Consider the following 72,089-nt stretch of genomic DNA (forward strand, 5'->3'; position numbering starts at 1 on the left):
AAAAAACGTGTGCGTTTTCTGGGCATTGTGGTGCAAATTACAGGCCCATTATCTTCTATGGGAACGAATCTGATTCGCAGATGCATTGCATTCTGAACATGGATTTTCTCCTTCTCCTCACTACACCTCCCCCCACCCCCCTCTCCCTGCTCACTGATCCATAGCTAAAACGCAGAGGAACCTCTGAACAACTGATTTTTATCTTCCCAGTAAACCTGAGCTTCAATTTTCACCGCACATGTGTGAACCCAGGCTAACTTTGCTAAAATCTGGAGTAGTGCACCTGGAAATATTGTTTAGAGGATAATATAATTGCCTAAATAGTACTGAAATATGTGGTATATTGTGTGTGTATTGTTCCTGTCTGACCATGCAAACATGGTTTGGGAGCATGTGCTGACCTTCTACTCCTTGATCTCATTGCTTAATCATGTACACAGAAATGCATCTTCCAGCAGAACATGGTCACCAATGTATGTATGTGTGTGGATTTGTGGGGTGGTGGCAGGCATTATATTTTGAACATGTGGCTTTTTTAACCACTTCAATGCAAGGCACTTATGCACCTTCCCGCCCAGACAAATTTTCAGCTTTCAGCGCTCTCACATTTTGAATGACAATTACTCAGTCATGCTACACTGTATCCAAACAACATTTTTATCATTTTCTTCTCACAAAGAGAGCTTTCTTTTGGTGGTATTTAATCACCACTGGGTTTTTTATTTTTTGTGATATAAGCGAAAAAACTGCGAACATTTTGAAAAAAAACACACCTTTTTTTTTAGTTTCTATTGTAAAATTTTGCAAATAAGTCATTTTTCTTCATAAATTTGTGGCAAAATTTATACTGCTACATATCTTTGGTAAAAATAATCCAAATTAATGTATATTATTAGGTCTTTGTGAAAGTTATAGAGTCTACAAACTATGGTGCCAATCACTGAAAATTGATCACATCTGATCACACCTGATGTACTGAAGGCCTATCTCATTTCTTGAGACACTAAGAAGCCAGGAAAGTACAAATACCCCCCAAATGACCTTTTTTGGGAAAGTAGACAGTCCAAGGTATTTACTAGGAGGCATGGTGAGTTTTTTGAAGTTGTAATTTTTTCACACAATTCTTGGAAAAAATTAAGATTCTTTTTTTTTTTTTTTTTTTTTTTACACAAACTGGTCATATTAACAGGTTATTTCTCTCACACAGCATATGCATAATTGCAACTACACCCCAAAATACATTCTGCTACTCCTCCCGAGTATGGCGATACCACATGTGTGAGACTTTTACACAGCCTGGCCATATACAAAGGCCCAACATTAAAGTAGCACTTTCAGGCGTTCTACAAGCATAAATTGCACATATTCTTTCTCAACCACCTATTACACTTTTGAAGGCCCTGGAGCACCAGGGCAATGGAATTGTCCACAAAATGACCCCATTTTGGGAAGCACACACCCCAATGTATAATCTATGAGGCATAATGAGTCTTTTGAACAGTTCATTTTTTTTCCATAAGGTTTTGAAAAATATGAAAAAAGAATGAAAATGCATTTTTTTTACACAAAGTTGTCAATTTTTAAGATATTTGTAACATATAGCATGTACATAGCAAAAATGACACCCCAAAATGAATTCCACTACTCATCCTGAGTATGGGGATACCACATGTGTGAGACTTTTACACAGCCTGGCCACATACAAAGGCCCAACATTGAAGTAGCACTTTCAGGCATTCTACAAGCATAAATTGCACATATCCTTTCTCAACTACCTTTTACACTTTTGAAGGCCCTGGAGCACCAGGACAATTGAATTGTCCACAAAATGACCCCATTTTGGAAAGCAAACACCCCAACATATAATCTATGAGGCATAATGAGTCTTTTGAACGGTTCATTTTTTTCCCGAAATTTTTGAAAAATGTGGAAAAAAAATAAAAATGTATTTTTTTTACACAAAGTTGTCACTTTATAAGATATTTCTAACACATAGCATGTACATAGCAAAAATTACACCCCAAAATACATTCTGCTACTCCTCTTGAGTATGGCGATACCACATGTTTGACTTTTACACAGCTTGGCTACATACAGAGGCCCAACATCTAAGTAGCACCTCCAGGTATTCTAGCAGCATTAATTACACATATCATTTTCTGACTACCGATCACATTTTTGAAGGCCCTTCAAATTTCTAACACATAGCAGGTGCATACCAAATAACAAAAGATTACCTGTGGTTTTAGAAGTGCAGTGGTCCACAGAGGACAGCATCAGTCCAGGCAGCAGGCAGGAATGAGGTCACCAACAGCAAAAGCAATCATCCAGGCAGCAGGCAGGAATACTGATCATAGTTCGTACAGGCAGAGATACTGTCAGCACAGCCAGAGCACAGCCCAAGCACAGCCAAAGCACAGCCAAAGTACAGGTCCAGGTAGCAGGCAGCGGTGTCCTGGCAGAAATACTGTCCAAAGTCAGTAGAGGCAGCAGGCAGATATATGGTCAACACAGCCAAAGTCGATTAACAGGCCAAGGTCGGTGCACGTGGAAGTCAGAAACATGGTTTAAATCGGCAGGCAGAGGCATCGTCGGTAAACAGGCTGAGGTTGGTGCACGTGGAAGTCAGAAACGTGGTTTAAATCGGCAAGCAAAGACATTGTCGGTAAACAGGCCAGGGTCAGTTAATTAACATGGTAGCAGGCAAATGGGGAAATGGCAGTCTGTTAATAATAAGGGGAACTAATATTGGATGGATGTATGATAATTTTTGAAGCAATCTCCGATGCACAGGCCAGGTTGGGAGGGACATTGGGGACAATAATAGCTGGTATGTTTTCTTACTCCTCCTCTGCTGCATACACGGCATTTCTTTTGGCGTCTTCTTCCAGATTCTGTGGGGGGAATATGATAGGGAAAGTGTTGCTCGTGAAGTCGACTCACGCTATCAGAGCGAATGCTTACTGGGACGGGACCTTGTTGGTAAATGAGGGCAGTGACGATATCTTCAATATACTTCAGGTAGTTGATTTGTTGGTTTTGAGTTGCTTTTTGGTAGCAGATAAACGAATCTTGTACCAATAACGGGACTTTCTGGTTGATAAATAGGTCTGTAGTATCTGATCATTTAAATCCACTCCCCCATGTACATATTATAATCGTGAACACATTCGGGCTTTACAATGAGGCCACCTCTTCTTTGGATCTCCACCACGGTGTCATTGTGGATGGTAGAGAGTAGGGATGAGCTTCGTGTTCGAGTCGAACCCATGTTCGACTCGAACATCGGCTGTTCGATCGTTCGCCGAATTGCGAACGATATGGGCCGTTCGCGCCAAATTCGTGTGGCGCGTCACGGCCCATAATTCACTGCGGCATCGCAGTGCATTGCTTGCTGATGATTGGCCAAGCATGCACTATGACCCGCATGCTTGGCCAATCACAGCGCCACCTTAACAGAGAGCCATAATTGGCCAAAGCCAAGGAGGCTTTGGCCAATTATGGCTCAGGGGATTTAGTACACGCCCCACACTATATAAGGCCGCCTGCACGGCGGCCCTGTGCAGTGTGTTCCGGTGTGCTTAGAGAGAGAGAGACAGTGTCATTTCATTTGAGTTAGCTAGATTAGGCAGGACAGTCAGTCAGTTAGCTGCACTTAAAGTGTATTGTGTATATATATGCATCCCAGGTGTTGCATATATATATATATATATACACTGTATTCAGTTTAGCTAGATCCGTTCCTGTTATCTTCTAGACTATTTACATTTAGTGCAGTGCGTCCTGCTCACAGTGTTCAGCTAGATCCGTTCCTGTTATATTCCTACTGACAGGCAGGCTTGTCTTGTTACAGTATTTTGAAGAAAATTACTGGTGTTCTTTTGATCCTATTAGTACCACAGTCAGGCAGCAAGACTATTTACATTTAGTGCAGTGCATCCTGCTCACAGTGTTCAGCTAGATCCGTTCCTGTTATCTTCTTACTGACAGGCAGGCTTGTCTTGTTACAGTATTTTAAAGAAAATTACTGGTGTTCTTTTCATCCTATTAGTACCACAGTCAGGCAGCTAGACTATTTACAGTTAGTGCAGTGCGTCCTGCTCACAGTGTTCAGCTAAACCTACAAGTTAGTGGGGTGCGTCCACCTCACAGTGTTCAGCTAAACCTACAAGCTAGTGGGGTGCGTCCTGCTCACAGTGTTCAGCTAGATCCGTTTCTGTTATCTTCTTACTGACAGGCAGGCTTGTCTTGTTACAGTAAATACAGCTACCTGAAGAAAATTGCTGGTGTTCTTTTGATCCTATTAGTACCACAGTCAGGCAGCTAGACTATTTACAGTTAGTGCAGTGCGTCCTGCTCACAGTGTTCTGCTAAACCTACAAGTTAGTGGGGTGCGTCCTGCTCACAGTGTTCAGCTAAACCTACAAGTTAGTGGGGTGCGTCCACCTCACAGTGTTCAGCTAAACCTACAAGCTAGTGGGGTGCGTCCTGCTCACAGTGTTCAGCTAGATCCGTTTCTGTTATCTTCTTACTGACAGGCAGGCTTGTCTTGCTACAGTAAATACAGCTACCTAAAGAAAATTGCTGGTGTTCTTTTGATCCTATTAGTACCACAGTCAGGCAGCTAGACTATTTACAGTTAGTGCAGTGCGTCCTGCTCACAGTGTTCTGCTAAACCTACAAGTTAGTGGGGTGCGTCCTGCTCACAGTGTTCAGCTAAACCTACAAGTTAGTGGGGTGCGTCCACCTCACAGTGTTCAGCTAAACCTACAAGCTAGTGGGGTGCGTCCTGCTCACAGTGTTCAGCTAGATCCGTTCCTGTTATCTTCTTACTGACAGGCAGGCTTGTCTTGTTACAGTAAATACAGCTATGTGAAGAAAATTGCTGGTGTTCTTTTGATCCTATTAGTACCTCAGTCAGGCAGCTAGACTATTTACAGTTAGTGCAGTGCGTCCTGCTCACAGTGTTCTGCTAAACCTACAAGTTAGTGGGGTGCGTCCTGCTCACAGTGTTCAGCTAAACCTACAAGTTAGTGGGGTGCGTCCACCTCACAGTGTTCAGCTAAACCTACAAGCTAGTGGGGTGCGTCCTGCTCACAGTGTTCAGCTAGATCCGTTCCTGTTATCTTCTTACTGACAGGCAGGCTTGTCTTGTTACAGTATTTTAAAGAAAATTGCTGGTGTTCTTTTGATCCTATTAGTACCACAGTCAGGCAGCTAGACTATTTACAGTTAGTGCAGTGCGTCCTGCTCACAGTGTTCTGCTAAACCTACAAGTTAGTGGGGTGCGTCCACCTCACAGTGTTCAGCTAAAGCTACCTGTAGAAGGTTGGTGGTACTCTCATACTACAGGCAGGCAGTTGATTTTGCTAGCTGCAGTATCAGTACATATATATATATATATATATATCCCAGCTTAGTGCAGCTACAGGCCATTAGTATGTCTGGAAGGCCAAGAAGGAGAGGCAGACAGTCACAAGCCAATAAGAGAGGGCAAGCAGGCTCTGTGTCTAGTGCTGGTCGTGGAGACGGTGCATCCTCATCAGCACGTGGCCATGGGACACGCTTGGCCTTTTTTTCGGCAGCTGGCCATGTTGAGCCGCAACATGCGGAAGACTTGGTCGAGTGGATGACCAAGCCGTCCTCATCCTCCTCATCCTCTCTCACCCATGCCCAGGGTACTTTGTCTGGCAAAGCAGCGGCCTCTTCCCTCGGCTCAATGTCATCAGTGAATCCTTCCCTAGCCCCACCATGTCCTCCTGAGGAGTCCCTCGAACTGTTTGACCACAGTGTTGGGTACATGCTCCAGGAGGATGCCCAGCGTTTGGAAGGCTCTGATGATGATACTGAGCTCGATGAAGGCAGTAACACGAGCACGGACAGAGGGGGTGCCCAAGAAGGACAGCAATCTGGCAGTCATGCTCCCCCTGCTGCAGCATACTGCCAGGTTTGCTCCAGTGATGAGGAGGGAGGGGATGATGAGGTCACTGACTCAACGTGGGTGCCTGATAGGAGAGAGGAGGAGGAGGAGGAGGAGGAGGCGGCACATCACCAACGAGGCAGGATGCCCTCCAGGGGCCAGCCTAAGGGCAGCACATTGACTGCATCACACCCCAAAGCTCCACATGTGCAGGGCGCTGCAGTCTCTGCGCGTTATTCAAAAAGTTCTTTGGTGTGGGCCTTTTTTGAGACGAGTGCATCAGATCGCACCGCTGCTATTTGCAACATATGTCTCAAGCGTATCTCGCGTGGCCAAAACATCTCCCGCTTGGGTACCACATGCTTGACCAGACATATGTTGACCTGCCATGCAGTTCGTTGGCAAGCGTATCTAAAAGACCCACACCAAAGAACAAAGAGGACCTCTGCTTGCTCCTCATCAGCTGAGATTTCCAACCCCACTAGACCTTCAGTCCTCTCTGAGACCTGCACTGAGAGGAATGAAGGTGTAGAATTAGGTGTGTCACAGCCACGTACTTGTGGGCAATCTGATTTTGGTACACCGACGTCAGATTGTACCAGGCAAATTTCCCTGCCCCAGCTGCTGCACCGCCGAAAGAAGTTTGCTCCCAGCCATCCACATGCCCAACAGTTGAATGCTAGCTTGGCAAAATTGCTAGCACTTCAACTGCTGCCTTTTCAGTTGGTAGACTCTGCCCCCTTCCGTGAGTTTGTGGAATGTGCGGTTCCTCAGTGGCAGGTACCCAAACGCCACTTTTTCTCACGGAAGGCGATTCCGGCTCTCTACCAGCATGTGGAAGGCAATGTCCATGCCTCGCTGGACAGGGCGGTCAACGGTAAGGTGCATATTACCGCTGACTCATGGTCCAGCAGGCATGGACAGGGACGTTACCTAAGTTTCACGGCGCATTGGGTGACTCTGCTGGCAGCTGGGAAGGATGCAGGACAAGGTGCAGTAGTGTTGGAGGTTGTTCCGCCACCACGCCTCCAAAATGCTAATGATTGTGACACACCTCTCTCCTCCACCCCCTCCTCTTCTTCTTCCTCCATGGCCTCTTCCTTGGAACCAGCGGTGCTCCGTAGTCGTTCAAGGGGCTACGCAAGTACGCAGGCCAAAAGATGCCATGCGGTGCTTGAGCTGGTGTGCTTGGGGGACAGGAGCCACACTGGGGCAGAGGTTCTGTCAGCTCTGCAGGGGCAGGTTCAGAGGTGGTTGACGCCACGCCAACTTAAGGCAGGAATGGTGGTTTGCGACAATGGCACCAACCTCCTCTCTGCCCTCCGACAGGGACAAATGACCCATGTGCCCTGTTTGGCTCACGTCCTTAACTTGGTGGTGCAGCAGTTCTTGGGCAGGTACCCGGGCTTACAGGATGTCCTGAGGCAGGCCAGGAAAGTCTGTGTGCATTTCCGCCGGTCATATAATGCCAGTGCTCGGCTGACGGACCTCCAAAAGAAGTTTAACCTGCCCAAGAACCGCCTAATCTGTGACATGCCCACCAGGTGGAACTCAACGTTGGCCATGCTGCAGCGGCTGCACACACAGCAGAGGGCCATCAGTGAGTACCTGTGCGACTATGGCACCAGGACAGGGTCAGGGGAGCTTGTTTTTTTTTCCCCACGCCAGTGGGCCATGATCAGGGATGCATGCACTGTCCTGTCACCATTTGAGGAGGCCACGAGGATAGTGAGCAGTGACAGTGCATGCATCAGTGACACTGTCCACCTGTTGGAGCACACGCTGCGTGGAATAATGGACAGGGCACTTGAGGCAGAACAGAGGCAGGAAGAGGAGGACTTCCTTAGCTCTCAAGGCCCCCTTTATCCAGACAGTGTTCCTGCGTGCCCGCCGATCACACAGGAAGAGGACGAGGAGGAAGAGGAGGAGGAGGAGGAGGAGGAAGATTGTGTCAGTATGGAGGTGGAGCCTGGCACTCAGCATCAGCAGCAGTCTTTAAGGGATCAGTCCCAAGAAACACATGGACTTGTACGTGGCTGGGAGGAGGTGGCTGCGGACCATGTCGTCCTTAGTGACCCAGAGGACTCCGGACCGAATGCCTCAGCAAACCTACGCTGCATGGCCTCCCTGATCCTGCAAAGCCTGCGTAAGGATCCTCGTATTCGTGGTATCAAGGAGAAGGACCAATACTGGCTGGCAACCCTCCTTGATCCACGTTACAAGGGTAAGGTTGCGGACCTTATCTTGCCATCGCAGAGGGAGCAGAGGATGAAACATCTTCGGGAGGCCTTGCAGAAAGGTCTGTGCAACGCGTTCCCAGAGACTGGGAGGTTACAAACTCCTGTTTCTGGACAACGTGTTGCTGAGGCTTCGGTCAGTCAAAGAAGGAGCGGTGGAGAAGGTGGCCGTCTGACCGATGCGTTCAGACAATTTTTTGGTCCGCAGCCCCAAGGTATGATCGGTTCCAGCAACCATCGCCAGCGTCTGTTTTACATGGTGCAGGAATACCTAGGGGCAAGATCAGACTTGGACACCTTTCCCACCGAAAATCCTCTGGGTTACTGGGTCTTGAGGATGGATCACTGGCCAGAGCTTGCACAGTATACAATTGAGCTACTGGCCTGTCCTGCATCCAGCGTTCTTTCGGAACGCACATTCAGTGCTGCTGGAGGCGTGGTAACCGATCACAGGGTGCGTCTGTCCACTGACTCGGTCGATCGACTGACCTTCATAAAAATGAATGAGTCTTGGATCACCACCAGCTACCAAGCACCTGATGCTGATGTAACCGAATAATTTTTTTTGAAATCTCAGATCCCTTCAAAGACTGCCTATGCTGATGCTGAGTGACTATCCCTGAGTAATTATCCTCTTCCTCCTCAATCATCACGCTGATAGCTTGTAAGAACATTTTTGGTTCTGGGTGCCACCACCAGTGCCTAAGGCACAATTTTTCAGCCCCTGTTTAACAGGGGCGTGTAATTACGATTTTTGATGTAATACTTTGCATCAGGGCTCGTTCCTGCATTCCAACTAGAGTGTCTGTGAGGGGTTGCAGTGTTGTGGCACCAGCACCAGTGCCTAAGGCCTAATTTTTCAGCTCCTGTTCAACAGGGGCATGTAATTACGATTCTTGATCTAATATTTCACAGCAGAGCCCTGTGAGGGCTTACAGTGTTGTGGCCACAGCAACACCTAAGGCCCAAATTTCTGCTGAGTATATAGGGCAGGACCCTACTTTCAAACAACTAACTTACAAACGACTCCTACTTGCAAACGGAAGGAGACAACAGGAAGTGAGAATAAATCTACCCCTAGGAAGGGAAATTCTCTCCTGTAAGAGTTAATATGGGAAAAACATTTCTCCTTTCCACTGATGCTTTCCAATCCATTGGGACAAAAAGTGAGGTGAAATCTTCTGAAGAGGAGGAAAGACAGCAAAACAAATGTCACAGGGGTGATAACCCTTCCCTATGTTTTCCAAAAAGCTTAAAAAAGATTTTTTGGCTGGAGCTAAACACGTTAAAAATGTACCCGTTCAAAATTACAAAGAGATTCTACTTAACAACAAACCTACAGCCTGTATACTGCTGTTCAGAGTATATAGGGCCTGGTGGCCCCACACCTTTCCTTATTTTAATTTGGGTGCGGGGTTCCCCTTAATATCCATACAAGACCCAAAGGGCCTGGTAATGGACTGGGGGGTACCCATGCCGTTTGTCTCACTGATTTTCATCCATATTGCCAGGACCCGACATTACATTAAACCCGCAAGCAGTTTTAAATGAGATTTTTTTCCTTTAAAAATGACATTTGGTGCAGGGACTGTTCTAAACACGGGAAACACGCGTCACTTTACAGGCATACTATAGACACCCCTCAGGTACGATATTTAAAGGAATATTTCACTTTTTTTTTTTTTACTTTAAGCATCATTAAAATCACTGCTCCCAAAAAAACGTCCGTTTTTAAAACTTTTTTTTGCATTGATACATGTCCCCTGGGGTAGGACCCGGGTCCCCAAACCCTTTTTAGGACAATACCATGCAAATTAGCCTTTAAAATGAGCACTTTTGATTTCGAACGTTCGAGTCCCATAGACGTCAATGGGGTTCTAACGTTCGTGCGAACTTTCGGCCCGTTCCCAGGTTCTGGTGCGAACCGAACCGGGGGGTGTTCGGCTCATCCCTAGTAGAGAGGATGTGGACATCTTTCTTGTCCCTCCACTTCATGGCCAACACCTCCTCGTTCCTCATGAATGCCGATTCTCCGTTTTGCAATTTTTTTGTCAACAAATTTTGTGGGAATCCCTTCCATTTTTTTTAAAGTACCACAGGCCGGGATTTTTTTACTATAAAGGTGATGAAAAAGGGGCAGGCTGGTATAATAGTTGTCGACATATAAATGGTATCCTTTGTCAAACAGGGGGTATGCCAGCTCCCAGACTCAATTTTACCACTGGTTCCAATATATGTGGGACAATCATGGGGCTGGAGCTGGGAGTCTTTGCCTTCGTAGATCCAGAATGTGAAGACATATCCAGTGGCTCGATCACATAATTTATTTAATTTCACCCCATACCTGGCTCTCTTGCTTGGTATATACTGCTTGAAGTATCTTGGCCAGTGAAATGTATGAGGGACTCATCCACACAAATTTTTTGGTCTGGGATAAAAACGTCTCTAAATCGCTGGGAAAAGGAATTGATTAGGGGGCATATCTTGTACAATTTATCATGGTTGGGATGATCTCAGGGAGGGCACTGTGAATTGTCACTGAAGTGCAGAAAATGCATAATCATGTCGTATCTTGTCCTTGACATGACAGCGGAATACATGGGCATGTGGTGGATGGATTTGGTGAACCAATATGCATGTACTTAGTTCTTTTTTGAGAACAATTTCTACAGTACACAAGTAAGAGATTTACTTGTTTGATTTTTTTCAGCTCTCAAACTGAAAGAATGACTGTTAGATTACTGTCAGGTGTTGGCTTGATTAGACAATGGGTATGTAGATAAAGTTTTCAACAGTCCATTGTCTACACTGCTACAGTAAACAGGTATGTTTTCTGTTGTTTGGTAACTATGGTAAACAGCCTGGCAAAAAGGGGGGTTCAGGTATAAGCTAGGGACACACACACCATCATGCTGTAACATCAGAAGTCACCCATGATAGAAGAACAGTGCCTGATGCTCCCGAAAAATTGTTGCCAATGGAGATCACGAACATACAGTAACAGAAGATAAGTAACCTTTAAGTGTATTTGTACTATTATAGACCATAGGCTGTTCAGTTTGCTAGGCATTTTGTTTGTTATAGATATCTGTCAGTCTTGTATTCTATTCCTAATATTGTAATAGTTTTGTATGTACAGCATCTTTGTATAGTAAAAGCACATTTACACACTGCAGATATCTCAGCTTCCTTGCTAGATAGACGCAAGCAAAACAATCCATGCGTATTGCGGCAAGTGCATTTTTGGAAATGGTCAGGGACTTTTTTTGGGTAACAGATTTCAATGGAACCGCACCAACTGTTGCATTGGTGTCAGGGAATTAGTAAACCAGACTGTGTGGACTGCACAGAAGAAGCCAGAAACGTACATAAGTGAATAAAAATGGTGTTTACATAAGTGACAGGTAAGTGAATATAACAGTGCACAACCAACCACAAGACACACAAACAACAAAATATTATGTACAATAAAATGGGAGATACCGGAACCGTAAACAGAAGCCAGGCCAAGGTCATACACCGGGAGATCAGCAGATGGTAAGGACGGGAAACCAACAGAACAGGGAGAGGATGGATGGATGGGATGCAGGGCAGGGATCGAGGGTAACCAGGAAACAGAAGGGACAGGACCTGGAAGGGCTCGGGATAGGGATTGGATCAGATCAGGTCAGGGCAGGGCAGGGAAGGGCAGATGCAGGCTCAAGGTCAAAATAACAGGTAGCAAGGTCAGAATGCAGGGAGAGAGACACCAAGGCAAGGATGTGAGGGCTTGCCGGGTATTTATCAGACTGCAGTGATTTGACCTTACGTTACACCTGAGTGCAGAGGGTACTGTCTGCTCCACACTGCTGGAGTGCACCCGTTGGTGGACACAGGTACTACGGCCCAAGGATGCAACAGTGCCACCAGCAGGTGAGTCCTCTTACTACAGGTCCTAGGTGTTGGAAGACACCCGCCGGTGGACACTGGTACTGCGATCCAAGACACCGATAGCGCCACCAATGGGTAAACCCTCTCATGACAGTACCCCCCCTCAAAGGAGCGGCCTCCGGACGCTCCAACAAAATAAAATTGTCCAAAGTTCATGGCCTCAAACCGAACAACAGATGAGGGCACATCAGGCTGGGCATCGGGTACATCAAACTGGACAGTGGGTACATCCGAGCAGACAGCAGGCACATCCGGGCAGACAGCGGGCACATCCGAGCAGACAGCGGGCACATCCGAGCAGACAGCGGGCACATCCAAGAAGACAGCGGGCACATCCGAGCAGACAGCGGGCACATCCGAGCAGACAGCAGGCAGGAACGCACCAAGCTGGGCAGCGGACAGGAACACACCAGGCTGAGCAGCGGACAGGAACACATGAAGCTGAGCAGCGGGCACGGGCACTTCGAGCTGAATAGCAGGCATGGGCACTTCGAGCTGGGCAGCAGGCACATCAGGCTGGGCAGCAGGCACGGGCACTACAAGCTGGGCAGCAGGCACATCAGGCTGGGAAGCAGGCACAGGCACTTCAAGCTGGGCAGCAGGCACTTCAAGCTGGGCAGCAGGCATGGGCACTTCGAGTTGAGCAGCAGGCACATCAAGCTGGGAAGCTGGCACATCAGTCTGGGAAGCTGGCACATCAGTCTGGGAAGCTGGCACTGAGACATCAGGCTGGAAGGCAGGCACTGGGATAATAGGCTGGGAAGCTGGCACATCAGACTGGGAAGCTGGCACATCAGGCTGGAAGGCAGGCGTCGAGACATCAGGCTGGAAGGCAAGCTTCGAAACATCAGGCTGGAAGGCAGGCACTGAGACAACAGATTGGGAAGCTGGCATATCAAACTGGGAAGCTGGCATATCAAACTGGGAAGCTGGCACATCAAACTGGGAAGCTGGCACATCAGATTGGAAGGCAGTCATCGAGACATCAGGCTGGAAGGCAAGCTTCGAGACATCAGGCTGGAAGGCAGGCACTGAGACAACAGACTGGGAAGCTGGCACATCAGACTGGGAAGCTGGCACATCAGACTGGGAGGCTGGCACATCAGACTGGGAGGCTGGCACATCAGACTGGGGGGTTGGCACATCAGACTGGGGGGCTGGCACATCAGACTGGGGGGCTGGCACATCAGACTGGGGGGCTGGCACATCAGACTGGAAAGCTGGCACATCAGACTGGAAGGCAGGCATCGAGACATCAGGTGGAAATGCAGACACCGAAACAGGCTGAAAGGCAAGCTTTGAGACATCAGGCTGAAAGGCAGGCATGAAGACATCAGACTGGGAAGCGGGCACATGAGACTGAAAAGTGGGCACTGAGACTTCAGGCTGGAAGGCAGGCATCAGGACATCAGACTGGAAAGCAGGCACATTAGACTGGAAAGCGGGTACATCAGACTGGAAGGCGAGCACATCAGACTGGAAGGCAGAGACATCAAGCTGGAAGGCAGGCACCAAGACATCCGGCTGGAAGGCAGGCATCGAGACATCCGGCTGGAAGGCAGGCATTGAGACATCAGACTGGGAGGCAGGCACATCAGACTGCATAGCAGGCACATCAGACTGGAAAGCGGGCACCGAGACTTCGGGCTGGAAGGCAGGCATCAGGACATCAGACTGGAAAGCAGGCACATTAGACTGGAAAGCGGGCACGAGACTTCAGGCTGGAAGGCAGGCATCAGGACATCAGACTGGAAAGCAGGCACATTAGACTGGAAAGTGGGTACATCAGACTGGGAGGCTGGCACATCAGACTGGGAGGCTGGCACATCAGACTGGGAGGCTGGTACATCAGACTGGGAGGCTGGCACATCAGACTGGGAGGCTGGCACATCAGACTGGGAGGCTGGCACGTCAGACTGGGAGGCTGGCACATCAGACTGGGAGGCTGGCACATCAGACTGGGAGGCTGGCACATCAGACTGGAAGGCAGGCATCGAGACATCAGGTGGAAATGTAGACACCGAAACATCAGGCTGAAAGGCAAGCTTTGAGACATCAGGCTGAAAGGCAGGCATGAAGACATCAGACTGGGAAACGGGCACATCAGACTGAAAAGCGGGCACGAGACTTCAGGCTGGAAGGCAGGCATCAGGACATCAGACTGGAAAGCAGGCACATTTGACTGGAAAGCGAGTACATCAGACTGGAAGGCGAGCACATCAGACTGGAAGGCAGAGACATCAAGCTGGAAGGCAGGCACCAAGACATCCGGCTGGAAGGCAGGCATCGAGACATCCGGCTGGAAGGCAGGCATCAAAACATCAGACTGATAAGCGGGCACCGAGACTTCAGGCTGGAAGGCAGGCATCAAGACATCAGACTGGAAAGTAGGCACATTAGACTGGAAGGCAGAGACATCGAGCTGGAAGGCAGGCACTGAGACATCCGACTGGAAGTCAGGCACCGAGACATCAGGCTGGAAGGTAGACATCAGGACATCAGACTGGGAGGCAGGCACATCAGACTGGATAGCAGGCACATCAGACTGGAAAGCGGGCACCGAGACTTCGGGCTGGAAGGCAGACATTAGGACAGATTGGACAGCGGGCACATCAGACTGGAGAGCGGGCACATCAGACTGAAAAGCGGGCACCAAGACTTCAGGTTGGATAGCAGGCAGAGGTTTGGCAGGTTTAGGTGGGTCATCAAGTTCAACTGGCATAAACGCAGGCTGGAACAGGTTGGTTGGTGTGGAGGCAAGTTGGGTTACTGGCAGGATGGTGTGGGTAGGGAAGAACTTTCGTTTCTTTTTTGGTTTAGCAACTGCAGCTTTGTACGTAGGTGCAGGGCCGTAAGAAAAGTATGTAGCTGGGCAAAAGGAAGACCAAGGAACAGTGGCTGGAAGAGGGTTTTGTGGGGTTGTTACAGGTGGAGGAGAAGAGACAGGTGGATTAAAGGCAGGATAGGTGCAGCACTTGGAGACTGGGTAGTAGTATTTGGTAGGGAGCTGAGTAAACTGAGCTGTAGCTGAGGTTGCCATAGTTGACGGGGAGATAGATTTTTTGGGAAGGCAGGTGATTAATAGCAGGTCTGGGTTGTTGTGGCTTGGCTAAATAAAGGAGATCTGACCATGCCTGTAGCACAGGTTGAACAAACGCTGATTCACCCACAGCCTGAATAACCAGAGATTGCACTGAATGCTTCGAACAAGAGGCATAACGTTCCATGAAAAAGGCTGGATCATCCTCTAATAACCATACCAGGGATTCAACTTGGCCATAATTGAAGGGGGGAGAAAAATCATTGCTTCCTTCGGGAAAACATGATAGGGCTGGTTTTGCACATAACCGTATCAGGGGCTGAACATCTTCAAAAGACATGTAACCCTGATCCACTAGGGAATGAGCTGATCGAATTGTTTCCATCAGCTGGTCACTGGTCCAATCTTTTAAAATCTGGCGGCAATATTCGCCATCCTCTTTCGCTAGCAGAGAATAATAGGTCATTTCATTTAAATCCATCTTAATACGTCCAACAAAACAGGGTGATTCCTCAATGCAGCCACATCTGGTAGGGATGGCCTTGGTGTACTGTCAGGGAATTAGTAAACCAGACTGTGTGGACTGCACAGAAGAAGCCAGAAACGTATATAAGTGAATAAAAATGGTGTTTACATAAGTGACAGGTAAGTGAATATAACAGTGCACAACCACTCACAAGACCCACAAACAACAAAATATTATGTACAATAAAATGGGAGATACCGGAACCGTAAACAGAAGCCAGGCCAAGGTCATACACCGGGAGATCAGCAGATGGTAAGGACGGGAAACCAACAGAACAGGGAGAGGATGGATGGTTGGCATGCAGGGCAGGGATCGAGGGTAACCAGGAAACAGAAGGGAAAGGACCAGGAAGGGCTCTGGATAGGGATTGGATTGGATTGGATCAGATCAGGTCAGGGCAGGGCAGGGCAGGGCAGATGCAGGCTCAAGGTCAAAATAACAGGTAGCAAGGTCAGAATACGGGGAGAGAGACACCAAGGCAAGGATGTGAGGGCTTTCCGGGTATTTATCAGACTGCAGTGATTTGACCTCACATTACACCTGAGCGCAGAGGGTGCTGTCTGCTCCACACTGCCGGAGTGCACCCGCTGGTGGACACCGGTACTACGGCCCAAGCATGCAACAGTGCCACCAGCAGGTGAGTCCTCTTACTACAGGTCCTAGGTGTTGGAAGACACCCGCTGGTGGACACTGGTACTGCGATCCAAGAGACCCATAGTGCCACCAATGGGTAAACCCTCTCATGACAATTGGTGATGTGATTTTTGATGTGTTTTGCGGTTATTATTTTAACACCGTATATACCTGGTTGCTAACCGGGGGGCCGGGAAGCCAGCTGTCACATCCTTAACAACCAATGAATCTTCAGCTGTCAGCGGCTTCCCCACTGAAAGTAAAAAAAAATTCCAGCCCAAAAAAATTGCAAAAAACTGCATGGGATCCCCCCAGGTCTATACCAGGCCCTTTGGGTCTACTATGGATTCAGAGGGGACCCCCATGCCAAAATTTAACAAAAATGGTGTAGGTTTCCCCCCAGGCCATTACCAGGCCCTTCAGGTCTGGTGTGGATTTTAAGTGGAACCCCGCATTAAAATAAAAAAAAAGTGGCGTTGGGGTCCCCTCAAAATCCATACCAGACCCTTATCCAAGCACGCAACCTGGCAGGCCACAGGAAAAGGGGGGATGAGAGAGCACCCCCCTCCTCCTGAACTGTACCAGGCCACATGCCCTCAACATGGGGAGGGTGCTTTGGGGTCCCCCCCAAAACACCTTGTCCCCATGTTGATGGGGACAAGAGCCTCATCCCCACAACCCTTGCCCGGTGGTTGTGGGGGTCTGTGGGCGGGGGGCTTATCGGAATCTGGAAGCCCCTTTAATAAGGGGCCCCCAGATCCCGCCCTCCCTATGTGAATGGGTATCAGGTACATTGTACCTCTACCAATTCACAAAAAAAAGCAGTAAAATGTGACAAAAAACATTAGCCGGTTTTGACAAATCCTTTTTTGTAAAATAGTTTTGAGTGGTCTTCTCCCCTGAGCCGTGTCTCTCGCTGTCATCTTCTCCTAGAGTTGTCTCTGTTGTCGCCCTCTTTCCCACCACCGCCTACTTCTCCCGCTGCCGTGTTCTTCCTCATCGCCGTGTTCTTCCTCCCCCGCTATCTTCATCATTTGTGTTGTCCTTGCTGTCTGGCATCTCTTAAACAGCCATGAGGCGTGACCATCCATTGACGTCACATGGAAAGCCCGCCCCTTTTTTCCAGAAAATAAAGGGGCGGGCTCTGCGTGTCACGTCAATGGCTGGTCATGCCCCATGGCTGTGTAAGAGACGCCAGACAGCGGTGACAACACAACCGAGGAAGACGGCGGGGGAGGAAGAACACGGCAGCGGGAGAAGTAGGTGGTGCTGGGAGAGACAGGGGACAGAGAAAGGGGACTTCCAGATTCTGATAAGCCCCCCACCCGCAGACCCCCACAACCACCAGGCAAGTGTTGTGGGGATGAGGCCCTTGTCCCCATCAACATGGGGGCAAGGTGTTTTGGGGGATCTCAATTAGGATCATATAGTAAATCTTGCAAATGATACAGGTAAGAACTAAGTATGTATATATTACCTTATCTTAAAGAATACAGAGGGGAACAGGGGGATTTGCACTTTCTTTTTTGTTTAAGGGGAATTCCACGCTAAAATGTAAAAAAAAATGACATGGGGTCCCCCCAAGGTCCATACCAGAAGGGTCAGGTATGGATATTAGGGGAACCCTGCACCAAAATGTAAAAAAAAATGTCATGGGGTCCCCCCCAAAATTCAATACCAGACCCTTATCCGAGCACGCAACCTGGCAGGCCACAGGAAAAGAGGGGGGACAAGAGCGTGGCCCTCCCCCTCCTGAACCGTACCAGGCCACATACCCTCAACATGGGAATGGTGCTTTGGAGTAGCCCCCCAAAGCACCTTGTCCCCATGTTGATGTTGAGAAGGGCCTCATCCCCACAACCCTTACCCGGTGGTTGTGGGGGTCTGCGGGTGGGGGGCTTATCGGAATCTGGAAGCCCCCTTTAACAAGAGGGCCCCCAGATCCCGCTCCCCATGTGAATGGGTATCGGGTACATTGTACCCCTACTCATTCACCAAAAAAAGCAGTGAAATGTGACAAAAGACAATAGCCGGTTTTTGACAATTCCTTTATTTAAAATGTCTTCTTCTTTCCCCACTCCTTCCTCCGGTCTTCCTCCAGCTTCTTCTTCCCGCCGCTCTTCCTTCAGTTTTCTCTTTTTTCATCCAGCTTCTTCTTCCCCCACTTCGTCCTCCATCTACCTCCGTTTCTTCCTCCCGTCTTCTCCATCTCCCTCTGATTCCGGTCTTTCTCTTCCACCACACCCGCCACCGACCTGCTATGAAAACGAACCTCCTCTGACGCTGCGGCCAGCGGTGTCTCAGAGCTATGTCATCCGCCCCATCGGAGGAGGTTTGATTTTTGAATGTTCATCGGGAGCGGCGGAGGAGAAAGACTGGAGGACAGACCGGGGGGAAGAAGAATCCAGAGGAATTTTGGGGGACCCCAAAAGCACCCTCCCCATGTTGAGGGCATGTGACCTGGTATGGTTCAGGAGGAGGGGGGTTCTCTCCCATCCCCCCTTTTCCTGCGGCCTGCCAGGTTGCGTGCTTGGATAAGGGTCTGGTATGGATTTTGAGGGGGACCCCAACGCCACTTGAAGGGCCTGGTAATGGACTGGGGGGAATTCTACACCATTTTTGTTAAATTTTGGCATGGGGTGCTCTCTCGTCCCCCCCTCTTTTCCTGCGGCCTGCCAGGTTGCGTGCTCGGATATTGGTCTAGTATGGATTTTTGGGGGGACCCCCCACGCCACTTTTTTTTCAAATTTTGGTGCAGGGTTCCCCTTAATATCCATACCAGACCTGAATCTCCAAACACTGGCTCTGGATATCAAAACCACCCTATCAGCAGCAATTTCTGACTTGAACATGGACATCAAGGCTATTTTGTCATGCCTGGAAGCAGTGGAGGTTACTGCAGAGGTGCTTGAGATGGCCATCACGCAAGTGTAGCAGGTCTCAAGCTCTCACACCCAGCATCTCATTGATCTGCACTGCCATATTGAGAACCCGGACAACAGGGGACAGAGGCACAATAAGCGAATCGGGGGGATCCCTAAGTCAGTGAAAGGGCCCCATCTTAAGCCTGAAATCTGGACGATTTTCAACTCCCTACTGGGCAGACCGCCAAACTCGCCTATTGATATGGAGTGCTGCCACAGAATGCATAGATCCAGAAGCCAGGACCTCAACCCTCCCCAGGATATAGTCTGTTGCCTGGTGACCTTCCAGCTAAAAGAAGATATTGCTCGCAACCACAGTCACCTACTCCATGATGGCTCTGAAATTTAGATTTATCAGGATCTGTCTGCCATTATGCTCCAGCATTGAAGGAAATTGTGTCCCCTGCTTAACATCTTGTGGGATTGGAGCATTGTATATTGCTGTAAATTCTGCCTTTTGGCAACAGTTGTTGGACGCACAGCTCTCCTGCAAAGGCTGGCAGACCTGCAGCCCTTTTGTGACACCTTGGGCCTTCCAACACTGGCCAACACCTTCCTTACTGGATTGGTACAGCTCCTTTCTCCAACCCCAGCCTTGGATCCCCACTCAGCCTGATTCCACTCCTCGTTCTCAGCAACACAGGCTGCATCACCTTAGATCCCCATCTGCCTCTTCTGTGAGAGATTTGAACAGGGTGCCTCTGGATCACAGCCCAAAGCCTTCAACTTCAGCCTCGCAAAGACAGATGGATCACTGAGTGCCTCTTGGAAGATTGAGTGAGCTTATTCTGACCCTATTTGTTTCCAGTTTGTTGACTATACAGTCTGTGGCTTTCCCATAGATGGGTGGGCTGCCTTGCTTTTCTGTAGAGTGTATTGTTGCCCTGAGGAGATTTGTCCCTTGCTTGCTATGCAAAGGATTAACTTCGGAGTGTTCTCTGCCTCTCTACTGTCCTTTTGTGTGGTAGGTTTTGTTATAGCTATGGGAAAACAACATCAGAGATCTAGTCTCCTTGGGCTATATATCTTTTGTCCACAGGGACTGAACTTGCCTGTTTATTTGTTTTGTTGAATCCCCTAACTTGAACTGCTTTTGACCTGTTTCTGCCACTTTATTTAGGGATCCTCCATGCTATGGGGGTTTATGCTGGCTCTCTGCTAATTCCTACTACTGCTTAATAATGTCACTGATATGGCCGTCTAGCTATACAAACATTGTTTTGATATGCTCTCATGTTTTATATATACACTATGCCTTTTGTTTTCCCTTGTATGTTTGAGCGGCGGCTGTCCCACTGAGGATACTTCACAGGGAGCTGTGTGGGCCTGAGTGGACCTCAAGGGGGTGTAGCTGGTTATGATGGCCCTGGATCTTGGGTAAGGGAGGCTTTTTCCTGGCCCCTATGCTCACAGTGGAGTTGCCAAGGGGGTGCTTCTAGGCTGCAAGTATTCTCTACAGTTGCGCTTATGCACTTGCCTCCCTGGGACAATGTAATTCCTTACTTTTTATTCCCAGGAAAGAGCTTGCATTTGCCTTTAGATAGCCTTATCCACTGTCTGGTGGGGTTTTTCTTATTGGGTGATTTTGAGCAGTGTTTATTTTATGTGCCTTTTATGATGGTTGTGCATGTGTCTCCTAACTGCCTTTGCATTGACTTGATGACGTGATTTGATCCCTACGATCCAGGGGCTAGTTTTTCTCTGCCTACGCTACTATTTTCACGTGCTAGGTGCCTTTCCACCTCCTGCCTCCCCCCCTGCTCCCCCTCTACTGCTTTGCCTCTGTACTGGAATCCCTGGTACCACTTATTGTCCTAGACAACCGTCTATAGGTCCACTTAATCTTCCTCCTATTCATGTTTATTTATTTTACAAATCAGCTACTAGTTGGTATCATTAGCTGTACTATGTCTTACTCCAATTACTTTAACCCAATAGGAATGTCTCCAATATGTGGCAACCTTACTGTGGAATACAGTAGAAAGGGGATACTGGATGCGATTTTGGTTTTCCCTATGCCTAGTCTCTGCTTAGTTAAGTGGTTGTTAATCCACTATAATATGACCTTGCCATCTTCTCTGTTATATAACACTATGTGCCCCTGTGTCTGTGGTGTATAAAAAAGATGCAGATTATACCGTATATCAGAGCGGCTCCCAGCACTCACGTGACTCCTATGCTCTTTCCAGGGAGGAGAGGATGAGAGAAGAGAGATCCGAGGAGTCACATGAGCGCCGGGAGCCTCTCTGATATATGGTATAATCTGCATCTTTTTTATACAGCACAGGAGAACATAGTGTTATATACCAGAGGGGATGGCATGATCATAGTATAGATTAGATTGCATCAGGAGGGGAGGTTAGTGGAGTGATATATGAAAAAAATGCGCCGCGCCTAGGGGAGTGGACAGAGCAGACAGGCAAGGAGAGGAGGGGAAGGAGGACAGAGGAGGACACAGGAGAGGAGAGAGCAGGGCTGCAGATGATGGAGGCACGTAAATTGACCGCGGTGTCAGGGCTCAGCAGCCATGATATACTATGGTTAGTTTATAGGGGGGAGGGTATAGCCAGGCAGTATCAGCCAGGTAGTTTAGGTGATAGAGGGGGCCAAGTTAATAACATGCTTTAAGGGAACAGGATCCATTTTTTTTTTCTTAGGTTAACAAACACTTTAGTACTTGTTCTGTATATATTCTTTTCATTGGAACTGTATGTTTTGTATGGTTCCCATGAGGGTTTTTCTATGGGTTCTTTTTAGTATACGAGAATGTAACTAAACCCCAATGGTTTTAAACATACCTTCTTGCTTTGTATTAAGGGGTCTCCTGAATCACTCATTGATTTAGTCTTGAACCCACAGACACATGGTAACTAAGTTGAAAATTCTCTCTTATAATATCCGTGGACTGCGTTTGCCTCAAAAATGTAGTAAAGCATGGCAGGAACTCCGCCATCTTGCCCCGCACATTGTGTTATTTCATGAGACCCACTTCATTGGTCCAATCTACACCTAAACTTCCACAGTCTGTATTTACAAAATAGTTTCTTTGCACATTCCCTATATCTAAAGCCAAGGGAGTAGCAATTTTTATTCATAAGACCTGTCACTTTGTTCAGTTATCATAACTCACCGAGTATGATGACAGGGCACTGTCAAAGGCAATATTTTTACCAAAGTCAATATTTATGCCCCTAATACTCGTTCCATTAACTTTTTTGTCTAATACCCTGAGGAGGTTGACTGAGTTCCAGCAAAGTCTCTTAATTTTTTGGGGGGATTTTCATTTACCTCCAGACCCCCTATTGGATACATCCTCTGGGAAAATTTCCTTTTCTTTTAATGCTCTCAAAGACTTTAAGAAAATGCTTGCTACCCTGTATCTGGTGGATTGCCTCAGAGCTAAACACTCCTTCAATGAGGACTACAGCTATTATTCTAGTGTACATGATTCCTACTTTAGACTAGACCTTATTTTTGTTGATCATTATTACCTGCATAGCGTCCAGGACAGGGATCTCAAACTGGTGGCCCTCCAGCTGTTGCAAAACTACAAGTAAAGGCCATCAGGTTTTCCTTGATGACATAAGGCAAAATGTTTAGCCAATGGTTTCTCTTGAACCTTCTCTGGATCTCTCTCCTTTCCCCCCCTTAATTTCCCGCAAATGCTCACCAATCTGAGTTTTCAGGGGTCTTTTGGTTTTACCAATATAGATTTTTGGACAGGGGCAGGTAAGCATGTAAATTACTCTACTCGTAGAGCAATTGATGAGACCAAAAGACCCCTCAAAATTCGGATTGGTGCGCATTTGTGGGAAATTAAGGGGAAAAAGGAGAGAGATCCAGAGAAGATTCAAGAGAAACCATTGGCTAAACATTTTGCCTTATGTCATCAAGGAAAGCCTGACGGCCTGAGGGTTAAAGGCATTTATGTGCTTAAACTACTATCGAGGAGAGGGGACTTCAACCGTATCCTTCTTCAGAAGGAGAAGTGGTGGATTTAGCGGTTGGGGTCCCTTGCCCCTCAAGGACTTAACACTGAACTGAATCTCCAGGTTTTCCTTGAAACTTGATCTCCTTCACCAGCCCCCCCTTCCCTCCTTCTCCTCTCCCTTTCCCCCCTCTTCCCTTTTCCCTTCATTCCCCTTTATCCCTCACCTGCCAACTTTTACCCCTCCCCCTTCTTAACCTCCTCCCTTCCTTGCTCCCCTTTTTTTTTTTTCTTTCCCTCCCACCTCCCCCCCCATTTTCATCCCTATCCTCCCCTCCCCTTTTCCCCCCTCCTTTCTCCCTCCCCCTCCTCTCCCCTTCCCTCCTCCCCCCTATCTCCCTGCGTCTCATCTTTTCGTGTTCTCCTTTTCTTCTCCTCTCTTCTCTCTCCCTCCTTTTTCATTCCCTCTTGTCTCTCTACTATCCTTTGGTTTTTGTAAATAATTTAAATTCAGATTTTCTCCTCCTAACCTAATATTGCTTTTGCATTATTTATTATCTTCATATGTGGGCTTATTAATAGCCCTTACTGCTCCTACCTCTTCTTTCCTTTGTTCTTCTGCTTTTCCGTCTTCTTGATCCTCCCTCCCTTTGTGTTTATTCCACACTCGTGTCTGTTTCATTGTTTGGATCAATGTGGTCCTGAGAAGTATTGTGGTAAACGCATTGACAGAACATGTGAGTCATTTTACTCAGCTAGGTTCTCTTTTTAATGCAGCCTTAAATACATAGGAAGGTTTGATGGAAAATCCAAAGTGAGATGATATGATGACGCATTGAATTGGAAAGAAATGGCAACTTGCAGGAGTAATAACTTTGTTCAAGTTACGTGTGGATTACTTCATTCAGAAAACTGGAAAACAACATGTGTGTATCCTCTTTAGAAGATTTAGGGGGGTGCTGTTGGAACTTGGACTTGCTGATAAAAGGGGCTGACAGCCCCTAGCCCCACCTAGTTCAGACAAAGCTACGCTACCTTTTTAGCGAAATGCGTTGATGTCACAGCAGTCACGTGACGCCAGCTTACGATATGTCCCATTCAAAACTGAACCGTGGGATAGGAGACGTCTGCTCAGCATCCACCCTACCCATACATCTCGCATGGCGAGTGCCGCGAGTATCGCGGACCCAGCGACCTTGCTCTGAAGGACAGGTTTTTCCATTGCGGAGCTCTTATGAGCCTAAAGAAACATCAATGTGATATAATTCCAGTCCATGCAAGGATCGAACGGGATATAACGACTATTGAATTCAACAGGGTGGCAATGTATTGGTGTGCCTTTTCCTTGAAATACCAGATTGCTCTTGTTGGAAAAGACTGACTTTTGAAGAAACATCCTGAGCAGTGAGCAGTTTGCTCAGATTATTCATCTTGGAGAAAAGTCGGTCATTTTGTGCACTGAAGCTGTTTTTTGGATGTTCATTGCATTTTTGTTGTGTTATTTGCTGTGGATTTGGGCATACAACCCTGATTTATACATTATTTATAAGGCATTTATCAACCAGTTGGGACCTCATTGCAGATTCCAGTGTTGGTCTGGATAACATATCAGAGTGTATCTCCAAATGACCAACATCTCAAATGGGACTACACAGTGTCTAAAGGAGTGATGTTAAGTCAACTATTCAAAAAGTGTAATGACCCACAACTTAAGGATATAACATCCCAACAAATTAACGACAAGATTTGACCATAGGTCATCTAGTGATAGAAACATTATTAATTTTTAAACCAACCTGCAATTTTCTGATTCAAGATTATCATATCATGATGAGATCCCCCGGGGGTCATTTACAGTAAAACTGTAAATATATTTTTTTATTTGAATGGGAGAATTTTCTTCATTCATTTTTTCATATGCATTTTCGCATTTATGCGATTTAATCGCATGTCAGTTTCTCTGTGAATGGTATGCTAGTGTCCGGACTTTTTGTGTTTGTTTTTTGATTGTGTCTGTGTATTGTCGTGTGTGTGTTTACACATTTTTTGACTGTTTTTATAGAATCATCTTTTCAAGGGGTTTTTCTTTTCAGAAAAAAAACTTTAAAAGTACTGTGAATGAAGCTGCTTCAATATTTATAGTCGCACCATGAATTCATGTAAATTGCGCCCCTAGTGGAATTAATACATTTTGTATTTTTATAGAATCAAGTATCCGAGGAGTACTGATAGCACATGGTTCTAGAATTATAAAGCTTAAATTACAGAAAATGTATGGTCTCCTAAAAGAAATAAAATATAAATGAGCATAGACACTAAACCATCCCAAGCTACAGGAGTTATGGTCTAGGCTCTCCAATTGTCTTGATCATAAAGCCAGAAATAAGCTAAGGTAGTATGCTCATAAATGTTTTTGAGCATGGAAACAAATGCCGCCTTTTTTAGCACACACGTTGCAGAAAAATCTGCACCATATGCATAAGCTGATGATACACAACAACTCCATCACGGACACCACTCACATCGCTCAGGAGTTTTAGTCTTTTTTTATTAGTCTCTGTATAACCTTAAAGCGGAGTTCCACCCAAAAATGGAAATGTAGCTGATGAATTTTATATGGGTGGAATTTCACTTTAACTCCCCTCTGCATCCTCAAAGTGAACATCAAAAACGCACCCTCATACAACGTTACCTATGGGAAGTTGATTATCTTAGTCTATCCCAAGAGATTGTTCAAGATATGGAATGCCCATTCGCCTCTCTAGACCTGGCTTCCATGATTTCAGAACTTCCCAAAGGAAAAAGCCTGGGCCCTGATGGTTTCCCTGCCACTTATTATAAGAAACTGTCACACCTTCTGCTGGAACCCATCTGCAACAATTTTAATACTATATTTGTTGACAGCTCCTTCCCCAGAGAAAGCTTTAGCCACTTGAACCCCGGAAGGTTTTACCCCTTCCTGACCAGAGCATTTTTTGCAATTTGGCACTGTACTACGTTAACTGGTAATTGCGTGGTCATGTAACGCTGTACCCAAACTTATTACAAAATGATGTCCTTTTTTCCCACAAATAGAGCTTTCTTTTGGCCCTATTCGATCACCACTAGGATTTTTATTTTTTGTAATATAAATCAAAAAAAGACCAAGAAAAAACAACAATATTTTCTACTTTTTGTTATAAAAAAATATCCAATAAACTCAAATGTTGTCATACAGTTAGGTCAAAATGTATTCAACTACATGTCTTACCTCCTCTTTTACTTTCTGACTGTCTATCACGTTTCTTGAGGTGCTAAAATGCCAGGGCAGTACAACCCCCCCCCCCCCCGCCCCCAAATTACACCTTTTTTGAAAGTAGACACTCCAAGGAATTTGCTGAGGCATGCTGAGCCCATGGAGTATTTTATTTGTTGTCAAAAGTTTTTTAAAATGACAACAGAAAAAAATGTTTTTTATCTTTTACACAAAGTTGTCACCTAAATTATATGTTGCCCACATATGCCATGGGTATATGTGGAATTACACCCCAAAATACATTCTGCTGCTTCTCCTGAGTATGGGGATACCACATGTGTGAGAGTGTTTTGGATCCATCTGTGTCCAGGTGCCAAACACCTAATCACCGCCTTCAGGATTTCAAAGGGTGTAGTTTGCTCATTTCACTTCCTCACTAGCTATCACAGATTTGGAGGTCCTGAAATGCCAAGATAGTGCAAATCTGCCCAAAATGACTGCTTTTTGTAAAGTAGACAACCCAAGCCATTTTCTGAGAGGCATGTTGAGCCCATGGAATAATTTATCTTTTGCCTCAAGTTTCTGGAAAATGTCAAAAAAATGTTTTTTCTTTTTTTTCTACACAAAGTTGTCAGTTAAATGATATATTGCTGAGACATGCCATGAGTATATGTGGAATTACACCATATAATACATTCTTCTGCTTCTCCTGAGTATAGGGATACCACATGTGTGAGAGTTTTATGGACCCTAGTGTAAATTGGCTGTCCCCTCAAAATGACTCAACACACAGCCATTAATGTCCAAACCACTGGCAACAAAAGTGAGTACACCCCTAAATGAAAATGTTCAAATTGGGCCCAATTAGCCATTTTCCCTGCCCGGTGTCATGTGACTTGTTAGTATTACAAGGTCTCAGGTGTGAATAGGGAGCAAGTATGTTAAATTTGGTGTTATCACTCTCACTCTCTCATACTGGTCACTGGAAGTTCAACAGAGCACCTCATTCAAAGAACTCTCTGAGGATCTGAAAAATAGAATTGTTGCTCTACATTGCTCTAGGCTATAAGAAGATTGCCAAGACCCTGAAACTGAGCTGCAGCACAGTGGCTAAGACCATACAGTGGTTTAACAGAACACGTTCCACTCAGAACAGGCCTTGCCATGGTTGCCATGGTTGCACGTGCTCAGCGTCATATCCAGAAGTTGTCTTTGGGAAATAGACGTTTGAGCGCTGACAGCATTACTGCTGAGTTTGAGGGGTAGGGGGGTCAGCCTGTCAGTGCTCAGACCATCCGCCGCACACTACATCAATTGGTCTGCATGGCTGTCATCCCAGAAGGAAGCCTCTTCTAAAGATAATGCACAAGAAAGCCCGCAAAGAGTTGCTAAATACAAGCAGACTAAGAACATGGATTACTGGAACCATGTCCTGTGGTCTGATGGTTCAGATGGTGTCAAGCGTGTGTGGCGGCAACCAGGAGAGGAGTACAAAGACAAGTGTGTCTTGCCTACAGTCATTCCAACATGATAATGATCCCAAACATACCTCCAAGATGACCACTGCCTTGCTAAAGAAGCTGAGGGTAAAGGTGATGGACTGGCCAAGCATATCTCCATAACTAAATCCTATTGAGCATCTGTGGGGTATATTCAAACGAAATGTGGAGGAGCGCAAGGTCTCTAGCATCCACCAGCTCCGTGATGTTGTCATGGAGGAGTGGAAGAGGACCCCAGTGGCAACCTGTAAAGCTCTGGTGAACGCCATGCCCAAGAGGGTTAAGACAGTGCTGTAAAATAATAATGGCCACCAGTGGTGGCCCGTCCATAAGGGCACTCCGGCGCTGCCCCCCCAATCTGTAAAAAAATAAAATTAAAAAAAAATGGTCACTTTAAGAGTGACCAGGTGCCGGACATGCGGCGGTCTATGGGAAGCTTCCCAGCCTGCAATCAGATGATTGCAGGCTGGGAAGCCAATTTGCCCACGTTTAGGGAGTGTCTGGGGTGCAAGAGATGCGCCCGCAAACACCCCCCCATTCTCCAATGTCCAGTAAATTGCCATTGCAGGTCCTGTTCTTTTCATTTATTGGCCGAGACCGGAGGACGGTGGGTGGTGCTTTTTGTGGCACCATGTCACTTCCGGTCTCCCGGCTCACTGTGTTTGGTGTGAGATGAGTGGAGGAGTGGACAGAGATGGAGCCGGGCGTGTGGTGTGACTGTGTGGAATGAAGAAGCAACCAGGCCTGATTGACTCGGACTCCTGAGCTTTGCTGGCGCAGCTTCTGGTATGTAAACCACAGTGGTCTCTCTCTCTCTCTATGGCCGCATCACACAAGTGGGGCTCTGCTCCACACACACTAATCACTGGAAGCCTGGCTGGACCCTTCATTCATCCTTCCCTGTGCTTCTCTGCAGTGCTCTGCCTCTCCCCCCAATCTGCACAATTACCCTCCATCTGTACAATTACCCCCCCCGTCAGCACAATTACAACCCCTGTCTCCCCAATTACATCCCCGTCTGCACAATTACGTGCCCGTCTGCACAATTACCCCCGCCTGCACAATTACCCCGTCTGCACAATTACCCCCTCTCTGCACAATTACCCCCCCAGGTAATTGTGCAGGGGGGTAATTGTGCAGATGGGGGGGTGGTAATTGTGGAGATGGGGGATTGTAATTGTGCAAACGGGGGTAATTGTGCAGATGGGGGTGGTAATTGCGCAGACTGGGGGGTGGTAATTGTGCAGACGGGGGTAATTGTGCAGATGGGGGGTGGTAATTGTGCAGACTGGGGGGTGGTAATTGTGCAGACTGGGGGGTGGTAATTGTGCAGACTGGGGGGTGGTAATTGTGCAGACTGGGGGTGGTAATTGTGCAGACTGGGGGTGGTAATTGCTCAGATGGGGGTAATTGTGCAGACTGGAGGGGGTAATTGTGCAAGATTTGTGAGAAATGCTATATACCAGGCTTTGTGAGAAATGCTATATACCAGGCTTTGTGGGAAATGCTATAGTTACATAGTAGGTGAGGTTGAAAAAAGACACACGTCCATCAAGTCCAACCTATGTGTGTGATTATGTGTCAGTATTACATTACATATCCCTGTATGTTGCGGTCATTCAGGTGATTATCTAATAGTTTCTTGAAGCTATCAATGCTCCCCGCTGAGACCACCGCCTGTGGAAGGGAATTCCACATCCTTGCCGCTCTTACAGTAAAGAACCCTCTACATAGTTTAAGGTTAAACCTCTTATCTTCTAATTGTAATGAGTGGCCACAAGTCTTATTAAACTCTCTTCTGCGAAAAAGTTTTATCCCTATTGTGGGGTCACCAGTACAGTATTTGTAAATTGAAATCATATCCCCTCTCAAGCGTCTCTTCTCCAGAGAGAATAAGTTCAGCGCTCGCAACCTTTCCTCATAACTAAGATCCTCCAGACCCTTTATTAGCTTTGTTGCCCTTCTTTGTACTCGCTCCATTTCCAGTACATCCCTCCTGAGGACTGGTGCCCAGAACTGGACAGCATACTCCAGGTGCGGCCGGACCAGAGTCTTGTAGAGCGGGAGAATTATCGTTTTATCTCTGGAGTTGATCCCCCTTTTAATGCATGCCAATATTCTGTTTGCTTTATTAGCAGCAGCTTGGCATTGCATGCCATTGCTGAGCCTATCATCTACTAGGACCCCCAGGTCCTTTTCCATCCTAGATTCCCCCAGAAGTTCTCCCCCCAGTGTATAGATTGCATTCATATTTTTGCCACCCAAATGCATTATTTTACATTTTTCTACATTGAACCTCATTTGCCATGTAGTCGCCCACCCCATTAGTTTGTTCAGGTCTTTTTGCAAGGTTTCCACATCCTGCGGAGAAGTTATTGCCCTGCTTAGCTTAGTATCGTCTGCAAATACAGAGATTGAACTGTTTATCCCATCTTCCAGGTCGTTTATAAACAAATTAAATAGGATTGGTCCCAGCACAGAACCCTGGGGAACCCTACTACCCACCCCACCTATATACCAGGCTTTGTGAGAAATGCTTTATACCAGGCTTTGTGAGACATGCTATATACCAGGCTTTGTGTGACATGCTATATACCAGGCTTTGTGCGAAATGCTATATACCAGGCTTTGTTCGAAATGCTTAATACCAGGCTTTGTGTGAAATGCTATATACCAGGCTTTGTGAGAAATGCTATATACCAGGCTTTGTGAGAAATGCTATATACCAGGATTTGTGAGAAATGCTATATACCAGTATTTGTGGGAAATGCTATATACCAGGATTTGTGAGAAATGCTATATACCAGGCTTTGAGCAAAATGTTACATACCATGCTTTGTGCAAAATTGTCAGAGAAGCTCTCCAAGAAGATCGGCTTTTGGGCGCTCCGGTGTGCGCCGGTTCGCTCCTGGGCGCGTCGGCGCGGGCACGGCGACTGCCGCCAATCGCCCTATTTAATGTGCTGGAACCTTCTGCTCGGTGCTGTCCGATCTGCAGCTCCCAGTGTCTGAGTTCCTGTTTCCTGTCCATTTCCTGTTTGCCTGTCTGATCTCCTAGTGACCCCGGCTTGTCCTAGACTTCTCTTGTTACCCGCCTGCACCTGACCACGGCTTCCCTTGACTACGTCTCTGCCTGCTCCTCTGTACCACGTTGCCCGCCTGCTGCCAACCCTGCCTGTGACCCGGACTCTGATCCTGCCTGTTCCTCTGTACCTTGCTGACCGTCTGCTGCCAACTCTGCCTGAGACCGGACCTGCCCTTTCTGCTCCTGCTCTGCACCAGCTGCTTAGTCCCTTACTTTCTAGGACTTCCAGACCATACGCATCAGGATCCTGGGCCTTACCTCCGCAAGTCACCCGCGAGGCTCTCTTATCACTCTGCGCTGTGCCTTCTGTTTACACTACCAGGGGCCGGGAACCAGATACATACGGGAGGCCTCCCCTGCTATACCGGGTTCGTCAGTCAGGTACGTGTAAGTCTGAAAAAATGCTATATACCAGGCTTTGTGAGACATGCTATATACCAGGCTTTGTGAGACATGCTATATACCAGGCTTTGTGAGAAATGCTATATACCAGGATTTGTGAGATATGCTATATACCGGGCTTTGAGGTCTGATGGGGCAGGAATTGGAGCTGATCTGAGGGGTGAAGGGACAGGAATTGGATTGATGGGCACAGTGGCTTCGTTTGATGGCACAGTGGCTGCATTTGATGGCACAGTGGCTGCGATTGATAGCACAGTAATGGCAATTGATGGGCACAGTGGCTGCATTTAATGGCACTGTGGCAGCAATTGATGGGCACAGTGGCTGCATTGGATGGTACAGTGGCTGCAATTGATGTTTTTTTCAGATTTTTTCAGTTTGTGCCCCCCAAAAAATTTTGAGCACCAGCCGCCACTGGTGGCCATTAGGGATGAGCTTTGAGCTCGCCGAACAGCGAAAAATTTGGGGTGTTTGCGACAAATTTGAAAGCCGCGGAACACCCTTTACGTTGCGGGTGACCCCCGTCCCCCTCTGACGTCATGAGGAATACCACAGGGAAGTCCCCGTCAAGTCCCCGTGCATCAGAGGGGGCAGGGTCACCGGGTGGCCCCGCCCTCCATTATTTAAGAACTGTCAGAAGACGAGAAGCGTCACACAGCGGGAGCCTCCCATAATGGATGTGGAGCGGCCCCAGAAGAAGAAGGGAAGAAGACGCAGCGGAGGAAGATGCCGGACGAGAACACCGGAGGAAGAACCAGAAGAACCAGAAGAAGAAGAAGATGGAGGAAGAAACCGAAGGAAGATAGAAGATAGAAGGAAGAAGATAGAAGATAGAAGAAAGAAGAAGCATTTAAATAAAGGAATTGTCAAAAACTGTCTCTAACATTTTTTACACTTTTTTTGTGAAATGGTAGGGGTAAAAGTACCTCCTTACCATTTCACACAGGGGGGAGGGCCGGGATCTGGGGGTCCCCTTGTTAAAGGGGGCTTCCAGATTCCGATAAGCCCCTCGCCCGCAGACCCCCATAACCACCGGGCAAGGGTTGTGGGGATGAGGCCCTTGTCCCCATCAACATGGGGAAAAGGTGCTTTGGGGGGGCTACCCCAAAGCGCCCTCCCAATGTTGAGGGCATGTGGCCTGGTACGGTTCAGGAGGGGGGGCGCTCTCTCGTCCCCCTCTCTTTTCCTGCGGTCTGCCAGGTTGCATGCTCAGATAAGGGTCTGGTATAGACTTTTGGGGGGACCCCACGCCATTTTTTTTTAAATTTTGGTGCAGGGTTCCCCTTAAATTTCTGAAGGGTCTGGTATAGATTTTGAGGGGGACCCCATGCCATTTTTTTTCTTAATTTTGGCCGGGGTTCCACTTAATAAAAACGAATTTCGGGAGTAACTAAATAAATGTATTTTTTCAGACGAAAATGAAATTCCGAAACAAAATATTTCAGTGTGCACATGTCTACTTTTTATTTTTATTAATAAACAAGTGTGATTTTACTGTACTTCTGTCTCAGTCTGGTTCATGGTTTCTGACTATCTCAAGTACATCACTAAAGAGCTAGCTGAAGACAAAAAGGTTTATTTCTTCTGTCTACAACATACCCCCCCCCCCCCCAATAAGGGATTAAAGCAGTTAGTGCCATAACGACAAGAATCTTCACCCAGGACTCTATTTGCTAATTGAGTGGGTTTAAGTACCTAAGGGTTTAATAGTCTCATTAATTTAAGAACAGTGTTGTAACTTCCTGTTTTATCTGATCTGTGATGTTGAGGCATAGGAGAGAGCAGTATAAGAAAGGTCATTCCTTTGCCCTCTTCCTGCCTGTTCACATAGGTTTCCAACTAAACAGAGTATTGTGTGAGTAGTCTTTATATCCTGCAATCAATTACTGTTTCTGTTCTACTGTGTGCGCCGGTTCGCTCCTGGGCGCGTCGGCTCATATTACTGTTATCACTTGTTCTAGTGAAACTTTTTCTAGGGCTAAGCTTATGTTACTGGAATCTAATGTTTCTAACCTTTCAGTAAACAAGAGTCAACTATTTCACTTAAATTGTGTATGTGTCTCTAATTATCCTGATTATCACCAAAAATGTCTGAATCCAGGGTGTCAAAGGTGTCGGAGGACTTGCAAGGTCGGGTCAACCAGTGGGGTACAGATTCAGTAAGCATCCCTTACGGGGGTAGCGCTACATAGTATTTAGTCTGTAGGAAAGTTATAGAGTCTGCAAACTATGGTATATATATATATATACAGTATTTGAAAGTTGACCAATCCTGATGTACTGTTGTGGCAGTGATCAGGGGGACCAACGGGAGACAGTATATATACAGCATATATTTTCTTAAATTTTCTAACTTTTTTCTTTTTTTTTCCTTTTTTTTTACACAATGTGACTACTGTGATAGCTGTGATTTGCCACAGCTATTACATGGTACAGATGCACTGTGATTGGTCCTGTCTGTACCATATGACCAATAAGATCATTCACAGAGATCATCACAATAGTACACAATGAATGGCTATAAATGAAAGCCAATCATTGTGGGCAACTTACATGTGATTGGTCACAGCAATCACATGGTAGTGCAGCTGCTAGAGCACGCTGGAGCCGATTGCTTGGAAGACGTTACATCCACCCAGAATAGCAGTGCTGTCGCTTGGCCATTTTTTTTACAATAGGTTGGGTGGGAGGTAATTAATGTTTAGGATTCGTCTGAGTGTCCAAACAGCACTTGTTCGATCTGAACTTTAGGTTCCCAATTCATCCCTAGTGGAGGAAAAGTTTGTATTTGAGGCTGGTGGACTTTAATGGTACCCTAACAATTAAGATACACGTTTATAAAAAGAGTTTTATTGAATTGACATCAACAAATTTAAAACATACAAATTTAAGAGAGCAACTCTGTCTATCTAAACATAAGAGGTGCAACTGAAATGGATGGTAATACCAGTTCACCAAATCTTAACTATGCTGACATGCTCGACATGTTTTGTGGAAATTCACTGCTTCTTCAGGAGCTTTCGTTTACATAATAATGTTTTAAAGGAACAGAGATAGTGTATAGTACTATAGGATAGAAAAAAAAAATACACTAATCATAATAAACAGGCTATAACATCAAAAAAATGACAACATAATCACAAAGTAATGGTGAGCACAATATCCCTCCCCAAAAGGTGATCATGGCCCTTACCCGAAGCAGCAACATGAGTCGCGGTCCAAAAGAGTAGGCCCGCTCTTTTGGACCAATCTTTAAAGCATACCTAGTGTAATAATACTCCTTTATAAATAAAGGAGTATATAGAGCACCTGTGGGACTACTCTTTTGGACCGTGACTCACGTTACTGCTCCGGGTAAGGGCCATGATCACCTTTGGGGAGGGATATTGTGCTCACCATTACTTTGTGATTATGTTGTCATTTTTTGTGATGTTATATCCTGTTTATTATGATTAATGTATTTTTCTTTTTCTATTCTATAATACTATACACTATCTCTTGTTTCTTTAATACATTATTATGCAAACAAAAATTCCTGAAGAAGCAGTGAATTTCCGAGAAACACATTGATCATGTCAGCATAATTAAGATTTGGTGAACTGGTATTACCATCTATTTCAGTTGCACCTCTTATGTTTAGATAGACAGAGTTGCTCCCTTAAATTTGTATGTTTTAAGTTTGTTGATGTCAATTCAATAAAACTCTATTTGTTTTATATACGTGTATCTTAATTGTTACGGTACCATTAATGTCCACCAGCCTCAAACACAAGCTTTTCCATCGGGGACATATCCCCCAGAGGAAGAGACATCATATCCCTGTGTCGATACGCGCAGGGGAGGGGACAGGACAGTGTAGGAGTCAGCAGCTGGTCTGTTTAGAGTGAGGGGACACACAATCTCAACATTTTTATGCTTGTCACAGAGTGGTGTACTGGAACACCTGTACCATGTGAGTACCCCGCATAGGGGCTTTTGTTTGAATAAATATACAGTGGGGACGGAAAGTATTCAGACCCCCTTAAATTTTTCACTCTTTGTTATATTGCAGCCATTTGCTAAAATCATTTAAGTTCATTTTTTTCCTCATTAATGTACACACAACACCCCATATTGACAGAAAAACACAGAAATGTTGACATTTTTGCAGATTTATTAAAAAAGAAAAACTGAAATATCACATGGTCCTAAAGGATTCAGACCCTTTGCTGTGACACTCATATTTAACTCAGGTGCTGTCCATTTCTTCTGATCATCCTTGAGATGGTTCTACACCTTTATTTGAGTCCAGCTGTGTTTGATTATATTGATTGGACTTGATTAGGAAAGCCACACACCTGTCTATATAAGACCTTACAGCTCACAGTGCATGTCAGAGCAAATGAGAATCATGAGGTCAAAGGAACTGCCTGAAGAGCTCAGAGACAGAATTGTGGCAAGGCACAGATCTAGCCAAGGTTACAAAAAAATTCTTCTGCTCTTAGGGTCCTAAGAGCACAGTGGCCTCCATAATCCCTAAATGGAAGACGTTTGGGACAACCAGAACCCTTCCTAGAGCTGGCTGTCTGGACAAACTGAGCTAGCGGGGGAGAAGAGCCTTGGTGAGAGAGGTAAAGAAGAACCCAAAGATCACTGTGGCTGAGCTCCAGAGATACAGGCGGGAGATGGGAGAAAGTTGTCGAAAGTCAACCATCACTGCAGCCCTCCACCAGTCGGGGCTTTATGGCAGAGTGGCCCGACGGAAGCCTCTCCTCAGTGCAAGACACATGAAAGCCCGCATGGAGTTTGCTAAAAAAACACTTGAAGGACTCCAAGATGGTGAGAAATAAGATTCTCTGGTCTAATGAGACCAAGATAGAACTTTTTGGCCTTAATTCTAAGCGGTTTGTGTGGAGAAAACCAGGCACTGCTCAGCACCTGTCCAATACAGTCCCAACAGTGAAGCATGGTGGTGGCAGCATCATGCTGTGGGGGTGTTTTTCAGCTGCAGGGACAGGACGACTGGTTGCAATCGAGGGAAAGAAGAATGCGGCCAAGTACAGGGATATGCTGGATGAAAACATTCTCCAGAGTGCTCAGGATCTCAGACTGGGCCGAAGGTTTACCTTCCAACAAGACAATGACCCTAAGCACACAGCTAAAATAACAAAGGAGTGGCTTCACAACAACTCCGTGACTGTTCTTGAATGGCCCAGCCAGAGCCCTGACTTAAACCCAATTGAGCATCTCTGGAGAGACCTAAAAATGGCTGTCCACCAATGTTTACCATCCAACCTGACAGAACTGGAGAGGATCTGCAAGGAGGAATGGCAGAGGATCCCCAAATCCAAGTGTGAAAAACTTGTTGCATCTTTCCCAAAAAGAATCATGGCTGTATTAGATCAAAATGGTGCTTCTACTAAATACTGAGCAAAGGGTCTGAATACTTAGGACCATGTGATATTTCAGTTTTTCTTTTTTAATAAATCTGCAAAAATGTCAGCAAGTCTGTGTTTTTCTGTCAATATGGGGTGCTGTGTGTACATTAACCACTTCAGTCCTGGAAGGTTTTACCCCCTTCCTGACCAGAGCACTTTTTACAATTTGGCACTGCGTTGCTTTAACTGCTAATTGCGCGGTCATGCAATGCTGTACCCAAACAAAATTTGCGTCCTTTTCTTCCCACAAATAGAGCTTTCTTTTGATGGCATTTGATCACCTCTGCCGTTTTTATTTTTTGCGCTATAAATGGAAAAAGACCGAAAATTTAAAAAAAAAAATGATATTTTCTACTTTTTGTTATAAAAAAAATCCAATAAACTCAATTTTAGTCATACATTTAGGCCAAAATGTATTCGGCCACATGTCTTTGGTAAAAAAAATGTCAATAAGCGTATATTTATTGGTTTGCGCAAAAGTTATAGCGTCTACAAACTAGGGTACATTTTCTGGAATTTACACAGCTTTTAGTTTATGACTGCCTATGTCATTTCTTGAGGTGCTAAAATGGCAGGGCAGTACAACCCCCCCCCCCCCAAATGACCCCATTTTGGAAAGTAGACACCCCAAGGAAATTGCTGAGAGGCATGTTGAGCCCATTGAATATTTATTTTTTTTGTTCCAAGTGATTGAATAATGACAAAAAAAAAATTTACAAAAAGTTGTCCCCAAGCTATTTGCTGAGAGGCATGTTGAGTCCATGGAATATTTTATATTTTGACACAAGTGACAATTTTTTTTTTTTTTTTGCACAAAGTTGTCACTAAATGATATATTGCTCGCACAGTCCATGAGCATATGTGGAATTGCACCCCAAAATACATTTTGCTGCTTCTCCTGAGTACGGGGATACCACATGTGTGGGACTTTTTGGGAGCCTAGCCACGTACGGGGCCCCGAAAACCAAGCACCGCCTTCAGGATTTCTAAGGGCATAAATTTTTAATTTCACTCCTCACTACCTATCACAGTTTTGAAGGCCATAAAATGCCAAGATGGCACACCCCCCCCCCCCCCCCCCAAATGACCCCATTTTGGAAAGTAGACACCCCAAGCTATTTGCTGAGAGGCATGTTGAGTCCATGGAATATTTTATTTTTTGACACAAGTTGCGGGAAAGTGACAATTTTTTTTTTTTTTTGCACAAAGTTGTCACTAAATGATATATTGCTCAAACATGCCTTGGGCATATGTGGAATTACACCTCAAAATACATTCTGCTGCTTCTCCTGAGTACGGGGATACCACATGAGTGGCACTTTTTGGGAGCCTAGCTTCATACGGGGCCCCGAAATCCAATCACCGCCTTCAGGATTTCTAAGGGCGTAAATTTTTTATTTCACTCCTGACTACCCATCACAGTTTCGAAGGCCATAAAATGCCAAGAGAGCACAAAACCCCCCAAAATGACCCCATTTTGGAAAGTAGACACCCCAAGCTATTTGCTGAGATACCTCACATGCATAGTGCAATTGCTGTTTACATTTGATGCCAGACCGACACTTGCGTTCGCCTTTGTGCAAGAGCAGGGGGGGACAGGGGTGCTTTTTTTTTTTTTTCTTTATTATTTTTTTGCTTTTTCATCTTATTTTTAAACTGTTCCTTTCATTTTTATTTTTTTTTTAAATCATTTTTATTGTTATCTTAGGGAATGTAAATATCCCCTATGATAGCAATAGGTAGTGACAGGTACTCTTTTTTGAAAAAATTGGGGTCTATTAGACCCTAGATCTCTCCTCTGCCCTTAAAGCATCTGACCACACCAAGATCGGTGTGATAAAATGCTTTCCAAATTTCCCAATGGCGCTGTTTACATCCGGCGAAATCTAAGTCATGAAATGCTCGTAGCTTCCGGTTTCTTAGGCCATAGAGATGTTTGGAGCCATTCTGGTCTCTGATCAGCTCTATGGTCAGCTGGCTGAATCACTGGCTGCATTCTCAGGTTCCCTGTTGGGACAGGAGAGCCAGAGAAAAACATGGAACATGGTGGGGGGGGGGGGGCATTCCCTCCCACTGCTTGTAAAAGCAGTCTAGAGGCTAATTAGCTGCTAGGATTGCTTTTACATGAAAGCTGACTGCTGGCTGAAAAGAATGATACCAAGATGATAGCTAAACCTGCAGGCATCATTCTGGTATAACCACTCAAAGTCCAGCAACATACCAGTACGTTGCTGGTCCTTGTTGGGCATATATTGTAAACTTTTTTTTCATGCAGCCTTTGGGCTGCATGAAAAAAAGATATTGATCGGTGGGTATGCCCACCATTAGAATACCTCCCTTCATCCACCCACTTCTAATGATGGGCATACATGCACCGTATATATATGCCGAAGCATGGGGCATCCTCCCACAAAAGTTAGGAGCAAATCGCTCCTCCGCCCTCTGCTGCCCCCACGCTTCGGCATATATGCTGAAGTATGTAACTGTGGTGGTGAAATCACCTCCAACAGTGCTGGAGTCATGGCTTTATGTATCGTGGGAGCAAACGCTGTTGCTGTCAAGATAAATAAATCCGCGCTGCAACTGAATGGCGTACCTGTTAAGCAAATGATGGTTAACAAAAAAACAAAGTAACATTACAGTATAACAGTAATACTTACCATACCTGAAAAGCAAATACAAAAAAAAAAACATAGTAAAAAATAAAACATTTAACGCAACCTGTGCCTTCCTAAAATATATATATGCCGAAGCATGGAGGCATCCTCCCGCAAAAGGCAGGAGCAAATCGCTCCTCCACCCACTGCTGCCCCCACGCTTCGGCATATATGCTGAAGTATGTAACTGTGGTGGTGAAATCACCTCCGACAGCGCTAGAGTCATGGCTTTATGTATCGTGGGAGCAAACGCTGTTGCTGTCAAGATAAATAAATCCGCTCTGCAGCTGAATGGCGTACCTGAAAACAAAAAAGTGGTTAACAATAAAAAACAAAGTATAAAAAAATTGCATACCTATAAAGCAAACATGATAAAAACATAACAATAAAACATTGCAGTATAGAATACAATAAAAAAGAGCAGAACAATAGAGAGAGAATAGAGAGAGAACAATAAAACAACAACTATTTTTTTTTTTTTTTTTTTTTTTGTGTTTTTTTCTTTTTTTTTACTTTTTTTGTTTTTTTTACACTTTTTTTTGTAACTTTAACTTTTTTAACAGGTACCAGGTTTGGGTCTCTCAAAATGCGACAGCATCTTGGGAGACCCTGTGAAAGTGTGTCCTAGTCTGTGCAGTGCTGTACCCTACGCTAATACTCCACTAGTGTATGGTAGCGTTCAAAACATTCACCAATGCAAAGACCAGGATTGCCAGGACAGGAGGGACAATAATACCGGGTGTCATGCCTAAATCCGCGCTTGCTGCAGACACAACATCTTTTTTGGGGGGCTCGTTGGGTAGGGGTACTCGGGAGGACATATTGAAAATGCCTCTCATGCAGCCGGCTTACTGCATTTGGCTGGGGATGGTAAGGTGGAGCACCGTCTGGATACAGAAGGGCTCTGACGATCTCTTCCTGGAATTTAAGGAATGATCCAGTCTGTCCTGAAGCTCTGTATAGCACATGAGCGTTCAACAAAGCCAATTGAAATAAATAAACAGACACTTTTTTGTATCAGCGTCTGGCCTTACGGGAAATTAGGTACGGCGCCAACAACTGGTCGATGAGGTCCACCCCTCCCATATTAAGGTTGTATTCGTGGATACAGTTGGGTTTCTCCACATCACCAGTCGCCGTAGGAATTTGGACCGTCGTGTTTGCATGAAGGGAGGTAAGAACGAAAACATTCTTATTGTCCCTCCACTTCATAGCGAGCAAGTTATTACACTGCAAGCAGGCTCTCTCCCCCAGCCTAAGACGGGAATCTACAAGCCGCTGGGGAAAGCCCCGGCGATTAGGTCGCACGGTGCCACATGCTCCAATCTGATGATCAAAAAGGTGGCTAAAAAGTGGCACGCTCATGTAATAATTGTCCACGTACAAGTGGTACCCCTTTCCGAATAAGGGTGACACCAAGTCCCACACTATCTTGCCAGCACTTCCTATGTAGTCAGGGCAGTTTGTCAGCTCTACGTGACTATCTTTGCCCTCGTAAACCATAAAACTACATGTATAGCCTGTGGCCCTGTCACAGAGCTTATACATCTTGACCCCCGTATCTGGCACGCTTGCTGGGAAGGTACTGTTTGAATGACAAGCGGCCAGAAAATTTAATCAGGGACTCATCAACGCAGACAACTTGATGGGGAGTAAACAAGTCTGCAAAACGTTGGTTGAAGTGGTTTACGAGGGGCCGAATTTTGTAGAGCCGATCGTATCCAGGGTCTCCACGAGGACGACAGAGTTCATTGTCATTGAAGTGCATGAACCGCAAAATCTGCTCGTATCGTGCCCTGACCATGGAAGCAGAGAACAAGGGCGAATGGTAAATTGGGTCAGTGGACCAATATGACCACAACTCACTCTTTTTATTCAAGCCCATGAGGAGGGAAAGGCCCATAAAGATCTTAAATTCGGAAACCGTAATTGGTTTCCAATCTCTGGCAAGGGAGATTAGCGGCGATGTGTTGGCCAGCGTACAAATTGCTTTGGTCCACAATAGATCTATAGAGATCTTCGGTAAAAAACAGTGAATAAAAATCCAGTGGCGTAAAGTCAACTGTTTCCACCTGAATTCCGGGTTGGCCAGTGAATGGGGGAAGTACGGGTGCTGCAGAAGTGGTGGGTACCCAATTCGGATTGGCGAATGCAGCAGGAAGGGCACTATGGGCACGACGGGCCTGTGTTCATCTTCTTGGTGGCAGTGGGACACTACTAGTGCTTGCCACCTCGCCAGCTTGAACTGCACTTATGGGACTCGCCACGTCACCACGTGATACTGCAGTGCTGGATGTACGACCAGGGTGTACTAGGCCGCTGGTGCTTGCCAGTTCACCAGAAGGAATAGCGGCGCTAGTACTTCTCTGCTCCATATGAGGGACCTGCGGTTCTTGCACTTTAAGGACAGAAGACGTTCGGGGTCTGGTACGCCTGACCTTAGCAGGGACCACAACTCCGTCGTCAGAGCTATCTGTCATGGAGCCGATGTCCTCTACAGGATCGTATTTTGAGCCTGAATATGACAGATGAGTGACTTCCTCTTCACTATCTGTCATGCTCAGAAACGTGTAGGCCTCTTCACTAGTGTACCTTCGATTTGCCATTTTGGGCTCTAAATTTAGGGGTACACTAGTGAGACTCACAGGCAAAAAAGCTCCTGACTGTTAGCGACTGATTCAAAACGCTACCAAAAAACTGTTAGCAATCGCAGGGATCAGGCCTGACTCTGCGAACGCTGCAGTTATGTCTGCTTAGTGTTTTGTAAGTGTCAGTGATCGATCGATACTGCACTTGGGTGGGCTGGGCTGAGCTGGGCCGAGGGGCAAAACGCAGGTGCTAGCAGGTATCTGGGCTGATCACGCTAACACTGTGTTTTTGGGGACCCTAAACTGCTGGGGATGCTAGTATAGATCTGATCGGATCAGATATCGATCCGTTCAGATACTATAGCACTAAGGGAGGTGTATGCTGCGTGCGTGGGGGTTAGCGGTACTGGCGCTAACCTGACGCTGCCTGGGACGACGCAGACCTTATCTGATCCTAAAAACGTAACTTATATCACTGCCGGGCAATTAGGGGGTTAAACCTTTATAAGGTAATAAACGGCGGGTGCCCTAAAACTATAATAAACTATAATAAACTATAAAAAAATAAACTAACTAACCAGCGTCACCCGTAACATTTATACGGTGATTGCTGGTGAAAGGGTTAACTAGGGGGCAATCAGGGGGTTAAAACCTTTAGCAGGTAGTATATGGGGGTCCCTGTCGCTATAAAACACTGACAGCGAACCTATGTACTTACCTCCCTAACTAGCGTCACCTGTGTCACTAATACAGTGATCAGAAAAACGATCGCTTAGCGACACTGGTGACGGGGGGTGATCAAGGGGTTATCCTTTATTAGGGGGGGTTAGGGGGGTACCCTAGACCTAAAGGGGGGTACCCCAGACCTAAAGGGGGCTAACCTAACTGCCCTAATACTTATAACTGTCACAAACTGACACCAATGCAAAAAAAAAAAAAACTGCTATTGGTGTCAGTGTGACAGGGGGTACAGGGGGGTGATCGGGGGGTGAAGGGGGGTGACAAGTGTGCCTGGCGTGTTCTACTGAACGTGTAGTGTTGGTGCAACTTACTTGGATGTCTTCTCTCCTCGGCGCCGGATCGAAAAGACCGGCTCGAGGAGGAATGACATCACTTCCTCTCCCTCTGTTTACATTACAGAGGGAGAGGAAGCATTTCATTCGCTGGGAGCGATCGGGAGGGGGTGGCCATCAATGGATGGCCTCCCCCTCACCTCTCATCGCTCGCGAACAAGAGCCGACCGCCTATGGCACCGGGGGGGGGTCCGATTGGACCCCCCACCCGCGGGAAGGCAATCACGTACCAGGTACGTGATTTTGCCTGCCCGTGCCATTCTGTTGACGTATATCATCGTTAGGCGGTCGGCAAGTGGTTAATGAGGAAAAAAAAATAACTTAAATGATTTTAGCAAATGGCTGCAATATAACAAAGAGTGAACAATTAGAAGGGGTTTGAATACTTTCCGTCCCCACTGTATATATTTTTATAAATGGTATCACACTATCCAGTCCTCATTTCTCATATACATGTGGAGACTACGCCATTTTACAGCATAGGACAGTGATAGCGAACCTTGGCACTCCTTGGAACTACATTTCCTATGGTGCTCAACTACATGCTTTGGAAATGTAGTTCCAAAACATCTGGGGTGCCAAGGTTCACCATCACTGGCATAAGATATCACAGATCCATCTACACAGAACCCAGAGTTGGTTCACTGGCGTGTTTAGATCAAGCTTACCGTAATTGCGAGGTCACATGCCCCGAGGTGAGCATACTCACACAGGGGAGGAGCACAAGAGTGATGTCACTTGAACACGTGTATTATCACTACAGATGTGGAGGAATTGTGGATGAAATTTGGTTATTGATTTTCACAAGCACTACAGCACTTTATCATCACAGCAAGATTTAAAGCATATTATATGGACTTTAATGCAATTTTTGTTTATTATACTAATTGATTATGTCACGTAGCACTTTGGCACTCTATTTTATATTGATTTGATCGATTTATGTCTCATTATTGATTTTTTTGGCACTATATTTAGCACAGTTAATTTATTTATTTTTTTGGTATTGCATATTGACACTAGCTTAGCGCAGTATTTTCATATTTAGATTGTTTAGCATGGATGTATGGGATGTGATCAATACCAGCAGCTGATTATCCGGCCTCAGATTTATTATATTTTGGTAGCTCGCAAGATTATCAGTTTATACATCAGTACATTACAGTCCCAACCTGCCCGGGGGATTAATATAGAAGAGGCTGGGACTGTATTGTACTCGTCTGGCACAGGAGAGTACTACACCTGCACTCAAAAGTGAAGAAATAGTCCGCTTGTCTGGGGAAAGTTTTTTAAAATTGTATTTGCCACAGCCTGCAGATCGCGGTGCCCAGAGTCACCTCTCTGTCTCCACCCACCCCCCTTCTTTCCCTGCTGAATTGGCCGGGCTGTGGGGCCGGACCTGGAAAGTATCCCCGCACAGCAGCCAAAGCAGCCTGAGGGAGCTCCAGAGATAGATTGGGCCCGGGCGGCTGGTTTGTTTAGGAAACCCAGGCCCCCTACATGTGTATGTGTGTATGGGCTGTGCCCCTCTGATGGTGGCCCTGGCTCCACTGCAAACAAAGACAGCTTTTCAGGTGTCACCAACAAATTCACACTGCTTTTACTTCTGTTGAGCCCATACAAAATACTAAATGCAAGGCCTTAACAAAATAAAATAGAGCTGAAGGATAAAAAAAAACAAAAAACAACACAGAAACACTACAAGCAAATTGTTACTAAACCCAGGACCCTGAATTCACTATATCTGGTCTCCCACGGTACGCAGAACATGGAAATGCTATTATTTTAGTAAATATAAACTGCTAAATACCTTTTCTAATCAGCAGTATATAGCAGTCTTATGACTTCTATCAGTCTCTGGTTAAAGCTTATAGGAGCAGTTTTCAATCTCCTCTGATTGTCCTATGAGGCTGCAGGACCCCTGACACTCTGTTTGGACAGTGCTGATTGGCTCTGTGCTAATCACCTGCACCCTCCCAAGAAAAAAAAAAACGCTCTAACAATACACACCAAACTGAGCATGTGCAGAGTGACTCCAAAGGCTCTCTACTATCAGGATATATATTGGGGACAGTGAAAAAAAGGAGGATCAGAGATGACAGGATCAAACAGCCTTTTTACACAATGCAAAGGATTAACCCCTTAGGTTCCACAGTGACAAAAAGTATGCATTACTGCATATACAGACTGATTTTACTTTAACTTCAACACATCTACAAAGGACTTATAGTGTGTGGAACTCATCACCTGCCAAAGCATTGGCCAGTGGTCATTGACAGCTATTTGTAATGCATTATGGGATGTTCGGCAGAGTGATTCTTACTGAATGTCCCAAAAGTTGTGATTTTGTCTGAACAGCCAAAAGTTGATTTGGACTAAACTCTTGACTCATCCCTTCTGGAAAGCGATGAATTAGATTTCCACTCCCTTTTCATGGAGGAAAGTTATATTAGTAGCTCTTTTCTCTCACTTTGGTGTTGTTTTTTGATAAGCAGCTATCTGGATCAAGTGGCCTCTGAGATTCGCCTTGTAAACTTCACATAGAAAAGCAATGATGAATCAAATGCAAATGATTAACCACTTCAGCCCCGGGAGGATTTACCCCCTTCCTGACCAGAGCATTTTTTGCGATACGACACTGCGTCGCTTTAGCTGACAATTGCATGGTCGTGCGATGTTGCACCCAAACAAAATTGATGGCCTTTTTTTCCACATAAATAGAGCTTTCTTTTGGTGGCATTTGATCACCTCTGCAGTTTTAATTTTTTGCGCTATAAACGAAAAAAGGCCATCAGTTTTTAAAAAAAGGCTATATTTTTACTTTTTGCTATAATAAATATCCCCCAAAAATTATATAAAAAATGAATGTCTTCCACAGTTTAGGGCGATATGTATTCTTCTACATATTTATGGTAAAAAAATTGCAATAAGTATATATTGATTGGTTAGCGCAAAAGTTATAGCGTCTACAAAATAGGGGATAGATTTATGGCATTTTTATTATTATTTTTTTTCACTAGTAATGGCGGCGATCTGCGATTTTTATCAGGACTGCGACATTATGGCGGACAGATCAGACACTTTTGACACTATTTTGGGTCCTTTGACATTTATACAGCTATCAGAGCTACACATAGCCACTGATTACTGTATAAATGACACTGGCAGGGAAGGTGTTAAACACTAGGGGGCAATCAAGGGGTTAAATGTGTTCCCTGGATTTGTTCCAACTGTAGGGGGGATGGGCTCACTACAACATGACAGAGATCACTGCTCCCAATGCCAGGTAGCAGTAGATCTCTGTCATGTTGCTAAGAAGAACAGGGAAATGCCTTGTTTACATAGGCATCTCCCCGTTCTGCCTCTCCTCACCGTAATCGCGGGACGCTGCACGCGCGCCCGCTAGATGGCAAATTCAAAGAGACGTACAGGTATGCCCTTTTGCCTGCCCGTGCCATTCTGCTGATGTAAATCGGCATGCGTTGATCGGCAAGTGGTTAAAGAGGAAATTCTGTATGTGGTTTGTATGTGACCAGGGATTTATTTAATCTCCATTTAAAAGAAGGCTTTTCATGCAGGGACAGCTTATACTGCAGAATAAGGGGGTTCTCATCAGGCCAGGGTCTGGAAAAGATGTCCACTTTAGAAACTAATGATAATTGTTGGAGTAACACAAAGATGTGGTCTATCTGATAGACGTTTGAATGAGGGCTAGAATAATACATACAAGTCCCTAGTTTGGGGAGGGGGGGTGAACTTCCTGCCAGGTATCTGTCTTTATCATTATTTGTTTGTCTGCATAACAAAATGTATTAATTAATTAATATAGGTTGACTTTGTTCTTCAAAGCAAAATCAAACTGTCAAACTTGACTGAATTGATTTTCCCAATCTTCAAGTTTGAGTCGGAATTGATTTTTAAATGTTTGTTCATTGCTTATTGAACATGAATATTATTGCTGAATTTAAGTATAATCTCTAATATTTAAAAGTGTAAGACCACATTTAGATGAGTTCTGCTTTTCCCATGAAGACATTTTGCAACCTCTATTTCTTCCAGAGGAAAGTTAGTATCTTGCTAATTTCAATGGCACAAGGACAGGTAAGTACCTGTCTTGTCAGGGGTGCAGAAGAGGCCCAATGAAGGTTACTAAATGTAAGATCAAAATAATTGTAATGGTAATTTCTAAATATACCCTCCTCTGCCATAAATATTTTTGCCTTTACAGTTCAGATGAACAATCACCTATACATGTTTTGGCTTTTATTTCTGCTATCCACAATGTTAACCAAAATCCAGAAATTTTGCCCAATATTACACTGGGATTTCAAGTGATAGATTCATGTTTACATCCATGTTTGGCTGTAAAGGATGTTCTAAGCATTTTATCTGGGCTACAGAAGGCAGTCCCTAATTACTCATGTTCAGGAGAAGCTGAACTGGTGGGATTTATTGGAGATCAATACTCAGTTACAACAATTCCAATGGCACAAATACTGGGAATTTATGGATATACACAGGTAGGTCTTTCATCTTTGCCCTCAAGACCATCAAGTACAAAATTCAAATATAACATAGCTACAATGAAACAAAAAAATGTTTCTTAATTCAAATATATTATTGTGAAGAATAATTACGTTTATCTTATGTAGCACACCCTCTAAGGAGCTACAGATGAACTGGATCCCTCACTCCTGCACAGCCAGGCACACCAAACCCCAACAGGCACTCCAGAGTCAGAGAACAGTCTGTGACCCTGTTTTTGTTATTTATTGAGTGTTAACAAGTTGGATAGGGATGGGAGGTCATGGGATGTCCACTTGACTTCAGCAACAAATATTAGGCAGCAGCTTCAGGGACATCTTCCTATACACAGTCTATATACAGTCTCCTTGACTCTCTTTCTGCACACACTAGATTGCTGGCTCCAGCTGAATCACTGTTGGAAGATATGACAAGGTCTCAGTCAGTTTTTTAGCAATAGCTCACAAGGCTGGAATGACAACTCTTGGGGCCCCCGAGCAATAGGAGTTTATGGGGCCCCCTGTATCTACGCTGTTATGTATTAGTGTGTTATACTGCTCTCCATCCAGTAGGGGGAAGCATTGTAAATATTATATTATATTGTTATATTATAATTTATTGTTCTGGTAGAGCTATGTACTTTAGAGCATCTTTGGTTTCTGTATGTCTGTGTTGGATTAAGTAAAAGAGTCCTGTGAATGCCTGTCCATGTCGATGGTTCAAATACATTTTAAAATACACAAAACTGGTGATGAGGATGGGATTTCAGTGAATGGACACTGCAAAAGCACAGGTAATCAGCTTGAGTGAAGAATCAGAACTTGTGTTTTAGAGAAACATCTATAAATATCTCCAGCATGGCTTCGCTGGGACACATGGAGGAATTTGATGTGGTTAATTCATCCTCATGGGACTTGTATGCTGACAGGTTAGAGGTTTTCCTGGAAGCTGTGCAGAAAAGAGCTGTGTTACTGAGTTTTATTGGATCTAAGATTTTTTTTTTTCAAATAACAGTTTTATTAGTTATCTCAGCAGGTAAAAGAACATAGACAGAACACACTATGTTCCAGACAGTGCTAGATCAGGGATATAGCCGGTAAAGACATTGTGGCAGTAATTGGTGCAGGATCATTGCTAAATCATACTATGAGTTAGATAATAATTGAAATTTGCCATTGGCTAGGTGAGAGCCTATGGAATGTGAGAGAGAACATAAAAGAAAAGATAGAAAAGAGAGAAGGGATATAGAGAGTTAGAAAAGTAAGATAAGAAAGAAGAGATGGGAAAGTAAGGTAGTATCTCAACCATCTGCTTAAGGCGGGTCCTCTCGGCGATGCTACTCCACCCAGACCTTATTGTGCATTTCCAACTTATCCTTTAATCTGGCTGTCATTTTTTCCATTAGCTCCACATCTTTTATTCTGACGTACAGAGCTTCTTGGGAGTGTGGGGAGCGCCGATTCCAGTTGAGGGCGACCAGACATCGTGCAGCTGTCAGAACATGTTGAAGTAGCTTCTTGGATGGTTTGGCAATTTGTAATGGTGACACACCAAGTAGGAAAAATGTTAGCGTCATGGGGACCTGTAGCCCAAAGAGGCAGGACAACAAGCGCTGTGTCTTCGTCCAGAAGGGCACTATTATGGGACAACTCCAGTAAATATGGTAGAGGCAGGGTCATCTTTAATATTGATTGGACCCTGGACAAAAATTTTCTTGGGCCCCACCCTCCATGCAGTTTCCCTCTCCGCCTGCTCTGAGACATACAATAAATAGCAGCTAGACTCAAAATGTGTTTACTGAATCAGATCAGGCAGCGATTGAAATTGGTTGCCAGAGGTTACAGTGTATCATCACCACTCACTGACTGGTTGCTAGAGGTTACAGCACACATTGTGGCTCACTGATTAGTTGCTAGAAGTTACAGCACATGGTTTCTGCTTGTTGATTGGGTGCTAGAGATTATGGTACATCAATACTGCTCACTGATTGGTTACTAGAAGTTACTGCACACCATTACTGCTTACTGATTGGTTTCTAGAAGTTACTGCACATCGTCTCCTGACTGCCTACACACCATGGATTGGGGAGGTGAAGGACCCATTAATAGACAGAAAACTCCTAGGGATCCTAGGACTCCTGGGATCAGTGGCAGTGCTGGGGGGAGGGGAGGGTGTGATCAATGGCAATGCTGATACCGACTACCAATATAAGGAGTTTCAACACTGGCCACCAAAGTAATAGGGGTTTAAACTGACCACTATAGAATAGAAGCATTCACAGTAACCACCAATGTAAGGAGGATTTACACTTTACACTGACCACTAGGGATGGGCCGAACACCCCCCCCGCCGTTTGGTTCACACCGTAAAAAGCCTATTGGAAACGAACATGAAAAATCACAAGTGCTAATTTTAAAGGCTTATATGCATGGTATTGTCTTAAAAAGTGTTTGGGGACCTGGGTCCTGCCCCAGGGGACATATATCAATGCAAAAAAGTTTTAAAAACTGCCGTTTTTTCGAGAGCAGTGATTTTAATAACGCTTAAATTGAAACAATAAAAGTGTAATATTCATTTAAATTTTGTACCTGGGGGTGTCTATAGTATGCCTGTAAAGTGGTGCATGTTTCCCATGTTTACAACAGTCCGAGTGCAAAATGACATTTCTAAAGGAAAAGAAGTAATTTAAAAGTGCTAGCGCTAGCGGCTATAATGAATTGTCGGTCCAGCAATACACATGAAAGTTCATTGAAAAAAATGGCATGGAATTTCCCCACAGGGGAACCCCGAACCAAAAATAAAAAAAAATGCGTAGGGGTCCCCCCAAATTCCATTCCAGGCCCTTCAGGTCTGGTATGGGTATTAAGGGGAACCCCGCGCCAAATTCTTTTAAAAAAATGGCTTGGGGGTCCCCCTCAAAATCAATACCAGACCCTTCAGGTCTGGTATGCATTTTAAGGGGAACCCTGCGCCAAAATTAAAAAAAATAAATGGCATGGGGTCCCCCAAAAAATCCATACCAGACCCTTATCCGAGCATGCAACCTGGTAGGCCACAGGAAAAGAACGGGGATGAGAGCGCCCCCCTCCTGAACCGTACCAGGCCACATGCCCTCAACATTGGGAGGGTGCTTTGGAGTAGCCCCCCAAAGCACCTTGTCCCCATGTTGATGGGGAGAAGGGCCTCATCCCCACAACCCTTGCTCGGTGGTTGTGGGGGTCTGCGGGCGGGGGGTTTAGGAAATCTGGAAGAACCCTTTAACAAAGGGAACCCCCGGATCCTTCCCCCTGTGTGAATTGGTAATGGGGTACAAATGTACCCCTACCAGTTCACGAAAAAGTGTCAAAAATGTTAAAAAAGACAATAGTAAACAGGTGACCCCGCCCCCCTCTGACACCATGGGGAAAGCCATAGGGAAGTCCCCATGCATCAGGGGGGGTGGGGTCACCGGGTGAACTGTCACCTGAACAGAAGCGTCACACAGTGGAAGACTCCCACTGAGGTGGACTGTGTGGAGGATGAAGTGGAGAAGAAGAAGCCTGAGGAAGATGCCGGATGAGAAGACCAGAGGAAGAAGTGGAGGAAGATAGAGGAAGAAGTGGGGGAAGAACAAGATGGAGGAGGCAGAAGAACACCAAGGGAAGACCAGAAGAAAGAAGATAGAAGAAGAAGTGGGGAAAGAAGAAGACATTAATAAAGGAATTGTCAAAATCCGTCTATTGTCTTTTTTAACATTTTTGACACTTTTTCTGTGAAATGGTAGGGGTACAAATACCAATTCATATGGGGGGCAGGATCTGGGGGTCCCCTTGTTAAATGGAGCTTCCAGATTCTGATAAGCCCCCCGCCCGCAGACCCCCACAACCACTGGGCAAGGGTTGTGGGGATGAGGCCCTTCTCCCCATCAACATGGGGACCAAGTGCTTTGGGGGGCTACCCAAAAGCACCCTCCCAATGTTGAGGGCACATGGCCTGGTACGGATAAGGAGGGGGGGCGCTCTCTTGTCCCCCCTTATTTCCTGTGGCCTGCCATGTTGCATGCTCGGATAAGGCTCTGGTATGGATTTTTGGGGGGACCCCATGCCATTTTTTTTTTAATTTTGGCTCGGGGCTCGCCTTAAAATCCATACCAGACCTGAAGGGCCTGGTATGGGTTTTGAGGGGGACCCCCAAGTCATTATACCCGCTAGCGCTAGTACTTTTCAATTACTTTTTTCCTTTAGAAATGTCACTTTGCACTCGGACTGTTCTAAACACAGGAAACATGTGCCACTTTACAGGTATACTATAGACACCCCCCAGGTATGAAGTTTAAAGGAATATTGCACTTTTATTGTTTCACTTTAAGCATTATTAAAATCACTGCTCCCTAAAAAACATGCGTTTTAAAACTTTTTTTGCATTGATACATGTCCCCTGGGGAAGGACCCAGGTCCCCAAACACTTTTTATGACAATAACTTGCATATTAACCTGTAAAATTAGTACTTTTGATTTCTCCCATAGACTTTTAAAGGGTGTTCCGTGGTTATCGAATTTGCCGCAAACACCCCAAATTGTTCGCTATTCGGCGAACGGGAGAACAGCCAATGTTCGAGTCGAACTCATGTTCGACCCAAACATAAAGCCCATCCCTACTGATAACCAATGTAAGTGGGTTATTCACACTGGCCACTAGTGTGAATGAAAGGATTCTACACCAAGCACTAATGTAATGAGAGGATTTACACTGACCACCAATGTAACTGAGACGTTTAGCCTGCGTTCACATTTGTGTGTGTTGGGAACGCATGCAAAATCGCTTTCTTGATGCCACAGAAACGTGCTGCCCTTAATTGTTAATAACACCCTCACACATCTGCTGACATGTGCCTTGGCACTGTGTGATTTTGAAAAAGGGTTTGGGACCTTCTCCTGCATTTGTAGCACATAGAGCAGCCCACTGAAATGAATGGGCTGCCCTACACGTGACCTACATCTTTATCCACCCTGTCAGTACACCTTTGCATCCTAAAACCCCTGCTAACCTCTGCACCCCAAACCTCTCCAATCCCCCTCCCCTTTATCTCTACCTGACTTCTCTGCTCATCTTTGCACCCACCTTCTTTACCTCTGTACATCCCCTCGTTGCTCACCTGTGCACCACAAACTGTAATTCCAGTTGTAGGCAGGACTTTCAAGCATGCTCCTTTACCTCCCCAGTGGGCAGCATTCAGTATAGGTGATGGTGGTTATAACCTCAGGGGGCATGATATACATATGAATACCGCCTCTATTTACATATAAATGCTGCCGGTCCGCCTCTATTTACATATGAATGCAGCCGCTATTTACATATGAATGCCGGTATTTACATATAAACACAGGGTCTGCAGGTGAGTCATCTGTACACAATAGGGCAGAGCTTGGCAGCATTAGTAACAGAACTTCACACTGAGATATCAGGACACAGCATGGGATTAAAACTTCAAGGGATGAAGGAATTTAAACTGGGATAGTTGGTAAGTATGAGGCAGATGATTTGGGCCCAGAACAACAGGGCCCAGGGCAGCTGCCCTTTTACCCTGCCCTAAAAATGGCCGTGGGTAGAGGGTACCTTTGTCCCCCTGACAGCGCCAGCACCGAGCAGAGCTCAAGGGGTAGATAACATGGAGTACGTCTGGCGCCAGGTACCAAAAGTAAAGAATTTTATAAGCGGTCTCTTTGTAGAGCGTACAGAAGGAGCTTTTAGCCACCTGGGACAAGATCGTCTGCCACGTCATCTCAGGGATTTCTTTCAATATAATTTCCCAGCGGAGCATGTAGGCATGTGTACCCTGATTCAGTATAGAGTAGGAATTAAGTAGCCGGTATATGTCGGAGATCAGACCCCTGCATGCAGATCCCTCTAATATTAAGCTCTTGAAGGGGGATTGCGCTGAGAATTGGAGATTTGGGGCAAAGAATTGAGCATATGCGTATTGGCAGATATTTATAAAAACACCTGGCGAGGCATGTCATATTTTTCCTGGAGTTCAGTGAATGTTAGTGTCAGGGCTGGGCTCAGCCGCCCTTCCTTCTCAAAGCTGGCCACTCAGCTGTCGGCTAATGGTCAGCTCCTAACTTCCACAGTGACTCACCTGTTGATGATATCCTGCTCATCAGTCCTGCCTAATTAAGCCAGATGATGTCTGCCTTCGCCTTGGTCACATCTCTAGAGATGCTCTCCTGTGTTCCTGTTAAAGACTTCCTTGGCTGACATTCCTTCTGGCTCCAGATCCTGCTTGCTGTTCTACTACGCTCCTCACTGGCTCCCTGACGTTTTGACTTATCTGACTATCCGTTCCAGTTCCTGAACTCTGGCTATGTTTTGACTACGTTTACCCTGTTTGCCTTTTTTTATCATTATTAAACAAGTGGGATTTAAATGTAGTTCTGTCTGATTCATGGTTTCTGACAGTTAGTAATTTGCGTGATCTAGGGTCTACCAAGTTGCCAAAGTGGAATAAGTTCCGCGTTGCCCAGGGTGAAGACATCTGGTGAGTGAAACCAGCAGGCATCTTGGGGTTGCAGAGGAAAGAGGTTAGCAGTGACTTTTCTGAACCGAGCTCATATGTGCGGGACATTTTGCGCCAGATCGATCTGAGTTGAGACATAGACCCCAAAAGCCTACCAGGGTCCACCTCCATGTTTGCACTTCAGAGTAAACTATTTGGATCGGGTGTATAGGCGCGAGCAATATCTTTTCAATCTCTGTCCATTTATTTAGATCAAGGCGCGCAATTGAGTCACTTGATAATATTTTACCAGGTCAGGGAACACCAGCCCCCCATCGGAGCAGGACGCCATCAAGACCGAACAGGGTATCCTGCGCCTCCTGTAGTTCCAGACAAAGTGTATCAAATCTGCTTGAAGCTTTCTTAGTTGTACATAAGGGACAGGGATAGGCAGTGTCTGGAATAGATACAAGAGTTTAGGGAGAATGTTCATCTTCACAGAGGCCACTCTCCCCAGGAGGGAAATGTGTTCCATTTTTGCAGTAAATCTCTTATGGAGCGAAACAGGGGTGGGAAGTTTGCTTGGTATAAGGTGGCAAAGGTTGGGGTAATATGAACCCATAGATATTTCAGGGCTGAGGTCTTCCAGTTATAGCGAAGCACTGCTGAAGGTGGTGCCAGGTTGTTAATTGTAAGTGCCTCCGATTTGGTCGCATTTATTTTATAGCCTGAGAGTAACCTATAGGTTTCGAGTTCAGCATGCAAGTTGGGTTAGGGAGAACCCAGGTTGGGTCAGGGTGAGTATGACATCATCCGCGAATAGTGATAGTTTAAACTCCTTCCCTCTGACCGGGAAACCCCAAATGTCTGGGTTTCTGCAGATAGATGCAGCCAAGGGTTCAACACAGAGTGCAAACAATAGAGGTGAGAGTGGGCACCACTGGCAGATTCCATTAGCAATCGGGAGTGAGGGAGACAGAGCAAAAGGAGTTTTTACTGGAGATGTAGGGTTGGTGTAGAGGTGTAGATGGCTCGCAGAAAGGGTCAGTGGAAACCCATGTTGCATAATGTGGCAAACAGGATAGGCCAGCTCAGGCAGTCGAAGGCCTTTTCCGCATCCAGACCGAGGACTAAGGATTCCAGGCCGTCCCTGTTTGCCACATCTATTAAGTCAATAACCCTTCTCGTGTTGTCCCCTGCCTGATGGAGAGGGACAAAGCCCACCTGATCTTTATGTATTAAACAGGGTAATATCATGTTCAGGCTTATTGAGAGAAGTTTGGTAAAGATTTTCAGGTCAGAGTTTAAGAGTGCTATAGGCCTATAGCTAGCACATAAAGAGGGGTTCTTGTCAGGTTTCAGTATTAAAGTGAGGAATGATCTTTGCATGTCTGAGGGAATGGGGGTTTGTTGAAGGAAGGCATTAAAGAGTTTATACATATGTGGCAGGAGTAGGGTAAAAAAGGATTTATAATACTCATAGGGGAGACCATCTGAACCTGGGGATTTACACGTAGGTTGAGTGTTGATGGCTGACATGAGTTCTTCTTCCGTGATGGGTGCGTTGAGGGAGAGGAGGTCCGAGGCCTGAAGTCAGGAGATTCCACTCCGTTCTAGATTGTGGTTTATGCGGTCAGTTAGAGTGGGGGAAGGGGAGTCATGAGGGATCTCAGGGTTGTTTTATAGAGCAGTGTAGAACTCCTCAAAGGAGTGGACAATGTCCTGGGGGTGAGATAGGAGGCTGCCAAATCTGTTTTTAATTTGATGTGTGAGAGCGTTCAGGCAATTTCTGAGCTAGTAGAGAGTGAGCTTTGTTACCCTTATCATAGTACAGTTGTTTTAGTCTAGTCAGGGCCTTTCTACTTGGCCTAGTGCCAGGTCTTTAAGAGTCGTACAGAGACAGATGATTTTTTTGAGTAGGGGTAGGGATGGGGAGGTTTGTAGTTGAAGTTCTAGGACCCTAAGTTCCCTCTCAGCTTGCGATTTGTTGGCCCTCGTGTCTTTTTTCATAGCCGAAACGAGCGCAATGCAGCGACCACAGAGAACTGCCTTATGGGCTTCCCAGAGAGAGGAAGAGGATATGTCTGGGGTGTTGTTCTCGATGAAGTAGAGTTTCAGTGTGTGGATTCTAATTCCGTTTTGGAGGGGAGCTGTTGTATGAGGAAGATATTCAGCTGCCAGTGACATGGCTTGCGGTTAGGGGCACCTAAGTTCAGTGTCAGCAGGATGGGGGCATTATCCGACCAGGAGATCGGGAGAATCTGTGCAGCACGGGTAATGCGGAGCATGGCATTGTTAACAAAGAGGTAGTTAATGCGTGAATGCATACAGGGGGGCGGAGGTGGAGAGCCCGCCAGGAGTCAAATAGGGCATAGCGCCTAGTTACATAGTTACATAGTAGGTGAGGTTGAAAAAAGACACAAGTCCATCAAGTCCAACCTATGTGTGTGATTATGTGTCAGTATTACATTATATATCCCTGTATGTTGCGGTCATTCAGGTGATTATCTAATAGTTTCTTGAAGCTATCAATGCTCCCCGCTGAGACCACCGCCTGTGGAAGGGAATTCCACATCCTTGCCGCTCTTACAGTAAAGAACCCTTTACGTAGTTTAAGGTTAAACCTCTTTTCTTCTAATTGTAATGAGTAGCCACGAGTCTTATTAAACTCTCTTCTGCGAAAAAGTTTTATCCCTATTGTGGGGTCACCAGTACAGTATTTGTAAATTGAAATCATATCCCCTCTCAAGCGTCTCTTCTCCAGAGAGAATAAGTTCAGTGCTTGCAACCTTTCCTCATAACTAAGATCCTCCAGACCCTTTATGAGCTTTGTTGCCCTTCTTTGTACTCGCTCCATTTCCAGTACATCCTTCCTGAGGACTGGTGCCCAGAACTGGACAGCATACTCTAGGTGCGGCTGGACCAGAGCCTTGTAGAGTGGGAGAATTATCATTTTATCTCTTGCGTTGATCCCCCTTTTAATGCATGCCAATATTCTGTTTGCTTTATTAGCAGCAGCTTGGCATTGCATGCCATTGCTGAGCCTATCATCTACTGGGACCCCCAGGTCCTTTTCCATCCTAGATTCCCCCAGAGGTTCTCCCCCCAGTGTATAGATTGCATTCATATTTTTGACACCCAAATGCATTATTTTACATTTTTCTACATTGAACCTCATTTGCCATGTAGTCGCCCACCCCATTAATTTGTTCAGGTCTTTTTGCAAGGTTTCCACATCCTGCGGATAAGTTATTGCCCTGCTTAGCTTAGTATCGTCTGCAAATACAGAGATTGAACTGTTTATCCCATCCTCCAGGTCATTTATAAACAAATTAAATAGGATTGGTCCCAGCACAGAACCCTGGGGAACCCCACTACCCACCCCTGACCATTCTGAGTACTCCCCATTTATCACCACCCTCTGAACTCGCCCTTGTAGCCGTTTCAATCCATGTACTCACCCTATGGTCCATGCCAACGGACCTTATTTTGTAGAGTAAACGTTTATGGGGAACTGTGTCAAATGCTTTTGCAAAATCAAGATACACCACGTCTACGGGCCTTCCTTTATCTAGATGGCAACTCACCTCCTCATAGAAGGTTAATTGGTTTGGCAAGAACGATTATTCATGAATCCATGCTGATTACTGCTAATGATATCGTTCTTATTACTAAAATCTTGTATATAATCCCTTATCATCCCCTCCAAGAGTTTACATACTATTGACGTTAGGCTAACTGGTCTGTAATTCCCAGGGATGTATTTTGGGCCCTTTTTAAATATTGGTGCTACATTGGCTTTTCTCCAATCAGCTGGTACCATTCCAGTCAATAGACTGTCTATAAAAATTAGGAACAACGGTCTGGCAATCACTTGACTGAGTTCCCTAAGTACCCTCGGATGCAAGCCATCTGGTCCCGGTGATTTATTAATGTTAAGTTTCTCAAGTCTAATTTTAATTCTGTCCTCTGTTAACCATGGAGGTGCTTCCTGTGTTGTGTCATGAGGATAAACACTGCAGTTTTGGTTACTGAAGCCCCCCGATTCACTTGTGAAGACTGAGGAGAAGAATAAATTCAATACCTTCGCCATCTCCCCATCCTTTGTAACCAGATGTCCTTCCTCATTCTTTATGGGGCCAATATGGTCTGTCCTCCCTTTTTTACTGTTTACATGCTTAAAGAATTTCTTGGGATTTTTTTTGCTCTCCTCCGCTATGTGTCTTTCATGTTCTATCTTAGCCATCCTAATTGCACCCTTACATTTCTTGTTGCATTCTTTATAAAGTCTGAATGCTGAGGATGATCCCTCAACCTTATATTTTTTGAAGGCCTTCTCCTTTGCTTTTATATGCATATTTACATTGGAGTTAAGCCATCCAGGATTTTTGTTCGCTCTTTTAAATTTATTACCCAATGGGATATATTGGCTAATGCCCTTATTTAATATGCTCTTAAAGCAAACCCATCTCTTCTCCGTATTCTTTGTTCCTAATATTTTATCCCAATTTATGCCTTTTAGCAAGGTTTGTAGTTTAGGGAAGTTGACTCTTTTGAAATTCAGTGTCTTTGTGTTCCCTTCATGTTTCCTATTTGTGTGATTTATACTGAAACTAATTGACCTGTGATCGCTGTTACCTAAATTGCCCCGTATTTCCACATCCATGATCAGGTCTGTATTGTTGGTAATCAGTAGATCCAGTAATGTTTTATTTCTAGTTGGTGCGTCTACCATCTGACCCATAAAATTGTCCTGCAAGACATTAAGGAACTGGCGAGCCTTAAATGAATGCGCGGTTCCCTCCGCCCAGTCTATGTCTGGATAATTAAAATCCCCCATTATGATAACACTTCCCATCCTTGCTGCTAATCCAATTTGTGATAGGAGATCTGTCTCCACTTCCTCCCTCAGGTTAGGGGGCCTATAGCATACTCCCAGTATTATTTTCCCCTTAGCTTCATCCCTTTGGAGCTCTACCCATAGGGATTCCACCTCCTCTCTAGCTCCCTGAGTGATGTCATCTCTCACATTCGCTTGTACATTATTCTTGATATATAGGCATACCCCTCCCCCTTTTTTACCCTCTCTATCCTTGCGGTATAGGGTATACCCTTGAATGTTTGCCAGCCAATCATGAGAGCTGTTGAACCAGGTCTCTGAAATTCCCACAAAATCCAAATCCTCCTTGTACAACAGTATCTCTAGTTCACCCATCTTGTCCGCCATGCTCCTGGCATTGGTGAACATGCCACATAGTTTAGACTGGTCGCATATTGTCCTCGTAATGGGTGTTTCGAGATTGCAACTAGGACTTGCTACTATACTCACCTTGTGTTTTTGTGCTTTGGTTAACCTACCACTAATGCCCCCAATACTACCCTCTGGAATATCTTCCGCGCTGGCTATCTCTGTCTCTAGACCCTCCCCCCCATCACCTAGTTTAAAAACCCCTCTAATTTTTTGGCCATCTTCATTCCCAGGAGATTTGCATCCTCCTCATTTAGTGATGTGGCGAAAGAGTTTCGAGTCTCTAGAGGTGCGAGATTGCGAATCCCTAGGGTTCACCACGTGGCGATCAAGCACCGAGGAGTAAAATAGACTAAAGTCCCCACCTACTATTAAGAATTCATTGGGTGTTCGGAAGAGGTGTGCAAACACTTTAGTTAGAAGGTCAATCTGGGTGCAAAAAGTGACTGTCTGCACCTGCCATTGTCCGCTCAGTTTAATATAGTGTCCCCGCAGGTCAATGAAGGACTCAGGACATGTAAACGGGGATCCATGTTTAAAAGGTAAAGCCCTATCAGAGCCTGATAGACCTGAGGGTAATGTCTGGAAGCGAACTCAAAGGAGTCCCCCTTGTTAAAGTGGGTCTCCTGAATCAGGATAATATCTGCCCCCGATTGCCTGAACTCCCTAGGTGCCAGATGTCTTTTCCTCTGCGAGTTTAGGCCATGAACTTTTAATGACATAACCTTAACCATGGTGATGGATATATGCAAACAAAAAAGCACTAATCGGGATCATCTGGTGCAATGCTGTGGTGCAGAGGCCGGGAGTGTGCCATCTCCAGGAGAGGATTTGGATGGTTGCTAGGAGCATAGGGTGAGCCAGTTGAGGAGAAACAGAGAGAAAAACAGAAACAGGGAAAAAAGAAAGAGGTAGATCAATACTACATACAGTAGGCAAAACAAACAGTGTTAATAAGCTCTGTGCAGCCTGTGGGATACAGGGCTTACTAAGTTCCTATATGTCCTCCCAGCCAAGAGTAGGAAACAGGCCAGGGCGACACAGAGAACCGCAGTGAAAGTTATCAAAAGTCAACAATAAAATATCAAAGGAGCTCTAGGGGGTAAACCAAGGGGTCTCTAGTGATCAGAAAGGTACCCACTCTCAAATATCTATCGAAATGCGCCCAGTAAACAAAATAAAGGTAAAACAGGGGCCTAAGCGGGCCGTGTATATGGCTGTAGGGTGGGCCAGGGATGTCAACTAGGAGGAAGTTCGGATCATAGGCGGGTGTGACAGATGGGGAGGCCTTGGTTCAGTCAGCCATTTTTTGGTTTGGCAGCTTTACGGGGAGTGTCCGGACCATGGGAGCATTAAGCTGGGGGGACCTTCTGCCAAGCTGTGGGCAGGAACAGCGGGGTAGCCACCAGGTCCCATTCCTGTAATTGGGGGACTGGGATCCCCAGAGTATTGCAGAAAGCTTCCCGGTCTTCTGGATAGCGTAGCACAGCAGATTGTCCCTGTCGTCTTGCTGTGAGGCTGAAAGGGAATCCCCAGTGGTAGACTATGTCTTCTTCCTGCAGCAAGTGGAGAAGGGGTTGGAGGAGCCTGCACTTTTGCAGGGTAATCCAAGAGAGGTCAGGTATTGCTGTACCGGTGTGTTGTCAAAGACTACTTTGCGGATTGAGTGGGCCTTACGCATAATATCTTCTTTCAGGGGGTAGGAGTGAACTCTGGAAAATTACATCACGGGGTTTGGAGGCAGGACCTTTAGGGCGCAGGGCACGGTGTGCTCTATTTATTTCAATGTGTTTGTCCTGGGGTTCTCCCAGAAGATTGTTGAATAGGGTTTGCAGAGTGATTTGCGGGTCTTCTGGGCCCTCTGGTTCAGGCAGCCCTCTAACTCGGATATTGTTCCTGCACCCCCAGTTGTCCAGGTCCTCAACATGGTGCTGCATATCTCTCAGCAGTATGCGATGGTCTGCTCGTTGCAGTTGAGTGCAATGCACTGTCCGTTTGGTTTCTTGTATTTCCTCCTCTGCCTTTTCCACGCTATCTGCTAAGTGTTTGAAAGAAGCATGCAGTGTTTGAATCTCTGCACGACAAGTGGATTTAACATTCTCAATAAGTTGTTTAAAGTCCTCTTTGGTCAGTATGGCTTGAAGATATGATTGCCAGGAGGGGTGCACCTGATGGTGGGGGTCCACCGCCGCCTGCGGCAGCAAGATATAAGGAGGGGAGGATGGCAATTGAGGTCACAGGGTAGTGGTGTTCTGGGCCTGAATTTTAGGCCTCATTTGAGGGTCCCATGGGTCACTCCATGCCGTGGTCTGGGACAGAGAGGAGGTCTGCAATATCGGGTCACCTGTATGAGCGGGGACCGGAGAGCTGACAGCCTTGGCATAGGTAGCAGTGAAGTCAGCACCACTCCCAAAGGAGCCCGGGTCCCTGGAGCAGGATTGTCTGTGTGATTTGGGGGAGGCAGGAGCAGAGGAGTGGCGTGGCGTGAGTCTCCCCTGGGGCTCTGCCTGTGAAAACTCAGAGTCCTGTGTGTACATGGGACCTGGTAGGGGTGGGAAGTCCTCTGAGTCCACTGAAGGAGAAAGAGAGTTCAGACCCCCTATGGTCAGGCCGGGGTCTGATGCTGTGCGCAGCAGCTGCGGTAAGGTGTCTGTACACTGTGTGTACGAGGGGGGGGTTAGGCCCAGTGCAACGGGCTTTGTCCCACGTTGTGCTGCCTGGGAAGCAGGGTGCTTTGGGTGACCTCATTAGGGCCTCACAATGCTTCTTCAATAGCACCCTGTGATATACAGTTGGTAGACTACAACAAACAAGTTGTGGAAGTTCAGGGTGCTTGCTTTGTACCAGTGAAATATGGAAATTTCAGAGGATGCTTACGCTTAATAATTACTAAGGGACAAAGAGCAAGTTTGCTGGGTAGAGAGTGGTTTGAACCCCCTGGAATTTCATTATCGGGAGTTAATAATGTATCTCCAGTTACTCAGTTACAAGGCCTAGGCATGTATAAAGGCCCTCCTGTTTCTTTCAAATTATACCCTACAGTAACCCCAATTCATATAAAACCACGCAAAGTTGCATTAGCTCTCAGACCAAAAATTGATGCTGAGGTTACACATTTTGTGGAGCAGGGTATACTTGAACCTGTAACACACCCTAAGTGGTGTACCCCAATTGTCCCATTATTGAAGCCAAATGGTAAAATAAGAATTTATGCTGACTATGAATGTACAATCAACAAAACACTGCAGGAATACCCCTATCAAATTTCAGCTGTACATGAAATTCTGACTATGTTAGCAAAAGGAAAGGTATTTGTCAAACTGGACATGGCACAAGCTTCTCAACAATTACCTGGGGATGATGCCACTGTGGATGCACAAACAATGACACACAAAGGAGCTTTCCAAGCAAAATGTTTGCAGTTTGGAGTTTCTACTGCTCCCAGCATATTCTAGAAATGAATAGAGGACCTCTTATCTGGACTTCCAGGTGCAGTACCTTATTTTGATGATGTTCTTATTGGAGCAGATTGTATTCAGTCTTTGACTTCATAACTACAACTTGTTTTGAAACATTTTCTTGATGCTGGTTTCAAATGTAAAAAAGAAAAATGTGTTTTTGGGCTAAATAGCATGGATTTCCTTGGATACAGTATTGATGAACACAGAATTCATCCAACTCATTCTAATGCCCTGTACACACAGTCCGACATTCCGACGTCAAAATCCGATTTTGGCCCAAACTTGTCTTGAATACACACGAGTCGCACAAAGTTGTCGGAAAATCTGATAGTTCAGAACGCGGTGACGTACAACACGTACGATGGGACTATAAAGAGGGCAGTAGTCAATAGCTTTTGTCTTGTAATTTATTCAGAGCATTGTGGCACTTTGCCTGTCAGAATTGTCTACACACGATCGGAATTTAAACGATCGGATTTTGTTGTCGGAAAATTTTAGATCCTGCTCTCAAACTTTGTGTGTCGGAAATTCCGACGGAAAAAGTCCGATGGAGCCCACACACGATTGGATTTTCCAACAACAAGATCCGATTGCACATTTTCCATCGGAAAGTCAGACCGTGTGTACAGGGCATTAGGTTGAAGCTTTCAACAAACAAGAGCTGCAAGCTTTCCTAGGGTTACTTAATTTTTACCATTCTTTTCTGCCTGACAAAGCCACTATTGCTGATGCCCCTGCATCATTTACTAGATAAAGATGTTCCATGGAAGTGGACTGACGTTCATTCTACAGCTTTCAATGCTGCAATAAGCTGTTATCTTCTGACAGTGTACTTGATTTACAAAAAACACTCACTCTTATGCTGCGTATACACGACTGGACTTTCCAGTAGACTAGGTCTGACGGCCTTCCCGACGGCCTTCCGATGGACTTTCCGAACAAACGGACCTGCCCACACATGATCGGATTTCTTTTAGAATAGGACCGACTGTCTTCCCGACGGACTTTCGGCGGACTTTCCGAATTAACGGACTTGCCCACACACAGACAAAAGTTAGTTAATTTTGAACCTGACTCAAGTACAATGGGACTAGAAAAGGAAGTCAATCTTGCTGCTTTTATCGGTGAGATTGACACCTTGCAAGCCCCGTCGCGGGAGCCAGGCCCTTAGGTCTGGTATGGATTTTAAGGGGAACCCCCTACGCCGAAAAAAAACGGCGTGGGGGTTCCCCTAAAATCCATACCAGACCCTTATCCGAGCACGCAGCCCGGCCGGTCAGGAAAGGGGGTGGGGACGAGCAAGCGCCCCCCCTCCTGAACTGTAACAGGCCGCATGCCCTCAACATAGGGGGTGGGTGCTTTGGGGAAGGAGGCGACCTGCGGCCACCTCACCCCAAAGCACCTTGTCCCTATGTTGATGAGGACAAGGGCCTCTTCCCGACAACCCTGGCCTTTGGTTGTCGGGGTCTGCGCATGAGGGGCTTATAGGAATCCGGGAGCCCCCTTTAATAAGGGGGCCCCCAGATCCAGGCCCCCCACCCTATGTGAATTAGTATGGGGTACATTGTACCCCTACCCATTCATATCGTACCCCTACCCATTAACCTGGGAAAAAAAGCGTCAATAAAAAAACACTAGACAGGTTTTTAAAGTAATTAATTAGGCAGCTCCGGTGGTCTTCTTCCAACTTTGGGGTTCTTCTTCCGACTTCAGGGGTCTCTTCCAACTTCTCCGCTCTATCAAGCCTCTTATCCCGGTGTCCGGTTCTTCTCCTGCTCTCCAGCCTCTTCTCCCGGTGTCCGATTCTTCTCCTGTTCTCCGGTTCTTCTGCTGGGCTCCTCCGCTATCTTCTGCTCTTTTGCCGCTCTCTTGCTAGCAGTGGCCTGGTCTTTTCCGTCATCTTGTTCCCTCTTCTCTTCTTCCGATGTTGACACGACGCTCTCTCCCACTGTAATGCCGTGTGAGCGGTGCGCACCGACTTATATAGGCATGGGGCGTGGTCACCGGGTGATGTCACCCAGTAACCCCGCCCCTTATTATACGGGACTGTGACATCATAGGGGGTGGTGTCAACGGGGTCAAGTCGGTGAGCACCGCTCACACGGCATTACAGCGGGAGAGAGCGTTGTGTCAACATCGGAAGAAGAGAAGAGGGAACAAGACGACGGAGAAGACCGGGCCACAGCTAGCAAGAGAGCAGCAAAAGAGCAAAAAAGATAGCGGAGGGGCCCGGCAGAAGAACCGGAGAGTGGGAGAAGAACTGGACACTGGGAGAAGAGGCCAGAGAGCGGGAGAAGAACCGGACACCGGGAGAAGAGGCCAGAGAGAGCAGAGAAGTCGGAAGAGACCCCCAAAGTCGGAAGAAGACCCCCAGGGGCTGCCTAATAAATTACTTTAAAAACCTGTCTAGTGTGTTTTTTTATTGACACTTTTTTCCCCAGGTAAATGGGTAGGGGTACGATGTACCCCATACTCATTCACATAGGGTGGGGGCCGGGATCTGGTGGCCCCCTTATTAAAAGGGGGCTCCCGGATTCTGATAAGCCCCCCGCCCGCAGACCCTGACAACCAACGGCCAGGGTTGTCAGGAAGAGGACCTTGTCCTCATCAACATGGAGACAAGGTGCTTTGGTGTGGGGGGTCCGCAGGGCGCCCCCCTTCCCCAAAGCACCTACCCCCCATGTTGAGGGCATGCAGCCTGGTACGGTTCAGGGGGGGCGCTCGCTCGTCCCCACCCTCTTTCCTGACTGGCCGGGCTGCATGCTCGGATAAGGGTCTGGTATGGTATTTGGGGGGACCCCCACACCGTTTAAGCGTAGGGGGGTTCCCCATAAAATCCATACCAGACCTAAGGGACAGGTCGCCTTTCGCGCTCGCTACAATAGGAAAATGTGTTTTTCCTATTGCAGCGAGCACGAGATGTATCGCTCTGGAAACACTCTCGCGGGCAAGTGCTGTAGGTGGTCCGTCAGACCAGCATACAGACGAGCGGATTTCCCAATAGGGACTGGCTCCGGCAGAGTTCCGGTGGGAAGATTTGAAACATGTTTCAAACCTAAAGTCCGTCTAACTTTCGACTGAAAAGGTCCGTCGGAAGTCCGATGAAGCCCACACATGGTCAGATTGTCAGACAGATTTGTTCCTTTGAATGAATGATTTGTATAGTGCTGCAAATGCGAACTGAATCGCCTCAAGGCACTGGATCTGTCCTGTGTTGTCCAGCTTCTTAGAAGAGGTAGGTCTTGAGTTTTTTCCTGAAGGCCTGATGGTTTTCTTCCATGCGAATGTGAGTAGGTGGAGCGTTCCATAACCGTGGTCCTTGGACTGCGAATCTTCGTTCTTTTGTTTTGTAGCCGGTTTCTGGAATAAGGAGGAGGTTTTGGTTAGAAGATCGAAGACTGCGATTGGGTGTGTAGTGCTTTATTTTCTCGCATAGGTATTGAGGAGCATTTCCTTGCATACATTTGTGGGTGAGGCAGAGGGTCTTGAAAGTGATTCGGTTCTTTACGGTTAGCCAATGTAGGCTCCGCAGGGAAGGGGAGATGGATTCCCAGGTTTTTTTTCCTGTTAACAGTCTTGCCGCCGTGTTTTGGGTGAGTTGCAAGCGCGCAAGCTGATATTGGGGTAGTCCTATGTAGAGGGAGTTTGCATAGTCGAGTCTGGAATTGATGATTGTTCCAACTACTGCTGCTTTGTCCTCTTCTGGTACGAAGGGGATGAGTCTACGTAGCAGGCGGAGGAGATGGTGAGATTGGCGGACTACTGATCCTATTTGTGCATCCATTGACATTTCTGAGTCAAAGATGACTCCGAGAATCTTGGCTTTGGTGCTTGGAGAGATGGTCTGTCCAAAGATGGTGGGTGGTGTCCATGGGGTCTTAGTTTTGGAATTTTGGTTTGCATGCAGGAGAAGAAGCTCTGTTTTTGATCCGTTGAGTTTAAGAGAGCTAGTGGTCATCCAGTCGTCTACCTTTGCTGTTGAAAAGTCTGACCTTGTGTATGCGGCATTACCTGCAATACTTCTCCATATGGCATTGGAGCTGTATTGAGTCATGTTTTGGAAACTGGTGTTGAGGCTCCTATTGCATTCTTTTCAAGGACCTTGTCTATGACAGAGAGGAATTATGCCTAAATTGACAAGGAGGCTTTAGCTATTGTGTCTGGGGTAAAAAAGTTTTATGACTATTTGTATAGGCATAGGTTTACCATTGTAACAGACCATAAGCCATAAGTTCAAACCATTTTTAGTGTGCCAACATGAACTGTCTGCCTAAAAAGGTTGCATATCATGGAGAAACAGAATGGTAATTCCAAAGGCAGGAAAAGCTAAAGTACTGCATGCTCTCCAGTAAGGATGAGCCAAACACCCCCCTGTTCGGTTCGCACCACAACATGCGAACAGGAAAAAAGTTTGTTCGAACACGCGAACACCGTTAAAGTCTATGGGACACGAACATGAATAATCAAAAGTGCTAATTTTAAAGGTTTATATGCAAGTTATTGTCATGGGTGCGGAGCGGCCCGAGGAGAAGAAGATAGAAGACGCCGCGGAGGAGATGCTAGACGAGAACGCCGGAGGAAGAACCAGAAGAACCAGAAAAAGAAGATGAAGGAAGATAGAAGAAAGAAGAAGATAGAAGAAAGAAAGAATTGTCAAAAACAGTCTCTTGTCATTTTTAACATTTTTGACAGTTTTTTAGTTACATAGTTACATAGTAGGTGAGGTTGAAAAAAGACACAAGTCCATCAAGTCCAACCTATGTGTGTGATTATGTGTCAGTATTACATTACATATCCCTGTATATTGCGGTCATTCAGGTGATTATCTAATAGTTTCTTGAAGCTATCAATGCTCCCCGCTGAGACCACCGCCTGTGGAAGGGAATTCCACATCCTTGCCGCTCTTACAGTAAAGAACCCTCTACGTAGTTTAAGGTTAAACCTCTTTTCTTCTAATTGTAATGAGTGGCCACGAGTCTTATTAAACTCTCTTCTGCGAAAAAGTTTTATCCCTATTGTGGGGTCACCAGTACAGTATTTGTAAATTGAAATCATATCCCCTCTCAAGCGTCTCTTCTCCAGAGAGAATAAGTTCAGTGCTCGCAACCTTTCCTCATAACTAAGATCCTCCAGACCCTTTATTAGCTTTGTTGCCCTTCTTTGTACACGCTCCATTTCCAGTACGTCCCTCCTGAGGACTGGTGCCCAGAACTGGACAGCATACTCCAGGTGCGGGCGGACCAGAGTCTTGTAGAGCGGGAGAATTATCGTTTTATCTCTGCAGTTGATCCCCCTTTTAATGCATGCCAATATTCTGTTTGCTTTATTAGCAGCAGCTTGGCATTGCATGCCATTGCTGAGCCTATCATCCACTAGGACCCCCAAGTCCTTTTCCATCCTAGATTCCCCCAGAGGTTCTCCCCCCAGTGTATAGATTGCATTCATATTTTTGACACCCAAGTGCATTATTTTACATTTTTCTACATTGAACCTCATTTGCCATGTAGTCGCCCACCCCATTAATTTGTTCAGGTCTTTTTGCAAGATTTCCACATCCTGCGGAGAAGTTATTGCCCTGCTTAGCTTAGTATCGTCTGCAAATACAGAGATGGAACTGTTTATCCCATCCTCCAGGTCGTTTATGAACAAATTAAATAGGATTGGTCCCAGCACAGAACCCTGGGGGACCCCACTACCCACCCCTGACCATTCTGAGTACTCCCCATTTATCACCACCCTCTGAACACGCCCTTGTAGCCAGTTTTCAATCCATGTACTCACCCTATTGTCCATGCCAACGCACCTTATTTTGTACAGTAAACGTTTATGGGGAACTGTGTCAAATGCTTTTGCAAAATCCAGATACACCACGTCTACGGGCCTTCCTTTATCTAGATGGCAACTCACCTCACCCCCTTACCATTTCACACAGGGGGGGGGGCGGGATCTGGGGGTCCCCTTGTTAAAGGGGGCTTCCAGATTCCGATAAGCCCCCCGCCCGCAGACCCCCACAACCACCGGCCAGGGTTGTGGAGATGAGGCCCTTGTCCTCATCAACATGGGGACAAGGTGTTTTGGGGGGCTACCCCAAAGCACCCTCCCAATGTTGAGGGCATGTGGCCTGGTATGGTTCAGGAGGGGGGGTGCACTCTCGTCCCCCCCTCTTTTCCTGCGGCCTGCCAGGTTGCGTGCTCGGATAAGGGTCTGGTATGGATTTTTGGGGGGACCCCATGCCGTTTTTTTTTTTGGCCCGGGGTTCCCCTTAAAATCCATACATGACCTGAAGGGTCTGGTATGGAATTTAGGGGGACCCCCACATCATTTTTTTTTTTAATTTTGGCCGGGGTTCCCCTTAATATCCATACCAGACCTGAAGGGCCTGGTATGGAATTTAGGGGGACCCCCACATCATTTTTTTTTAAATTTTGGTTCGGGGTTCCCCTGTGGGGAATTCCCATGCCGTTTTTATCAATGAACTTTTATGTGTATTGTCGGACGGCAATGCAATAGCCGCAAGTAGTTTTAGATGGGTTTTTTCCTTCGAAATGTCATTTTGCTGTCAGACTGTTCTAAACACAGGAAACATGCGCCCCTTTACAGGCATACTATAGACACCCCCCAGCTACGAAATTTAAAGGGATATTACACTTTTATTGTTTGACTTTAAGCATTATTAAAATCACTGCTCCTGAAAAAACGGCCGTTTTTAAAACTTTTTTTTGCATTGATCCATGTCCCCTGGGGCAGGACCCAGGTCCCCAAACACTTTTTATGACAATAACTTGCATATAAGCCTTTAAAATTAGCACTTTTGATTTCTCCCATAGACTTTTAAAGGGTGTTCCGCGGCATTCGAATTTGCCGCGAACACCCCAAATTGTTCGCTGTTCGGCGAACTTGCGAACAGCCAATGTTCGAGTCGAACATGAGTTCGACTCAAACTTGAAGCTCATCTCTACTCTCCAGGAAGGACATCCTGGAATAGTCATGAAAGCATTGGCCAGAAGTTATGTTTGGTGGCCTAAAATGGATGAAGTTATTGAGAAGTGGTGTCAGGATCACTTTTGTGTTGGACCTATGCCCAGTCTGATGGTCCTGTGCCAGATGTCCAGCTTGTTATTGAGGGTCCGGGGGCCCTCTTTAGAGGGAGGTAAATATCAGGATAACTTTTGTGCTCCTGCTCCTCATGCCAGCATCCGGGTGTGGGATGTTGTATTCTCCCTGTTTGTGTCTACCTACAAGGTGATTGATATGGTCAGTCACCTGTTATAAGCAAACCGAACACTCTATCCCTTGCTTGTGATAGAGACAGTATACCTGCATTGTTCCTGTTCAAGACTCCCATTTGTCTGCCCTGCTTTGCTAGTCTGGATTTCCCTGTGTATGACCTGTATCGGATATTGGACTATTCCCTGAGCTCAGCCTGCCTTTTACCTGGACTGTCATAGAACCACGTTATCTGTCTGCTCACTGCAAGTAGTCTGCCTGTTTGCTCTGTTCGCATCTGCCCTGGCATGGTGGCCAGGCACTATAGCATTGTGTATAAATCCTGGTGGCAACCAAGAAATGGTAGGCCTGTTTAGCAAGAATTGCATTTTAAAAAGGATACTTATGTTTCTGTGATAGTGTTTGAGCCTGGCAGTGCTGTCTATGTCAAAAACTATGCTTCTGGGCCTCGTTGGATACCGGCAAAGGTGGTTGTGGCTACAGGACCTTTTGTCATACAAAGTACAAATTACTGATGGTAGAATATTATGAAGGCACGTTTCTCAGATCTGAGAAAGAAATGGTGAAATTGTACCTGCTGCTGGTTCTAGTGGTACTGGGATTCCAGTGATGCCATATCATGGTGAACCATTGGTTGATACAGGTGCTATTCCTCCAGGAAATGTTGTTGCAGAGCCAGTTTCTCTCAGTCCCTCTGAAACAGCACAAGAAGAAGAATTGCACCAAACTGAGAGTCCCAGGGAACTGTCTCAAACAGTGGTCCTTAGGCGTACAAGGAGAAATATTCACCCTCCCAGTTATCTCAAAGACTTTGAGGTCTAGGGGGAAGGAGTGTTATGTATTAGTGTGCTATACTACTCTCCAGCCAATAGGGGGAAGCATTGTAAATATTATTCTAGTAGAGCTACATGTATGTATTTTAGAGCATGTTTGGTTTCTGTATATCTGTGTTGGGTAAAGAGTCCTGTGAATGCCTGTCCATATCGATAGTAAAAATAAATTTTGATAGACACAAAACACACCCACACTCAAGCCACACCCACATCTCTCTTCTCTTTCTCTCTAACTCCCTCTTTATCTCTCTACCTCTTTCTCCCTTTATCTCCCTCTTTCTATATCTCGCACTCTCTCTCTTTTTCTCTCTATTCTTCTGTCTGTACCTCTCTCTTTTTATCTTCCCCTCCCCTCAACTTTTTTTCTCTCCCTCTATCTCTCTATCTCTATCCCTTTTTCTATCTCTCATATTCTTTTCCTCTTTTACTCTGTATCTCTTTCTCTATTTCTGTCTCCCTCTTTCTCTCTGTTTCAGTAGAAGATGAGATGTAAATGAAGCCGGCAGTGACAGTAGTGGAGTTGTAGTGGCAAGGGAGATTAATGAGTAAACATTAGTACCTGATCCTGGTGGATACTGACAGTAGTGGCTACTGTAGAGTGCAGCGCCCAGCAGATGAGCCATGCTGTGTGACCCCAGGGGTTAGGCTAGGCCTTGGGGTTGTCCCCTCAGCTCAGGCACAGCAGAGTCTTTCCCCTGCCACATAGCATTGTTCCAAGTTAGGCAGAGAAAGAAAAGGGCTCCCTCCTCATCATTGGACCCATCATCTGTGGAGGAGCTGAGCTGTGAACCTCGAGTGTGTACACAGCTAGAGCGGCACTTTGCGGGGGGGGGGCGGCAAAAAAAGCTGCCCCCCCGGCATGAGAGAAAGCCCCCCCACCCGTCTTCCCGATTCCCGTCTCCTGCGGCTGCCTCCCACACACATGCAGCCCACGGCAGCCGGCTTGCTGTAGCGATGCAGCTGTGTATGGGCACCGATGTGTATGGGCATGCTTGGCAGAGGGTGGGGGGGCGTGCAACTCATGCCCCCCCACCCTCTGCCAAGCACGCCCATACACAGTGGCGCAGCTACAGCAAGGCGGCCGCGGGAGCCAGGAATTGGTAAGATGGGTGGGGGGCTTTCTCTCATGAGGGGGGGGCGTGTGACTCACGCCCCCATGAGCCTTATGCTCCACCTACCCTCCTCGGCATTGCTTTCCTTGAATATTGAATCGGCACCGGGGCTTGAT

The sequence above is a fragment of the Aquarana catesbeiana genome, linkage group LG01 (assembly GCF_042186555.1).
Source record: "Aquarana catesbeiana isolate 2022-GZ linkage group LG01, ASM4218655v1, whole genome shotgun sequence".
NCBI classification, from domain to species: Eukaryota; Metazoa; Chordata; class Amphibia; order Anura; family Ranidae; genus Aquarana; species Aquarana catesbeiana.